Source organism: Salmo salar, chromosome ssa03, assembly GCF_905237065.1.
Source record: "Salmo salar chromosome ssa03, Ssal_v3.1, whole genome shotgun sequence".
Classification (NCBI taxonomy): domain Eukaryota; kingdom Metazoa; phylum Chordata; class Actinopteri; order Salmoniformes; family Salmonidae; genus Salmo; species Salmo salar.
In genome coordinates this window covers 52,453,143-52,525,231 of record NC_059444.1, presented here as the reverse complement: position 1 = coordinate 52,525,231, position 72,089 = coordinate 52,453,143, and the positions used below count along the sequence as shown (strand labels likewise).

Here is a 72,089-nt window from a genome sequence, read left to right as displayed (position 1 = left end):
CGGATGTCGTACTAAATTAGCCAAAATTGACATTATTTCCGTGCTTTCAAGGCCCATAATGCAATTCTTCAGAAAACGGGCGTGGCCTCCCAACGGTTTCAGATTTTAAGAAAATGTCGGAAAATATGCAGCTGAAGTCCGACGAGAGTGAATACAATTGCATTGCTTTAACTAGCTATGACAAATGTTAAGAAAATGTTCAGCGATGTAATTAATTTTCAAATAAGTTACGTTACAATTCTTTAGCAACGCTATACTTACGAACCGCATAGCATATCATTACAGTAGTATGTACCGTTATGTTAGCTAGCTACCTAACATAAATTTAGTTGGCTATTAAGAGATCAGGCTTAGCTAAGTGGCATAGTCATTGTTCGTTCTCAATGGACATAGTTAATTTGCTCTGGCTATCTACTCCGATTTCAGAGCACTCTCATCTGAGTGTGCCAAAGCGCAGATTAATTGATGAATTTACAAACGTAACACCCATTGAATATAACCGGTGTCAGTAAATGTCTGCAAAAAAAGAGTAATTCAATTGTTGCCAGCACCACAGTTACAGTCACCAATGCTCTGGATAACATGAAAGCAGCCTAACCAGCTCTGCTAGGGTGAGTAAAATGGTCAGAGTGAGGTGTTCTCTCATTTGTGTCTGGAAGTAGCTAGCAAGCTAGCCAAAGTTAGCCAGTTAGTTTGGGTGCTTGACTGCCATTGTGAGGTCAGAACGCTTGGATGAACCCTACTCCTCGGCCAGAGCGTCCACTGTGGGCTCTGAATGCTCAGAGAGCAAAACACTTTGAATTTATGAACGGACAATCTGACAACGCTCTGAATTTACAAACGCCCAGAGCGTACTCTGGCACACCAGATTGAATTTACAAACACATCTGAAATCGTATGATGTCTAGCTAGTAATTTGTAATGCTAACAAGCTAGCAAGAGGTTGCATATCAACAGCATCAGCTTCTGGTAGACAGTCAAAGTGCTAGTAAGCTCAACTAAAAGTTTACAGTTCTTTTACAGTATACTCAAATGTAACCTTTATTTAACCTAGGCAAGTCAGTTAACTTCTTTGGGGTAGGGGGGCAGTATTTTCACAGCTGGATAAAAAACGTACCCGATTTAATCTGGTTACTACTCCTGCCCAGAAACTAGAATATGCATATAATTAGTAGATTTGGATAGGAAACACTCTAAAGTTTCTAAAACTGTTTGACTGGTGTCTGTGAGTATAACAGAACTCATATGGCAGGCCAAGACCTCCGAAGGTTCCATTCAGGAAGTGCCCTGTCTGACAATTTGTTGTCCTTCTGTTGCATCTCTATCGACATTACAGCATCTGTGCTGTAACGTCACACTTTCTAAGGCTTCCATTGGCTCTCTAAAGCCGCCAGAAAGTGGAATGGGGTGTCTGCTTTCTCTGGGAAAAGTCCAACAGCTCTGTTTGTAAGTGGTCAGCCTGGTGACGGTGAGACTGAGATGCGGCGTTCACGAGACTTCTCCATTCTTTTCTTTCAGCCTTTGAATGAATACAACGTTGCCCGGTTGGAATATTATCACTATTTTACGAGAAAAATATCATAAACATTTATTTTAAACAGCGTTTGACATGCTTCTAAGTACGCTAATGGAATATTTTGAATTTTTTTGTCACGAAATGCACTCGCGTGTACCCTTCGGATAGTGACCTGAATGCACGAACAAAACGGAGGTATTTGGATATAACTATGGATTATTTGGAACCAAAATAACATTTGTTGTTGAAGTAGAAGTCCTGGGAGTGCATTCTGACGAAGAACAGCAAAGGTAATCCAATTTTTCTAATAGTAATTCTGAGTTTAGTGAGCCCCAAACTTGGTGGGTGTCAAATTAGCTAGCCTGTGATGGCCAAGCTATATACTCAGAATATTGCAAAATGTGCTTTCGCCGAAAAGCTATTTTAAATCGAACATAGCGATTGCATAAAGGAGTTCTGTATCTATAATTCTTAAAATAATTGTTATGTATTTTGTCAACGTTTATCATGAGTAATTTTGGAAATTCACCGGAAGTTTTCGGTGGGTATGCTAGTTCTGAACATCACATGCTAATGTAAAAAGCTGGTTTTTGATATAAATATGAACTTGATTGAACAAAACATGCATGTATTGTATAACATAATGTCTTAGGATTGTCATCTGATGAAGATCATCAAAGGTTAGTGCTGCATTTAGCTGTGGTTTGGGTTTATGTGACATATATGCTTGTTTGGCTAATGGCTGTGTGATTATTTGTGTCTATGTACTCTCCTAACATAATCTAATGTTTTGCTTTCGCTGTAAAGCCTTTTTGAAATCGGACAATGTGGTTAGATTAACGAGAGTCTTATCTTTAAAATGTTGTAAAATAGTTGATTGTTTGAGAAAATTGAATTGTGGTATTTTAGTTGGTTTCGTATTTTGCTCCGTGCGATGCCATTGGCTGTTGGCTAGGGGTTCCGCAGGCGGAACAGGGTTCCGCTAGTGGAACGTCTGTCCTCAACAGGTTAAGAACAAATTCTTATTTTCAAGTACTATAGTGACGTCGCTTGCACTGAGTTGCAGTGCCTTAGACCGCTGCTCCATTCGGGAACCCTATGAACTAATAGTATATAGTATGCAGTATGTACTCATTAAGTATGTAGTATACAGTATGTTAGTATGGGTATTCAAACACAGCTTAGGTCTTCTGGGGCAGTATGCATCAAGCCTCTCAGAGTAAGAGCGCCGATTTAGGATCAGTTTAGCCTTTTCGATCACATTGAATAACATTACATGGACGGGGAAGCTCCTCCCCCCAGCCTCCACTGATTTATACAGCCCCTGGTCTTTCCTGGCCTAGTATGTAAGGTAGTGCCTCTTCTCCAGTTGTTTGAGAACAGGACCCCCTTTTTCCTAAAATGTATGCAAAAACAGGCTCTATCAGTTTGTCACAGCTACTATCTAGGTTCATTGTTTGTTGAAAAATTATGAAGCTGCTTCAAATGGGGGTAAGGGTCTTCAACATAGATAGTCCTTGAAGTATGTGCCCTGCTCTCTGTTACTTTGAGCAACTGTTTTAGACTGAACCTCACTTTATAGCGTAATGTTTTCATTATGAGCGCAAACAAAGTTTTGGAGACAATGAGTCGAAGCCTCTTCAGACTTTGGGAGTGACAGTAGACTCATGCTTAAACCGGTGTTACTAAAAGGGCTGTGACATACTTGGCATTCCTTTTTTTTGCGAAAAGGGACATCACTTTTTGACTAAATTATGTGTCATGCTTAAAGGATAAGTTTGGATGAGCATATAACGCGAACGTCTAGCATCCCAATGGTTGCTTGTAACTCATCACAGACAACTTTAGCTTTTTTTGCTAATTTGCAACTTTACAATGATTTACTACTTTTTAGCTACTTTGCAACTACTTAGCATGTTAGCTAACCCTTCCCCTGACCCTAACCGTAACCATTTAACCTAACTCCTAACTTTGACCTTAGACCTAACCTTAAACCCTTACCCCTAGCCTAGCTAACTTTAGCCACCTAGCTAACATTAGCACCTAGCCACCGAGCTAACGTTAGCCACAACAAATTGGAATTTTTAACATATCTTGTGTTTAGCAATTCGTAACATATAATACGAATTACAATTGGTAAAATATAATATGAAATGGATGATGGACATCCACAAATTAATACATACATACAAAACATGTCATACTAATTGGAGTATCTGGAATTTGCGTTTACTATGTTACGTCTACCCCTGAGTCCAGGTTGTTCTAAGTGACCTTATTTTTGCAGAAGTGCAAGCATAGCATTAAAATTGAAATTGACAAAGAATTGTCTTAATTTTTTTATGCAAATCTTTTCTGTAATGTTCAACCCCGAGAAGCTGTGTTAAGTTGTTAAAGTCACGACCGGGTCCATCATGTGACCAGCCGCACAAAGTTATAAACAGTAAGTAATACTGTAAATGGTTAACCATTACAAAACTCTTTCTATTGAAGTTCTGGAGGTTGACACAGTGTTTTTAGAGTGTACTCTTTCCCCCTCCCCCTCTCTCCCTATTGATCCCTCCCACTATTTTTTCCAGGGGCACAACTTTGGTTTTAGATGTGGGGGGGACATATATATTTATATTTTGGGGGGGGTCGAATAAACACTGCAAACAGCCTACCCGACTGCTCGGAGTTATCCGCATGGTCCTAAAGCACACCGTTGCCTTGTTCTGTAACACATTCCAATGATAAAACTGTGGGGGGGGGGGGTTAAAAATGCATGTCCCCCTGTCCCCAGTGAAATTTGCGCCCCCGCTTATTCCTGTCATAACCTCCTGTTGGTTCTACTACAGTATGGACTGACTTAGGCTCTGCCATGGCTGTTTTTCTGCCTTGTCATTGTGACTCAGCATTCTGTAGTCTCAAGCAGAGACGGAAGAAGAAGCGAGACAGCCCACTCCTTCATTTTCCCACCCAATGGAAGTCAATTAACTAAGCAGACCACTATCGCATTGTTGTCTGTTTAAAACCTCTTTGGGATATGGGGCAGTATTTTCACGTCCGGATGAAAAGCGTTCCCAAAGTAAACCGCCTGGTTCTCAGGCTCAGAAGCTAGGGTATGCATATAATTGGTATATTTGGATGGAAAACACTCGAAGGTTTCTAAAACTGTTAAAATAATGTCTGTGAGTATAAATTAACTTATTTGGCAGGTGAAACCCCGAGGACAAACCATCCTATTGGTTTTCTATGGGAAACTGGATTAATGTAGCACCTGGTTGCAGTTCCTATGGCTTCCACTAGATGTCAACAGTCTTTAGATATAGGTTGCTGTTTTCCTTTGAGAAATTAAGAAGTACGGCTATTCAGAATGAGTGTCAAGCCAAGTGGACTCTTTTGTTTGGGGAGCGAGACCTGGAGCTCGCTCCACTTTGATTTTATCCGCTCCCTGTAGCTCAGTTGGTAGAGCATGGTGTTTGCAACGCCGGAGTTGTGGGTTCGATTCCCACGGGGGGCCAGCACAGGAAAAAAAAAATGTATGAAATGAAATGTATGCATTCACTACTGTAAGTCGCTCTGGATAAGAGCGTCTGCTAAATGACTAAAATGTAAAATGTAATTGAACACAGTATATTCCGTCTTAAATTTTATCGATTATTTACGTTTTAGGATGGATTAGGAAAGTTGTTTGAAATGTTTGGACCAAGTTTACAGGTAACTTATTAGATCATTTGTAGTCATGTTGGGCAAATTGGAACCGGTGTTTTTCTGGATCAAATGATCCAAATAAATTGACATTTTGGGGATATAAAAAAGGAGTTTATCGAACAAAAGGACCATTTGTGATGTTTCTGGGACATATTGGAGTGCCAACAGAAGAAGATCTTTAAAGGTAAGGCATGAATTATATCATTATTTCTGACTTTCGTGTCGCACCTGCTTGGTTGAAATATGATTTTCATGTGTTTGTATGGTGGGGTGCTGTCCTCAGATTATCACATGGTTTGCTTTTGCCGTAAAGCCTTTTTGAAATCTGAAACGGTGGCTGGATTAACTGGAAGTTAAACTTTATTTTGGTGTATTGCACTTGTGATTTAATGAAAGTGAAATATTTCGAATAATTTAATTTGAATTTTGCGCTCTGCAATTTCACCGGATGTTGTCCGCTCGCGGAACGTCTAGCCGTAACAGGTTTTTAAGGAGCCACCTCCTCAAGCAGACAGTGGTAAACGGCCTGAGTGAACTATCTTCATTTATCCACCATCTTTGGTCTCGAGGTAGTTCTGTTCTGTTATCACAGTGACAATGGTGGCAGGAAGTGGGGTTTCGTGACTGCAGAAACAGACATGAGGGGTGATGAATGGATGAAGACCAGCTGATACCAGATTAGAAGAAAAGGAAAAAGGAGAGAACAGCAGGAACATATACTATACTATTTAAGTTACTATGTAATTTACACATATTGTGCTAAGGCATTTTTAAACAAATAGCTGTGAATGGTTGTTTCTGGTCAATTGAAGGGAAAATACAACAACTTTCCTGAAAAAGTTGTCAATGTAGTCAATCAGAACTCAAATACCAATATTTTTCTGTATTACTTTAAACTGTTGCTCTAACTATAACAGTTCAGAAAGTCACCACCAATGTCAAAACCCATTATTATATTTATGTTCCCTTCACCATGTATGGGTAGTACATGGTCTTGAAATTACTAATTTCTTCATATACACTGCTCAAAAAAATAAAGTGAACACTTAAACAACACAAATGTAACTCCTAGTCAATCACACTTCTGTGAAATCAAACTGTCCACTTAGGAAGCAACACTGATTGACAATACATTTCACATGCTGTTGTGCAAGTGGAATAGACAACAGGTGGAAATTATAGGCAATTAGCAAGACACCCCCAATAAAGGAGTGGTTCTGCAGGTGGGGACCACAGACCACTTCTCAGTTCCTATGCTTCCTGGCTGATGTTTTGGTCACTTTTGAATGCTGGCGGTGCTTTCACTCTAGTGGTAGCATGAGACGGAGTCTACAACCCACACAAGTGGCTCAGGTAGTGCAGCTCATCCAGGATGGCACATCAATACGAGCTGTGGCAAGAAGGTTTGCTGTGTCTGTCAGCGTAGTATCCAGAGCATGGAGGCGCTACCAGGAGACAGGCCAGTACATCAGGAGACGTGGAGGAGGCCGTAGGAGGGCAACAACCCAGCAGCAGGACCGCTACCTCCGCCTTTGTGCAAGGAGGAGCAGGAGAAGCACTGCCAGAGCCCTGCAAAATGACCTCCAGCAAGCCACAAATGTGCATGTGTCTGCTCAAACGATCAGAAACAGACTCCATGAGGGTGGTATGAGGGCCCGACGTCCACAGGTGGGGGTTGTGCTTACAGCCCAACACCGTGCAGGACGTTTGGCATTTGTCAGAGAACACCAAGATTGGCAAATTCGCCACTGGCGCCCTGTGCTCTTCACAGATGAAAGCAGGTTCACACTGAGCACGTGACAGACATGACAGAGTCTGGAGACGCCGTGGAGAACGTTCTGCTGCCTGCAACATCCTCCAGCATGACCGGTTTGGCGGTGGGTCAGTCATGGTGTGGGGTGGCATTTCTTTGGGGGGCCGCACAGCCCTCCATGTGCTTGCCAGAGGTAGCCTGACTGCCATTAGGTACCGAGATGTGATCCTCAGACCCCTTGTGAGACCATATGCTGGTGCGGTTGGCCCTGGGTTCCTCCTAATGCAAGACAATGCTAGACCTCATGTGGCTGGAGTGTGTCAGCAGTTCCTGCAAGAGGAAGGCATTGATGTTATGGACTGGCCCGCCCGTTCCCCAGACCTGAATCCAATTGAGCACATCTGGGACATCATGTCTCGCTCCATCCACCAACGCCACGTTGCACCACAGACTGTCCAGGAGTTGGCGGATGCTTTAGTCCAGGTCTGGGAGGAGATCCCTCAGGAGACCATCCGCCACCTCATCAGGAGCATGCCCAGGCGTTGTAGGGAGGTCATACAGGCACGTGGAGGCCACACACACTGCTGAGCCTCATTTTGACTTGTTTTAAGGACATTACATCAAAGTTGGATCAGCCTGTAGTGTGGTTTTCCACTTTAATTTTGAGTGTGACTCCAAATCCAGACCTCCATGGGTTGATAAATTAGATTTCCATTGATTATTTTGTGTGATTTTGTTGTCAGCACATTCAACTATGTAAAGAAAAAAATATTTAATTCGATTATTTCTTTCATTCAGATCTAGGATGTGTTGTTTAAGTGTTCCCTTTATTTTTTTGAGCAGTATATATTAGTATTTTCTCTCTCTTCGTTGAGATATCAAGTTATGAATGAGAGGGGCGTGACAGAAAGGTAGAGGAATTTAGTCTGTAAAACCAACATGTTTCAAGCAGACCACCATAGTCCCTGTGCCCAAGAACACAAAGGCAACCTGCCTAAATGACTACAGACCCATAGCACTCAGGTCCATAGCCATGAAGTCCTTTGAAAGGCTGGTAATTGCTCACATCAACACCATTTTCCCAGAAATCCTAGACCCACTCCAATTTGCATACCGCCCAAACAGATCCACAGATGATGCAATCTCCATTGCACTCCACACTGCCCTTTCCCACCTGGACAAAAGGAACACTTATGTGAGAATGCTATTCATTGACTACAGCTCAGCGTTCAACACCATAATTCCCTCAAAGCTCATCAATAAGCTAAGGATCCTGGGACTAAACACCTCATTACTACTAGACCAGACTATGGCACAAAATTAATAATGTCTAACTCTCAATTAACTTAAAAGGAGTCGAGGCACTCAAAGTCAAGAAACTGCTGACATGATTATACAATTTAATTGCAGTATCAATTCATTAAAAGTATACATACATACATGGTTGTAAAGGGAATCATGTCCAGTCCTAATAAGCTGAAGATTCTATCATGAATAAAATTTAACAAGTATTGTGTTAGTCTACCTGAAAACAGAGGCTGATTACTTTGTTGTAGTGAAAGTGAAATTAAAGTGAGTGTCGTGATGCCAACTTTGGACCAACTACATTGAGTGTAAAGGTTTGGATAGGCCTATGGCTCAGCATATGGAATAGAATGTGAATGGTGGGCTACTCTCTCAAGTATTAATTCAAATATGCAGTAGCCTATAAGTTGTGGGCAGAAGCCGAAAAACGTGAAGTTGATCGATCCCCATCGAGGGAGGAGCAGATTTTTATATTTGACAGTAAAACATTCTTATAATAACTATAAAATGTGTTGGCACCTTCAATTCTTCTGTGTTCTGCCCCCCCCCAAAAGATATAATTTGTAGATAATTGGCCCTCTTTCTGGGACTCACCCACAAACAGGACCAAGCCTGGCCTGTTGAGGAGTGACGGACTCCATCCTAGCTGCAGGGGTGCTCTCATCTTATCTACGAACATAGACAGGGCTCTAACTCCTCTAGCTCCACAATGAAATAGGGTGCAGGCCAGGCAGCAGGCTGTTAGTCAGCCTGCTAGCTTAGTGGAGTCTGCCACTAGCACAGTCAGTGTAGTCAGCTCAGCTTTCCCCATTGAGACCGTGTCTGTGCCTCGATCTAGGTTGGGCAAAATTAAAGATGGCGGTGTTCGCTTTAGCAATCTCACTAGTATAAAGACCTCCTCCATTCCTGCCATTATTGAAAGAGATCGTGATACCTCACATCTCAAAATTGGGTTGCTTAATGTTAGATCCCTCACTTCCAAGGCAGTTATAGTCAATGAACTAATCACTGATCATAATCTTGATGTGATTGGCCTGACTGAAACATGGCTTAAGCCTGATGAATTTACTGTGTTAAATGAGGCCTCACCCCCTGGTTACACTAGTGACCATACCCCCCGTGCATCCGGCAAAGGCGGTGGTGTTGCTAACATTTATGATAGCAAATTTCAATTTACAAAAAAAAAAAACAATGACGTTTTCGTCTTTTGCGCTTCTAGTCATGAAATCTATGCAGCCTACTCAATCACTTTTTATAGCTACTGTTTATAGGCCTCCTGGGCCATATTCAGCATTCCTCACTGAGTTCCCTGAATTCCTATCGGATCTTGTAGTCATAGCAGATAATATTCTAATTTTTGGTGACTTTAACATTCACATGGAAAAGTCCACAGACCCACTCCAAAAGGCTTTCGGAGCCATCATCGACTCAGTGGGTTTTGTCCAACATGTCTCTGGACCTACTCACTGCCACAGTCATACTCTGGACCTAGTTTTGTCCCATGGAATAAATGTTGTGGATCTTAATGTTTTTCCTCATAATCCTGGATTATCGGACCACCATTTTATTGCATTTGCAATTGCATCAAATAATCTGCTCAGACCCCAACCTAGGAGCATTAAAAGTCGTGCTATAAATTCTCAGACAACCCAAAGATTCCTTGATGCCCTTCCAGACTCCCTCTGCCTACCCAAGGACGTCAGAGGACAAAAATCAGTTAACCACCTAACCGAGGAACTCAATTTAACCTTGCGCAATACCCTAGATGCAGTTGCACCCCTAAAAACGAAAAACATCTGTCATAAGAAACTAGCTCCCTGGTATACAGAAAATACACGAGCTCTGAAGCAAGCTTCCAGAAAATTGGAACAGAAATGGCGCCACACCAAACTGGAAGTCTTCCGACTAGCTTGGAAAGACAGTACCGTGCAGTATCGAAGAGCCCTCACTGCTGCTCGATCATCCTATTTTTCCAACTTAATTGAGGAAAATAAGAACAATCCGAAATGTCTTTTTGATGCTGTCGCAAAGCTAACTAAAAAGCAGCATTCGCAAATGGAGGATGGCTTTCACTTCAGCAGTAATACATTTATGAACTTCTTTGAGGAAAAGATCATGATCATTAGAAAACAAATTACGGACTCCTCTTTAAATCTGCGTATTCCTCCAAAGCTCCATTGTCCTGAGTCTGCACAACTCTGCCAGGACCTAGGATCAAGGGAGATACTAAAGTGTTTTAGTACTATATCTCTTGACACAATGATGAAAATAATCATGGCCTCTAAACCCTCAAGCTGCATACTGGACCCTATTCCAACTAAACTACTGAAAGAGCTGCTTCCTGTGCTCGGCCCTCCTATGTTGAACATAATAAACGGCTCGCTATCCACCGGATGTGTACCAAGCTCAATAAAAGTGGCAGTAATAAAGCCTCTCTTGAAAAAGCCGAATCTTGACCCAGAAATTATAAAAAACTATCGGCCTATATCGAATCTTCCATTCCTCTCCAAAATTTTTGAAAAAGCTGTTGCGCAGCAACTCACTGCCTTCCTGAAGACAAACAATGTATACGAAACGCTTCAGTCTGGTTTTAGACCCCATCATAGCACTGAGACTGCACTTGTGAAGGTGGTAAATTACCTTTTAGTGACGTCAGACCGAGGCTCTGCATCTGTCCTCGTGCTCCTAGATCTTAGTGCTGCTTTTGATACCATCGACCACCACATTCTTTTGGAGAGATTGGAAACCCAAATTGGTCTACATGGACAAGTTCTGGCCTGGTTTAGTGAAGCCCCAAAACTGCCCTCGCTAGAAGCCTGTGTTTCAGACATAAAGAAGTGGATGGCTGCAAACGTTCTACTTTTAAACTCGGAAAAAACAGAGATGCTTGTTCTAGGTCCCAAGAAACAAAGAGATCCTCTGTTGAATCTGACAATTAATCTGGATGGTTGAACAGTCGTCTCAAATAAAACTGTGAAGGACCTCGGCGTTACTCTGGACCCTGATCTCTCTTTTGAAGAACATATCAAGACTGTTTCAAGGACAGCTTTTTTCCATCTACGTAACATTGCAAAAATCAGAAACTTTCTGTCCAAAAATGATGCAGAAAAATTAATCCATGCTTTTGTTACTTCTAGGCTGGACTACTGCAATGCTCTACTTTCCGGCTACCCGGATAAAGCACTAAACAAACTTCAGTTAGTGCTAAATACGGCTGCTAGAATCCTGACTAGAACCAAAAAATGTGATCATATTACTCCAGTGCTAGCCTCCCTACACTGGCTTCCTGTTAAGGCAAGGGCTGATTTCAAGGTTTTACTGCTAACCTACAAAGCATTACATGGGCTTGCTCCTACCTATCTTTCCGATTTGGTCCTGCCGTACATACCTACACGTACGCTACGGTCACAAGACGCAGGCATCCTAATTGTCCCTAGAATTTCTAAGCAAACGGCTGGAGGTAGGGCTTTCTCCTATAGAGCTCCATTTTTATGGAATGGTCTGCCTACCCATGTGAGAGACGCAGACTCAGTCTCAACCTTTAAGTCTTTACTGAAGACTTATCTCTTCAGTAGGTCCTATGATTAAGTATAGTCTGGCCCAGGAGTGTGAAGGTGAACGGAAAGGCTGGAGCAACGAACCGCCCTTGCTGTCTCTGCCTTGCCGGTTCCCCTCTCTCCACTGGGATTCTCTGCCTCTAACCCTATTACAGGGGCTGAGTCACTGGCTTACTGGTGTTCTTCCATGCCGTCCATGGGAGGGGTGCGTCACTTGAGTGGGTTGAGTCACTGACGTGGTCTTCCTGTCTGGGTTGGCGCCCCCCCCTTGGGTTGTGCCGTGGCGGAGATCTTTGTGGGCTATACTCGGCCTTGTCTTAGGACGGTAAGTTGGTGGTTGGAGACATCCCTCTAGTGGTGTGGAGGCTGTGCTTTGGCAAAGTGGGTGGGGTTATATCCTGCCTGTTTGGCCCTGTCCGGGGGTATCATCGGATGGGGCCACAGTGTCTTCTGATCCCTCCTGTCTCAGCCTCCAGTATTTATGCTGCAGTAGTTTATGTGTCGGGGGGCTAGGGTCAGTCTGTTACATCTGGAGTATTTCTCTTGTCTTATCCGGTGTCCTGTGTGAATTTAAATATGCTCTCTCTAATTCTCTCTTTCTCTCTTTCTTTCTTTCTCTCGGAGGACCTGAGCCCTAGGACCATGCCTCAGGACTACCTGGCATGATGACTCCTTGCTGTCCCAGTCCACCTGGCCATGCTGCTGCTCCAGTTTCAACTGTTCTGCCTGCGGCTATGGAACCCTGACCTGTTCACCGGACGTGCTTGTTGCACCCTCGACAACTACTATGATTATTATTATTTGACCATTTATGAACATTTTAACACCATGACCATGTTTTGTTATAATATACACCTGGCACAGCCAGAAGAGGACTGGCCACCTCTCATAGCCTGGTTTCTTCCTAGGTTTTTGGCCTTTCTAGGGAGTTTTTCCTAGGGAGTTTTTCCTAGCCACCGTGCTTCTTTCACATGCATTGCTTGCTGTTTGGGGTTTTAGGCTGGGTTTCTGTACAGCACTTTGAGATATCAGCTGATGTACGAAGGGCTATATAAATAAATTTGATTTGATTTGCACATTTTCTCATAAAAATAACAGTTTAACACTGCTTCTATCTAGGATGTAAACACAGTCTCAAATGAGGTCTGAAAACTCAAACTGCTTGCTGTATGTGTTTGATGAACTCCCAAAGACTGAAATAAGATCAACATCTGTTTTTGAGTGCACTTGAAATATTCAGCATGCAATACAAATTGTCCTATGAAGAGGTAACTCCGTTCACCATTTAGCCATTTTTTTTTTTAAGCTATCCGATGTTAGTTTGACTAGCCTAGCCTGCTACTGTAAATGTCAATTTGCCTGCTCATGAGGCTTGTGTTTCATTAGCTATCTTTCAGTGACATTTTTGTTGCTGTCATGTTTTGACCTGATTTATGTCTCTTTTCAAGTAACAAGCTGCAGGCTTGAAGATACATTCAATCATATACTTTACGTAGAAAGCCAAGCAAAAGCGTTTAGATAGAAAGATGTGTGTGTCATGTATGCTAGAATGTACGTTTAAGAACGAAGTTGCATATGCAAATTAGCCAACACAGCATATCCTACACATATACTGTAGCATACCTGTCACGATTCCCACCGACGGTGGCGCCCCCTCCTGCTCGGGTGGCGCTCGGCGGTCGTCGTCACCGGTCTATTAGCTGCCACCGATTCCCTTTTGCTTTTCCCTTTTTTTATTTTGTGACACCTGTGGTCAATTAGCCATTAGAGGGGCTATTTTTTTAGCTGGCCCGCTCCTGTTCGTGCGGGATTAATGATTGTTTCTTGTGAGACGGCTTGTGTTCGTGTCGACGTTGTTGGACGCCGTATGTATTTTCTCCCCTGTGTGTGGGAACATTTGTTTTTTTGTGTGAGTGTATATTAAAAACCCCACTACCCTGTGTTCGCTGCTTCCTGCGCCTCATTCCTCCTCCACAATTACCAAGCCGTAACAGAATCCCGCACCACGATAGAAGGCATGGAATCAGCGGGAGCAGCGGCCACTCCTCTGCCCTCGATGGAGGAACGCGTACTCCACCACACGACAGTCCTCCATCGCATCGGATCGGCAATGGACCAGATGATGGAGAGGATGGACAGATGGGAGAGAAGTGGTATCCTCTCTCCACCTCCACCTCCCCCGATACAGCCATCTTCGCCTCCCGTGACGTCTGGCTCTGGCGCGCTTCGTCTGGCGCTCCCGAGGGAGTACGATGGGGCGGCGGCTGGGTGCCAGGGGTTTTTGCTCCAGCTTGAGCTGTACCTGGCCACCGTCAGACCTGCTCCCACGGGGGAGGAGAGCGTGAGTGCCCTCGTTTCCTGCCTGACGGGCCGAGCTCTGGAGTGGGCTAATGCGGTCTGGAACGGTCCAGACTCGGCGAGGAACCACTACCCGGAGTTCACTACCCGCCACTTTCGGGCCGTGTTCGACCACCCTCCGGAAGGAAGAGCGGCGGGTGAACGGCTGTTCCACCTCAGGCAGGAGACGAGGAGTGCCCAGGACTTCGCGCTGGACTTCAGGACCTTGGCTGCTGGGCCCGCTGATTCCATGCCTTCTATCGTGCCGTGCTATCACAGCGCTCGGGTGCGCCATTGAAACTCCGCCCCTGCGCTTTCTTTTCGAAGAAGCTCAGTTCGGCGGAGCGTAACTACGATGTGGGGGACAGGGAGTTGCTAGCAGTGGTTAAAGCTTTGAGGGTGTGGCGGCACTGGCTTGAGGGGGCTAAACACCCCTTTCTCATCTGGACCGACCACCGAAACCTGGAGTACATCCGGGCAGCGAGGAGACTGAATCCACGTCAAGCGAGGTGGGCCATGTTCTTCGCCCGGTTTAGGTTTACCATCTCCTATAGACCGGGTTCCCTAAATACTAAGGCCGACGCACTGTCCCGTCTCTATGACACAGAGGACCGGCCCATCGATCCAACTCCCATCATTCCAGCGTCTAGGCTGGTGGCACCTGTGGTATGGGAGGTGGACGCGGACATCGAGCGGGCATTGGTGTTGGAACCTGCGCCTGCGCAGGTGCCCGTGGGGCGCATGTATGTGCCGCTCGGTGTTCGTGATCGTTTGATTCGGTGGGCGCACACACTACCTACTGCGGGTCATCCTGGTGAGGCGAGGACAGTGGGGAGTCTAAGGTGGAAGTACTGGTGGCCCACCTTAGCTAAGGACGTGAGGTCCTATGTCTCTTCCTGTTCGGTGTGTGCCCAGAGTAAGGCTCCTAGGCATCTACCAAGAGGGAAGTTACAGCCCCTCCCCGTTCCACAACGACCATGGTCGCACCTGTCCATTGACTTCCTGACAGATCTTCCCCCCTCTCAGGGGAACACGGCGATTCTGGTGGTTGTGGATCGGTTCTCTAAGTCCTGCCGTCTCCTCCCATTGCCCGGTCTCCCTACGGCCCTGCAGACTGCGGAGGCCCTATTTACCCACGTCTTCCAGCACTACGGGGTGCCGGAGGACATTGTCTCTGATCGAGGTTCCCAGTTCACATCCAGGGTCTGGAGAGCGTTTATGGAGCGGCTGGGGGTCTCGGTCAGTTTGACCTCCGGTTATCACCCCGAGAGCAATGGGCAGGCGGAGAGGGTGAACCAGGAGGTGGGCAGGTTCCTGAGGTCGTATTGCCAGGACCGGCCAGGGGAGTGGGCGAGGTATATTCCCTGGGCTGAGTTAGCCCAGAACTCACTTCGCCACTCCTCTACTAACATATCACCCTTTCAGTGTGTGTTAGGTTACCAGCCGGTCCTGGCACCATGGCACCGGAGTCAGACCGAGGCTCCTGCGGTGGAGGACTGGGTCCAGCACTCCAAGGAGACCTGGAGAGCCGTCCAGGACTCACTAAAGGAGGCCAGTGCACGGCAGAAGAGGAGTGCTGACCGCCACCGCAGTGAGGCGCCCGTGTTCGCACCGGGAGACAGGGTCTGGCTCTCGACCCGGAACCTGCCCCTCCGCGTGCCCTGCCGGAAGCTGGGGCCGCAGTGTGTGGGGCCCTTCAAAGTCCTGAGGAGGATAAACGAGGTGTGTTATCGGTTGCAACTCCCTTCCTATTACCGTATTAAACCCTGGTTTCATGTGTCTCTCCTCAGGCCGGTGGTAGCTGGTCCCCTTCACGAAGATGAGGTGCCGGAGGTCCCTCCGCCCCCTCTGGACATCGGGGGGTCCCCGGCGTACAGCGTACGGGCCATTCTGGACTCGCGACGCCGGGCAAGGGGCCTACAGTACCTCGTGGACTGGGAGGGGTACGGCCCGGAGGAGAGGTGCTGGGTGCCGGCGGCGGACGTCCTGGACCCATCAAGGTTGAGGGAGTTCCACCACCTCCGTCCGGATCGCCCTGCGCCTCGCCCTCCAGGTCGACCTCGAGGCCGGTATCAGCGCGCTGCGGGAGCCGCGCGTCAGGAGGGGGGTACTGTCACGATTCCCACCGACGGTGGCGCCCCCTCCTGCTCGGGTGGCACTCGGCGGTCGTCGTCACCGGCCTATTAGCTGCCACCGATTCCCTTTTGCTTTTCCCTTTTTTTATTTTGTGACACCTGTGGTCAATTAGCCATTAGAGGGGCTATTTAGTTTAGCTGGCCCGCTCCTGTTCGTGCGGGATTAATGATTGTTTCTTGTGAGACGGCTTGTGTTCGTGTCGACGTTGTTGGACGCCGTATGTATTTTCTCCCCTGTGTTTGGGAACATTTGTTTTTTTGTGTGAGTGTATATTAAAAACACCACTACCCTGTGTTCGCTGCTTCCTGCGCCTCATTCCTCCTCCACAATTACCAAGCCGTAACAATACCTTGCAATACAATGTTCTCTAAAAAACAACTGGGGAAAATGTATAAAATTTGGTCTGCAATAAGAGAACCACAGTTTGATTTCTAAACCAGATGAGTTCTCAAGTGTCAGCAGTTGCCCAATACCATGATGGGTAGGCATGCGTAATATTGGAGGCATTGGAGAATGATAATGAATCTGCAGGATTATAGAAAAAGTGGTTGAGTTTGAGTTTGAGCAAAACCTGCAAAGAAAAGGCAACAGACAAATGCACAAACACTAGGGATAACTCAGAAAGATATATTTATTTCCTATCATCTGTGTTTTCTCTGGTATTTCTAGAACCACCTGCAACTGGAAACGGACGTTTAAGATAACTGGTTTCCAGAATTGGGAACCAAGAGAGTACAGCCAATACCAGGTTAGTTGTAGAATCTATTGCAGTGTTTTGATTAGGCAAACCTGTAATGTCCAGAAATGCTGGATAACAACAATCTTTGGTTATATCATATCTAGTGTAGCTACAATCTATGGATTTTTTGCCATGGGCAGAGAGGAAGAATTCACTATATTAGAGCTCAGGGACTCTGAAAAGATGGGACAATCAACTTTTTTTCTACAAATATTTCTCTTAATATTAACAAAATGTGAAGTTTATATTTTGACAGACCAAAGTATCAGCTATTAACACCATGTAAAGGAACAAACTATTTGTTCATTAAATGCAACTAAGTGGATTTATGTCAACTCCGTCAGACACCATAAAAGGCGTTACATTTGTACAATTATAGTCAAACAAGTGTTTAAAGGCCTTGATTGTTTAATGCTAACATTAGATCATTCATAAATGTGTAATACAAATCTCCAAACATATTTTTGTTTTGTTCTATAGCTATATTAAATGCTTTAGGGCTAATTTAGTTAGCAATCTGGCATGGTTTTCTAGATTTTGAAGATAAAATATTAATTATGAAGCTTACATTATCCCTTAGGTCTAGCACAGCAAATACATTAATTGTTGAAGCATATGTTGCAGAACAGTGATTACAATATTTATTCAGAATATTGACAACAACAAAACAATCTATCTTATTATGGGGGTTAGTTCCTCTGTAGAGATGGGAGAACCTTCCAGAAGGACAACCATCTCTGCAGCTCCAATCAGGCCTTTATGGTAGAGTGGCCAGACAGAAGCCACTTCTCAGTAAAAGGCACATGACAGCCCATTTGGAGTTTGCCAAAAGGCACCTGAAGGACTCTTAGTATAAGAGCACAGGGCGAGTCCCAGATGCAGACACGGGAGGCAGTTGGTTTGAGTCTCTGATATTTATTAGTATCCAAGGGGCAGGCAAGAGAATGGTCGTGGACAGGCAAAAAGATCATAACAAGGTCAGAGTCCAGGAGGTACAGAGTGGCAGGCAGGCTCGAGGTCAGGTCAGGTCAGGCAGGTTCAGAGTCAGGGCAGGCAAGGGTCAAAACCAGGAGGACTGGCAAAAGAGAGATAAGAAAAAGAAGGGGCACGGGAAAAACACGCTGGTTGACTTGACATTACGAACTGGCACAGAGAGACAGGAAACACAGGGATAAATACACTGGAGAAAATTATTGACACCTGGAGGGGGTGGAGATAATCGGAAGAACAGGTGAAACAGATCAAGGCGTGACACTTAGACCATGAGAAATAAGATTCTCTGGTCTGATGAAACCAAGACTGATCTCTTTGGCCTGAATGCAGGGTGTCACGTCTGGAGGAAACCTGGCACCATCCCTACGGTGAATCATGGTGATGGCAGCATCATGCTGTGGGAATGTTTTTCAGCGGCAGGGACTGGGAGACTACTAAGGATCGAGGGAAAGATGAACAAAGAAAAGTACAGAAGGATCCTTGATGAAAACCTGCTCCAGAGCATTCAGGACCTCAGACTGGGGGCGAAGGTGCACCTTCCAACAGGACAACGACCCTAAGCACACAGCCAAGACAACGCAGGAGTGGCTTCGGGACAAGTTTCTGAATGTCCTTGAGTGGCCCAGCCAGAGCCCGGACATGAACCCGATCGAACATCTCTGGAGATAACTGAAAATAGCTGTGTAGCGACGCTCCCCATCCAACCTGACAGAGCTTGAGAGGATCTGCAGAGAAGAATGGGAGAAACACCCCAAATACAGGTGTGCCAAGCTTGTAGTGTCATACCCAAGAACACTCCATGCTGTAATCACTGCCAAAGGTTCTTCAACAAAGTTCTGAGTAAAGGGTCTGAATACTTATGTAAATGTGATATTTCCGTATTTATTTATTTTCATATAGATTTGCAAAAATGTCTGAAAACCTGTTTTTGCTGTGCCATTATGGGGTATTGTGTGTATACTGATGAGGGGGAAAAAACAATTAAGCAGTTTTAGAATAAGGCTTTAAAGTCACAAAATGTGTAAAAAGTCAAGGGGTTTGAATACTTTCTGAATGCACTGTATATGGCCATTAAGACCAGATGGTTCTTTAAGATGTTCAGACGTTCATAGGTGACCAGCAGGTGCAATTAATAATCACAGTGGTTATAGAGGACGCAACAGGTCAGCACCTCAGGAGTAAATGTCAGTTGGCTTGTCATAGCTGAGCATTCAAAGGTTGAGAGGTCGATAGAGACAGAGGAGAAACGAAACAACAGGTCCCGGGATAAGGTAACATGTCAGGTGAACAGGCCATAGCTGCAGGCAGAACAGCAGAAACTGGAGCAGAAGCACAACCAGGTGGACTGGGGAGTCTTCAGGCCAGGTAGTTCTGAGGCATGGTCATACTTATTTCCCTCATTAAAATGCAAATCAATTTATAACATTTTTGACATACGTTTTTCTGGATTTTTTTGTTGTTATTCTGTCTCTCACTGTTCAAATAAACCTATCATTAAAATTATACATATCAATGCATACACACAAACTATCTAGGTCAGATAAGTGAGAGGCGTTGTGCCGTGAGGTGTTGCTTTATCTGTTTTTTGGGTTGAGGTTGGGTTGTTGACTGACCATCATGTCTTAAAGTAATGATGGACTGTCGTTTCTCTGCTTTTTGGGCTGCTCTTGCCATAATATAGACTTGGTCTTTTACCACATAGGGCTATATTCTGTATACCACCCCTACCTTAATGCACAAATGCCAAGAGTGTGCAAAGCTGTAATCAAGGCAAAGGGTGGCTACTTTGAAGAATCTCAAAAATAAAATATATTTTGATTGTTTAACACTTTTTGGTTAGTACATGATTCCATATGTGTTATTTCATAGTTTTGATGTCTTCACTATTATTCTACAATGTAACATTAAGAAAAACCCTTGAATGAGTAGCTGTGTCCAAACTTTTGACATGTACTATTTTCTGGAGACTGAGACAGGGGTGGTCGGGGATAATTTCCTCACTAACAATCACCTCTTTCAGTTGTCGGGTGTTGAGAGCCGCCATGCTCCCACAGATTAATTGTGAATGGACAGAATATGCCAGCTGCTGGAGCAAAATAGACCTGCTATTGTTCCTTGTTAGAAACGTCCCACACCTGAATGTGATGTTGAAAATGATTTGAAAATAAGTCTGTTAATTCATAGATATTTATCAAAATAAAGCCATGTTTCAATGCATGTCACAGGAACCGGAAGTGAGACGTGTAGGCTTACCTTGGTGTGAGGTTTTGATAACCATGTGAATCTCTCTCGGACAAGGTAACTTTTATCAATAGACTCACTGAATAATTGTGTTTGGCACTTTATAAAGATGAAACGATCTCCTGCTGCTAACCGATTCCAAGGTATATTGAAGTTCCTGAAAAGGTTAGTCTAGTAATGTTTGTTGGCATATTATTTTATTTCCACCTCTGGTGGTTATTTACAAATGTTTGTCGTGCAAATTCCACTGTCTTTAAAAGGAAAAAGAAACATGTTTGTCCAACCATAACACATGGATGGCTAATGTAGAAAGAATGAATTGATGGATTCTAGCTAACACAACCAGAACTTTCACATATACAGAGACAGGCAGCTATCATGGCATCAGTCTTTTTCGACTAGCTAGTGTATAGTGACACCTACTGATATGAACTGGTAATGCACGTTTGGTTAGAATAGTGCAATAGAATGAATGACATTCAATAAAATCTACTTCATGAAAAGGGGATATTATTTTCAAAGAAAATGTTGATTTAATGATTGAATAATTGGATTTTACAGGAAATCAGTTCCTATAGTGAGCCCTAGTAAACAAACCTCTGGTGGACCAGATGGAGACCAGGACAACAATAGCTGAGTGCTTTTATGACTTGAGCATAAAAAAAGTGATTACAACGTGTACTGTCTTCATTGTAACTCTGCCTTTCATAAATCTCCTAGAATGAATAATTGTAGAAGAGCACTGTAGTCAGATGAACAAATAATAGGTATTATGTCATAAAATTTAAACCTGTCTGTCTATTGCTTAACATTATGCATAGAGGGAAATATATATTTAAAGACATTGTAACTTTTCTTTGCATAACGCTCATCCCTGCTATGGAAGTTAATTAAACACAAGAGTATGCTGTCCATTGAAGTTGTTGTCTCTGGCTCTTTTGGTATCAGATTCATAATGAGTAAGAGCAAGGTTTGTGGTAGTTTGAAAGAGTTTGATCCACCTTAGGCCAGGAGTGTTTCCAATCCACATAACCTGACAAGAAAACTCTCAGTCCTATAGTCATAGCACAGACAAAAAGGGAAGCTGCCTAAAACAATAATATTTTGTCATGGCCTACGAATAGGACCCAGAGTTAAACCTGACCAGGTCATGAGATCAGGAAACACTCTACGCCCCAGAAAAGACACTTACACATTTTGCCACACCACCTTGGACCCTGTGGTGTCACCTCTGGCTAATGACGTGCAGTTCAAGAACAATTAATTCTTTTGGAACAACTTTTTACTGACTCAAGAGTCATGACTCATGATTTGTTTTTTTCTGAGTGACTCATATTAGTTCTTAGTTTGACCAACTGGCCGCATGAATTATACAGGAAGATTAATATGCAATCCTTTGGTGATGTGCTCCGACCAAGAACTGTCTGTCATATGCGCACAGGCAAAATAGATCATGCTGCAGGCAGCATAGAGAAGAAAAATATATTGAATGCAATTAATTGATTGTTGTATGTTATTATGGACACAGCTTTGTAGAACCAAAACATAAACAGCCTCTGCTCAACAAACTCGAGAATGGGTGGTGCACAATTTGCCCAGTGTTGGCCGTCATTGTAAATAAGAAGTTGTTTGTAACCGACTTGCCTCGTTAAATAAAGGTTAAATTATTTAATACAGAAACATAAAAAATATATTTTTAAACACTTCTCTGCAGCTTTTGACGTTATTGATCATAATCTGCTGCTGGAAAAAGCGTAAGTATTATGGCTTCACATCCCCTGCTATATTGTGGATCTAGAGTTACCTGTCTAACAGAACACAGAGGGTATTCTTCAATGGAATCCTCTCCAACATAATCTAGGTAGAGACAGGCATTCCCCAGAGCAGCTGTCTAGGCCCCTTACTTTTTCTATCTTTACTAATGACCTGCCACTGGCGCTGAGTGAAGCCTGTGTGTCTATGTTCGCTGATGACTCAACACTATACACATCAGCTACTACAGCAGTTGAAATCACTGTAACACTTAAGAGCTGCAGTCAGTTTCAGAATGGATGGCAATAAATAAGTTAGTCCTAAATACATGAATGTCAAAAACTAAAGGCATTGTATTTGGGACCTAAAATTAAAACACTAAACCTCAACTAAATCTTGTAATGAATAATGTAGAAATGTAACAAGTTGAGGAGACTAAACTTATTGGAGTTACCCTGGATTGTAAACTGTCATGGTCAAAACATATTGATACAACAGTAACTAAGATGGGGAGCGATCTGTCCATAATAAAGCACTGCTCCGCCTTCTTAACACTATCAACAAGGTAGGTCCTACAGGCCCTAGTTTTGTCGCACCTGGACTACTGTCCAGTCGTGTGGTCAGGTGCCACAAAGAGGGACTTAGGAAAATTACAATTGGCCCAGAACTGAGTGAGCAGCACGGCTCACCCTTAAATGTACACAGAGAGCTAACATTATGCATGTCAATCTCACATTGCTCAGAGTAGAGGAGAGATTTACTTCATCACTACTTGTATTTGTGAGAAGTATTGACATGTTGAATGCACCGAGCTGTCAGTTTAAACTACTAGCACACAACTCAGACACCAATGCATACCCCACAAGACATGCCACCAGGTCTCTTTACAGTCCCCACGTCCAGAACAGATTATGGGAGGTGCACAGTACTACACAGTACTGGTCCTGTGTGGCTCAGTTGGTAGAGCATGGTGTTTGCAACGCCAGGGTTGTGGGTTCGACTCCCACGGGGGACCAGTACGGGAAGAAAAAAAATAACGTATGAAATGTATGCATTCACTACTGTAAGTCGCTCTGGATAAGAGTGTCTGCTAAATGACTAAAATTTAAAAATGTACATAGCCATGACATGGCTACTATTCCACATCAAGCAACTCATTCAAGCAGTAAAATAAGATTTAAAAACTAGATAAAAATACAGCTTATGGGACTGTGAAGAGACACATAGGCACAGACAATACCATATGCACTATAGACACACACATGGATTTTGTGTTGTAGATATGTGGTAGTAGAGAAGTGGCCTGAGGGCAAACCCTTAATGTGTTGTGAAATCTGTTTAGTAATGTAATGTTAGTTTTATTGTATAGAACTGCCTTTAATTTGCTGGACCCCATGAAGAGTAACTGCTGCCTTGACAGCAGCTAATAGGGATCCATAAAGAAATGTTGGTAAATGTCAAGTTATGTCATTTAGTCAGGTGCTATCTAGTGGCCTTTTTGGATACTTCAAATTATCACAACTCTCTGGCCTTCCTTGTGGCCTTATCACATGTAAAATATACTTTAAAATAGAATGACAAAGCCACAAAACATTACCCTAAATGTAAACCAACTTAAAGAATGCTATCACATTTAATTTAAAAAAAAGTGAAAAATATTTTTACCATGTCAATATTTCATGGTTGTAAATGTTGGTGGCAGTTGTGTAAAGAAAAATGGATGAGTTGCATATTTATTGAGAATGCCATTGTTGATAAAACACTTTAAGGTTATTTTCCCCTTCAACCATCTGGTCTATCCACTAGAATCCCATGCACTATATGGACACATGAAAAATAGCAATATTCCCAGTTAAAGTATAAATTACCGAAGTTAGATTCCCTGTTACAGAAGACTTCAGTAATTTTGGTAAATTACCAGTAGCTTTGCAACCTTATGACAGCTCCAATAAGCCGGTTATGGTGATCTAGAGGCTTGTAGAATCACTACTATTTTGAGAATTCAGTTCATAGTTTGCTGTAGGGGAACTATTGGGCATTACCAACTGAAACAAAATGAGTAAAGATTTAGTTGTGTTTCAGTAAGAGCCAAACTTCACCATCACTAGAGAATTGCGCCATTTGGATTTACCGAGCAGGAAGCAAGGTTTTGATTTACCTCTAGGTCGTCTAATGACCTGAGATGCTGAGTGAAGGTCCACCTTGACTAGTTACCCACTTATGGGTAAAACGTTGACAGTTGGGCCCTTAATTGACATGTCTAACATTTATTTTACTAGTGCCTTCTGGTGACAGGTAATGTCCTTTATAAACCTCATGTTAAATTTTTATTGTTATGACCCTCAGTCACTAGTAGTTCTACAACTGTCAGTATTTATCACTGGGTATTGAGATGCTCAGTAAGACGGAGCAAAGAACCTGAATAGACTGTTACAACATCCATTACAAGTCAATGCTTTTTCTTTTTATTGTTTTACAAGACGCCTTGCCTCCAATACAATAGTGTTGTCAACAAAAACACCTCAATGTTACAGCTGTGTTGCACTGCACCAGTTTAACACTCTCCCCTCCCTCTAAACACAAAGCCAGTAGGATCTATCAGAGAAGCCAGGAGTCCTGGTCTGAGGCTGGATGCCGTAGCCTGGGGATGGAAGTGGTTTAGCTCTGGCCTCCCAGGGTGTGCTTGTCAAACAGGTACTCTGCCATCTTGTTTTTGACAGCATCCATCTTGGTGAGGTTGGTGATGTGGTCACCCAGCTTCTTAATGGCCTCCACCTGTTCGTTCAGGTAATGGGTCTCCAGGAAGTCACACAGCTAAAGAGAGAAAACACAGGTCAGACAAGAGAATAACAGAATATTGTAGATACAGTAACAAGAACCTGGTGGTAATGGCATAAGTGCAGAGTGTTTCCAGCTTTTTTAACAAGGCAAGTCAGTTAAGAACAAATTCTTATTTACAATGAGATCCTAACGTGGAACAGTGGGTTAACTGCCTTCTTCAGGGGCAGAACATTTTTACCTGGTCAGCTAGGGGATTCAATCCAGCAACCTTTGTTACTGGACCAACGCTCTAACCACTAGGCAACCTGCCACCCCTTATGCAAACTTAGGCATTAGCTGCATTGTGTGTCTAGTGTGCATCAGTGGACTATTGTGTGTGTGTGTGAAGCAGGTCACACAATCTTGTGTCATTAGTTAGAGCTACAACAACCTGCTCATCTCCTGGGACAGTACCTGTATTCTATGTGATAAATACATGGTATGTGCAGTTCCAATATAACTTACATGGGGGTCAACCTTGTCAGAGGCAATCTTGTGCAGGTCCAGCAGGGCCTGGTTCACATTCTTCTCCAGCTGCAGAGCACACTGCATGGCCTCCAGCCCATTGCCCCACTCATCACGTTCTGGCTTCTACACAGGACAGAGTGAACACAGAAGTGTTAGGGACTACTAGCAGACATTAAGGTTAGGATAAAGTGAACAGAGTAACACCCCTCACACTGTCAGTTCAGTGGTTAGAGACAGTATGTTCAGGACTACTCCAGGTTCTCTAGATAAACTTAATGCTGTAGACACTCCATGGAGTAAAGACATTTCTATCAGTCTACAATCTAAATGTGTTTTTAGATGCTCAGGGGCTCACCTTGATGTCCTGGAGTAAAATGCGTCCACCTCTCTTGTTCTGGAAGGAGAGTAGCTTGTCGGCGTGCTCCCGCTCCTCGTCGCTGTTCTCCTTGAAGAAATGCGCGAAGCCAGGCAGAGCCACATCGTCACGGGAGAAATAGAAAGCCTAGGTGGATAAATATAAAACTGTTTAATAGAAAAAAAACATAACAGCATTATGTTCTTGTTGTGGCAACTAAACGTGATGACAAAGGCATGAATCAGTCTAGCCTGTAGTCTACTTGGTAACCTGACAATTAACCCGTCAAGGAGTTGTTACGCGCTCTGTCCAAGGTAGGATAGATTCCCGGCTTCATTTGAATGCTATATCTACCTGAAAGTTCTTAACAAAGTAAAACTCAAATATGAACTAGAGGGAGTTACATTTCTTGGTTCTTTAATTGTCTAGGCCTGTAGAAAAGTCAGGTGAAAAATGGCATTTAGGCCCAGGAATAATAATACACAGGTAGATCAACAAAACGGTCATCTTGGTAGACTCCTTACCATTGAAGTGTAGGTGTAGGAGGCAAACATCTCCATGTTGATCATCCGGTTGATGGCAGCTTCGCAATCGTGGTGATAGTTCTGGCGGATCTGAGACTCCATCTTGGCAGATTTTCTTTTATATCAAAATGAAATGTACAAAAATAAAGTTCCTTCGACTATTTTGCTACTATAGTTCAAGTAAGTGTTACGTTATCAATCCGGAATGTTCTATAATAACGGGACGAAGGCAGAGGAGTTCCGTTCAATCACTGTTGAAGCAAGAACTTCTTCATGCGTCTTCTCAGACTTGTGAAGTGGAAGGAGCCTTGTTCCCTCTATTTATTGTTCCGAACGGAACGCGTCAGTGAAATCCACCCTCACAGAGCGTAGCCAATCACCTTTAGAATTTCAACAGGAACTAGGCGGATCATTTGACGACGAGCCCACTCATACACCTCATGACCTAAAGCTAAGATTATTTATTATATTAACAAGAGAGACGAGTGACCACTCTAACAATGGAAATACATGTGCTCAACGATTGAAGACAGGCAAGATTATAACCAATGAGAGGGCAGGTACGCGTGTAAATAACACGCACAACTAAACGTCGTTTTTCTCAAAGTTGCCGGAGTACAACGTGCATCAACATATAATATATGTGTCGGCGTTTGTAAAAGCTTTTGTAAAAGCTTAACCATTACGAAACTTCTATTCGATCAAAATCCTTAAGTAATTTGACACTCTGTTATATACCTCCACACATAAATGTCCTTATCTCACGCGGACAGATTTTGGGCAGAGTAAATGCTCTCGCCTTGACCTCTTCATCTCGGTCTGTTATTATTTTTTTTACTTGTTGTTACGGTCACGACCGGGTCCATCATGTGACTAGCCGCAAAAAGTTATAAACAGTAAGTGGTTAACCATTACATAACTCTTTCTATTGAAGTTCTGAAGGGTGACACAGCGTTTTTAGTCTGTACTCTTACCCCCTCCCCCTCTCTCCCTATTGCTCCCTCCCACTATTATTACCAGGGGCGCAACTTTGGTTTTAGATGTGGGGGGACATATATATTTATATTTTTTGAACCTCCTGAGACGGGCCGCAGTCCGGAACCTCCTGAGACGGGCCGCAGTCCGGAACCTCCAGCGACGGCCACTTTCCGGACCCTCCAGCGACAGCCCGCAGTCCAGAGTCTTCAGCGGCGGCCCGCAGTCCAGAACCTCCAGCGGCGGTACATCATGGGCGAGAAACATATTGTTTTTCTTAAAATCAATTATAGTAGTAGCAAGCTATCAAAGTTGACCTCCGGTCCTCAAATGCTCTCCTTCTCAAACTGAACAGAACATAGGCTATAGGCTAGTCTACGTGCAAGATACTGCATTTTTTGGACTCGCCTAATAAAAAACAATTTTCTGAAGAATTCTTTGACTCTCCTCCTGAACTGCACTGTAGGCCTACACACCACAGGATTGGTTAGGCAGCACAAAAAAAGGTTTTGATCAGCAAGGGCAGAACAGGCCTTAGGGTTGGAATATCCATTGCAGTGTGTAATGCAGTCTAGTTTTATTTACGCGATCCCAGCAGCTATCTTAGAAATATAACTTTGCTCTGTGCTTCTCTGAGCATGCACTTCATAGCCTATAGCCTATAGGCTATGAATCATTTGATTGAGACCACGCTAAATAGCCTATATGCATACTTCATATTGCATTTCCAGCAGAGAACCGGGTGGAATCAGGCATACATAGATATATAGCCTAATAAGCAACAAATTCTAAAACGCTGAGAAATATTGAAATTTCTATAATTACAAATTACATGACCCTCCCCTGGACTAGATTTAAAAAATTCTGAACCGTCCTCTTGACTGAAATTGAAAAGCATGACCCTCCCCCATTTTCCTCCAGGTACCCACCCTGTACATTTTTATCCATCTCTTAGCATTACAGTTTTACTGTAAAAACTAAGAATGTTCTTGTTAAAGTTATAAACAGAAGTGATAGTAACACTGTCAATTATTAACCGTTACAGAACTCTTTCTTTTGAAGTTCTGAAGGGTGACACAGCGTTTTTAGTCTGTACTCTTTCCCCCTCCCCCTCTATTCTTATTTCCCTCCCTCCTTCCCAGTCCTCCTGTCATAACCTCCTGTTGGTTCTACTACAGTATGGAATGACTCAGGCTCTGCCCTGGCTGTATTTCTGCCTTGTCATTGTGACTCAGCATTCTGGAGTCTCAAGCAGAGACAGAAGAGGAAGCGAGATGTTCCACTCCCTCAATGGTTCTGTTTCAATGGAAGTCAAGGACTAAGCAGACCGCTATCGCATTGGTGTCTATGGAGAACCCCGCCCCCTTAAGCATACAATGGTAAAAGGCCTGAGTGAACTGCCTTCAATTACCCACCATCTTTGGCCTGAAGGCCATTCTTTTCTGCTATCACCGTGACAATGGTGGAAGGAGTCTCGGTCTCATGACTGTGTAAACAGACTTGACCGTGGTGAGTGGGCGAAAATGTGCTGAGACCAGGGAAAAAAAGGGAAGAATGAGAAAACAGCAGTATCATATACTATGTAACTTACTAAGGCATGTTTAAACAAATAACTGTAATATGGTTGATTCTGATGAATGTTGGAGGTATAATACACCAACAACTTTCCTGATCATTTGGCCAATATACCACAATCACAACTCAAATAACAATATTATCCAATATTTCTTTAAACTGTTGGTCTAACTAACAGTTTAGAAAATCACCACCAAACCACTTGGTTTTTCACACTCAATAGTTTTCCGTGTGTACCAAGAATGGTCCACCTCCCATAGGGACATCCAGCCAATTTAACACAACTGTGGGAAGCATTGGAGTCAACATGGGCCAGCATCCCTGTAGAAGGCTGCTCTGAGGGAAAAAGGGGCGTTTGCAATGAAATATTAGGAAGTTGTTCTTAATGTTTTATACACTCAGTGTTTATATAAAAAAAGTATTTCCCCTTTTCTGATTCTCTCTATTTTTCAACGTTTTTGTAACTGAATGTTATCAGATCTTCAACCAAAACATAATATTAGATAAAGGGAACATGAGTTTACAAATAACAAAAGAATGGATACTTAATTTTATCTATTTAATTAACCAAGTTACGCAACACCATATTCCCCTGTGTTAAAAAGTTATTGCCCCCTTACACTCAATAATTGGTATTGCCACCTTTAGCTGCAACGACTGCAACCAAATGCTTCCTGTAGTTGTTGATCAGTCTCTCACATTGCTGTGGAGGAATTTTGTCCCACTCTTGCATTCAGAACGGCTTTAATTCAGCGTAATTTGTGGGTTTTCAAGCATGAACTGCTCATTTCAAGTCCTGCCACTACATCTAAATTGGGATTAGGTCTGGACTTTGACTAGGCCATTCCAAATCAATTTTCATGTACAGTCGTGGCCAAAAGTTTTGAGAATGACACAAATATTAATTTTCACAAAGTCTGCTGCCTCAGATTGTATGATGGCAATTTGCATATACTGTACTCCAGAATGTTATGAAGAGTGATCAGATGAATTGCAATTCATTGCAAAGTCCCTCTTTGCCATGCAAATAAACTGAATCCCAAATAAACATTTCCACTGTATTTCAGCCCTGCCACAAAAGAACCAGCTGACATCATGTCAGTGATGAGTGTTGACGAGGACAAGGCTCGAGATCACTCTGTCATGCTGATTGAGTTCGAATAACAGACTGGAAGCTTCGTAATGAGGGTGGTGCTTGGAATCATTGTTCTTCCTCTGTCAACCATGGTTACCTGCAAGGAAACATGTGCCGTCATCATTGCTTTGCACAAAAAGGGCTTCACAGGCAAGGATATTGCTGCCAGTAAGATTGCACCTAAATCAACCATTTATTGGATCATCAAGAACTTCAAGGAGAGCGGTTCAATTTTTATGAAGAAGGCTTCATTGGACATGCACGCACAGTGAGGCGAAGACTTTTGGAGGATGGCCTGGTGTCAAGAAGGGCAGCAAAGAAGCCACTTCTCTCCAGGAAAAACATCAGGGACAGACTGATATTCTGCAAAAGGTACAGGGATTGGACTGCTGAGGACTGGGGTAAAGTCATTTTCACTGATGAATCCCCTTTCCGATTGTTTGGGGCATCTGGAGAAAAGCTTGTCCGGAGAAGACAAGGTGAGCGCTACCATCAGTCCTGTGTCATGCCAACAGTAAAGCATCCTGAGACCATTCATGTGTGGGGTTGCTTCTCAGCCAAGTGAGTGGGCTCACTCAGAATTTTGTCGAAGAACACAGCCATGAATAAAGAATGGTACCAACACATCCTCCGAGAGCAACTTCTCCAAACCATCCAGGAACAGTTTGGTGACGAACAATGCCTTTTCCAGCATGATGGAGCACCTTGCCATAAGGCAAAAGTGATAACTAAGTGGCTCGGGGAACAAAACATCAATATTTTGGGTCCATGGCCAGGAAACTCCCCAGACCTTAATCCCATTGAGAACTTGTGGTCAATCCTCAAGAGGCGGGTGGACAAACAAAAACCCACAAACTCCAAGCATTGATTATGCAAGAATGGGCTGCCATCAGTCAGGATGTGGCCCAGAAGTTAATTGACAGCATGCCAGGGCAGATTACAGATGTCTTGAAAAAGAAGGGTTAACACTGCAAATATTGACTCTTTGCATCAACTTCATGTAATTGTCAATAAAAGCCTTTGACACTTATGAAATGCTTGTAATTATACTTCAGTATTCCATAGTAACATCTGACAAAAATATCTAAAGACACTGAAGCAGCAAACTTGGTGGAAATTACTATTTGTGTCATTCTCAAAACTTTTGGCCATGACTGTAGACTTGATTGTGTGTTTTGGATCATTGTCTTGCTGCATGACCTAGCTGCGCTTCAGCTTCAGCTCACAGATGGATGGCCTGACATTCTGCTGTAGAATCCTCTGATACAGAGCAGATTTCTAGGTTCCTTCTGTTAAGGCAAATCATCAAGGTCCTGAGGCAGCAAAGCATCCCCAAACCATCACACTACCAGCACCATGCTTGACCGTTGGTATGAGGTTCTTACTGTGGAATGCAGTGTTTGGTTTTCGCCAGACATAATGGGACCCATCCCTTGTATAGGAATTCATGTCCAGTCCTAATAGGCTGAAGATTCTATTATGAATAAAAGTATTGTGTTGGTCTTCCTGGAAACAGAGAGGCTAATTACTTTGGACTTTTCAGACTGATTTTATTACTCCAAAATGAATGAAAATAAAAGTATGCTGACATGATCTAAAATATAATTTTCCCTTTTAGAAATGAGCCCAACACCATATCGGTCCATATTATCAGGCAGGTGTATTATTTAGCAATAAGCATGATAACCTGTAGCATGGGGTTGCCCATCTTCATTTACCCCAGTGAGCTAATCATTAGCTAGATCATGAACTCAAAACATGATCTTGTTGCTGGCAACATAGGCTATTGCTGACTTGACTGTCCCAAACTTTCCACTGGTACTCAGCCAAGGATGTATAAACACTGAATAATGTAGGCCTATCTGTTACAACAGAATTCTGTTACTGCCTACCATGCTATGTTGTCTCTTTATGTAGTTTTGTGTTGTCTCTCTTGTCGTGATGTGTGTTTTGTCATATATTTTTATGTAATTTAGCCCCCGTCCCTTTTTCCTTTTGGTAGGCCGTCATTGTAAATAAGAATTTGTTCTTAACTGACTTGCCTAGTCAAATAAAGGTTAAATAAAAAATACAAATAAAATAAAATACATTTAGCCCTCTGGGGGTGATTACCATTTTTCAATTGGTTTTTCAGCACAGTACCGTGTCCGTTGAATTCAATGCTGCCCATTGTTCCGTCTTACAGAACGAAACCATGAAGTTTATGCTAATACTCGGCAATATCATGGCACGATTGACCAATAGAAGTTCACTATAGTTTCCAACATGTTCTGGATTGGCTGTTGATACCTAGCCTGCTGTCAGCTTGCTAACAACCACTTGGCAAGCCACTCTGGACGATGCTAGAATGGCTAAGCGATGCATTGATGTATACATATTGTCACAATCTTCATCGTCAGATGATAAAGAAAAATCATTGTCGGACCAAAACGCAGCAGGGTTATGTGCACTCATCTTCTTTTATTGAATTGGCAAAGAAGGAAAAACCAAAATAAACACGGACACAAAACACACTGCTGACTAACAGGACATTAAGGCTATACCTAGCACAACCTCCCACAAACTACCAACACAAACACATACCTATATATAGGACTCTCAATCAGAGGCAACTAGGAAACACCTGCCTCCAATTGAGAGTCCAACGCCCAATGACCTAAACAAAGAAATACTAATACTAGAATGAACATAGAAATACAAAACACATAACATAGCCCAAAACCCGGAAATAATAAATCAAACACCCTTCTAAACAACCAACCACCCCGAACCACATAAAACAAATACCCCCTGCCACGTCCTGACCAAACTACAATACAAGTAACCCCTATTACTGATCAGGACGTGACACATATACCTCCTGTAACGCCTAAACCAAGCTGTTTCTAAAAACTCATGTTTTAAAATGGTGCAGTTCACATATTTTTAAGAGCAGAAATAAATGTAGTAGTAATGGAAAGCTAGGATCTCCCTCTTAACAGTGGCCATGAAAGCTGCTTTCAAAGTGTGTTTCTCCCCGGATTGCATTAAGAAATGTTGTGAAATGACTGTGCACAAGGGCCTCAGGGGAAATTTGTAGGATTTGGAATGTCAATTTGTATCCCTCCATTTAGTATGATACAGTGCATTTGGAAATAATTTAGACCCCTTGACTTTTTCCACATTTTGTTATGTTACATCCTTATTCTAAAATGGATACAATACATTTTTCCCCTCATAAATCTACACCTAATAGAACATAATGACAAAGTGAAAACAGGTTTTCAGACATTTTTGCAAAAACGAGAAATACCTTATTTACATAAGTATACAGACCCTTTGCCATGAGACTCGAAATTGAGCTCAGATGCATCCTGTTCCATTGATAATCCTTGCGCTATTTCTACAACTTGATTGGAGTCCACCTATGGTACATTCAATTGATTGGACATGATTTGGTAAGCCACACACACCTGTCTATATAAGGTCCCACAGTTGACAGTGCATGTCAGAGCAAAAAAAACAAGCAATGAGGTCCAAGGAATTGTTTGTAGAGCTCCGAGACAGGATTGTGTCGAGGCACAGATCTGGGGAAGGGTACCAAAAAAATGTCTGCAGCATTGAAGGTCCCCAAGAACACAGTGGCCTCCATCATTCAAAAATGGAAGAAGTTTGGAACCACTAAGAATCTTCCTAGAACTGGCCGCCCAGCCAAACTGAGCAATCGGAGAAGAAGGGCCTTGGTCCGGGCGGGGATCAAGAACCTGACGATCACTCTGACAGATCTCTAGAGTTCCTCTGTGTAGATGGGGGAACCTTCCAGAAGGACAACCATCTCTGCAGCACTCCACCAATCAGGCCTTTATGGGAGAGTGGCCAGACGGAAGACACTCCTCAGTAAAAGGCACATGACAGCCCGCTTGTATTTTACCAAAAGGCATCTTTAGACTCTCAGACCATGAGAAATAAGATTCTCTGGTCTGATGAAACCAAGACTGAACTTTTTGGCCTGAATGCCAAGCGTCACGTCTGGAGCAAACCTGGCACCATCCCTACAGTGAATCATGGTTATGGCAGCATCATGCTGTGGGGATGTTAATGCTCAAATGCATTAAGGAAAGAAAGAGAAGGCACACTTGTTATTTGAAATGCATTCCAGGTGACTACCTCATGAAGCTAGTTGAGAGAATACCAAGGGTGTGCAAAGCTCTCATCAAGGCATCTCAAAATAAAATATATTTTGATTTGTTTAACACTTTTCTGGTTACTACATGTTTCCATATGTGTTATTTCATAGTTTTGATTTCTTCACTATTATTCTACAATGTAAAATATAGAAAACCCCTTGAATGAGTAGCTGTGTCCAAACTTTTGACTGGTACTATTTTCTGGAGACAGACAGGGTTGGTCGGGGGTAATTTCCTCACTAACAATCACCTCTTTCAGTTGTCGGGTGTTGAGAGCCGCCATGTTCCCACAGATTCATTGTGAATGGACAGAATATGCCAGCTGCTGGAGCAAAATAGACCTGCTATTGTTCCTTGTTAGACCGTGAACGTCCCACACCTGAATGTGATGTTGAAAATTATTTGAAAACAAGTCTGTTAATTCACAGATATTTTGCAAAATAAAGCCATGTTTCAATGCATGTCACCGGAAACGGAAGTGAGACACCTAGCTGCCCTGATTCTTTCTATGTGTTAATAGTAGAGGTGTCATAATACCTATAAAACCTAGCCGTCAAACAGGGTGATGGTTCCAAACATTTTTCCACCATTCATTTTTCCCATAGAGGATTTTAGAAACACTTAAAATAAGGGCTGTGTTTCGTGTTGGCTTACCTTGGCGTGAGGTTTTGATAACCATGTAAATCTCTCTCGGACGAGGTGACTTTTATCAATAGACTCACTGAATAAATGTGTTTGGCACAGGATAAAGATGAAACGATCTCTTGCTGCTATCCAAATCCAAGGTATATTGAAGTTCCTGAAAAGGTTAGTCCAGTAATGTTTGTTGGCATATTATTTTAATTCCAATTCTGGTGGTTATTTACAAATGTTTGTGGTGCAAATTTCACTGTCTTTAAAATAAAAAAGCTAAAAAACACACTTGTCCAACCATAACACATAGATGGCTAATGCAGAAAGAATGAATTGATGGATTCTAGCTAACACAACCAAACTTTCACATGTACAGAGACAGGCAGCTATCATTGCATCAGTCTTTTTCGACTAGCTAGTGTATAGTGACACCTACTGATATGAACTGGTAATGCATGTTCGGTTAGAATAGTGCAATAGAATGAATGACATTCAATAAAATCTACTTCATGAAAAGGGGATATTATTTTCAATTAAAATGTTTAAAGAAGTTGATTTATTGATTGAATAATTGGATTTTACAGGAAATCAGTTCCTATAGTGAGCCCTAGTAAACAAACCTCTGGTGGACCAGATGGAGACCAGGACAACAATAGCTTAGTGCTTTTATGACTTGAGCATAAAAAAAGTGATTACAACGTGTACTGTCTTCATTGTAACTCTGCCTTTCATAAATCTCCTAGAATGAATAATTGTAGAAGAGCACTGTAGTCAGATGAACAAATAATAGGTATTATGTCATAAAATTTAAACCTGTCTGTCTATTGCTTAACATTATGCATAGAGGGAAATATATATTTAAAGACATTGTAACTTTTCTTTGCATAACGCTCATCCCTGCTATGGAAGTTAATTAAACACAAGAGTATGCTGTCCATTGAAGTTGTTGTCTCTGGCTCTTTTGGTATCAGATTCATAATGAGTAAGAGCAAGGTTTGTGGTAGTTTGAAAGAGTTTGATCCACCTTAGGCCAGGAGTGTTTCCAATCCACATAACCTGACAAGAAAACTCTCAGTCCTATAGTCATAGCACAGACAAAAAGGGAAGCTGCCTAAAACAATAATATTTTGTCATGGCCTACGAATAGGACCCAGAGTTAAACCTGACCAGGTCATGAGATCAGGAAACACTCTACGCCCCAGAAAAGACACTTACACATTTTGCCACACCACCTTGGACCCTGTGGTGTCACCTCTGGCTAATGACGTGCAGTTCAAGAACAATTAATTCTTTTGGAACAACTTTTTACTGACTCAAGAGTCATGACTCATGATTTGTTTTTTTCTGAGTGACTCATATTAGTTCTTAGTTTGACCAACTGGCCGCATGAATTATACAGGAAGATTAATATGCAATCCTTTGGTGATGTGCTCCGACCAAGAACTGTCTGTCATATGCGCACAGGCAAAATAGATCATGCTGCAGGCAGCATAGAGAAGAAAAATATATTGAATGCAATTAATTGATTGTTGTATGTTATTATGGACACAGCTTTGTAGAACCAAAACATAAACAGCCTCTGCTCAACAAACTCGAGAATGGGTGGTGCACAATTTGCCCAGTGTTGGCCGTCATTGTAAATAAGAAGTTGTTTGTAACCGACTTGCCTCGTTAAATAAAGGTTAAATTATTTAATACAGAAACATAAAAAATATATTTTAAACACTTCTCTGCAGCTTTTGACGTTATTGATCATAATCTGCTGCTGGAAAAAGCGTAAGTATTATGGCTTCACATCCCCTGCTATATTGTGGATCTAGAGTTACCTGTCTAACAGAACACAGAGGGTATTCTTCAATGGAATCCTCTCCAACATAATCTAGGTAGAGACAGGCATTCCCCAGAGCAGCTGTCTAGGCCCCTTACTTTTTCTGTCTTTACTAATGACCTGCCACTGGCGCTGAGTGAAGCCTGTGTGTCTATGTTCGCTGATGACTCAACACTATACACATCAGCTACCACAGCAGGTGAAATCACTGCAACACTTAAGAGCTGCATTCAGTTTCAGAATGGGTGGCAAGAAATAAGTTAGTCCTAAATACATGAATTTCAAAAACTAAAGGCATTGTATTTGGGACATAAAATTAAAACACTAAACCTCAACTAAATCTTGTAATGAATAATGTGGAAATGTAACAAGTTGCGGAGACTAAACTTATTGGAGTTACCCTGGATTGTAAACTGTCATGGTCAAAACATATTGGTACAACAGTAACTAAGATGGGGAGAGATCTGTCCATAATAAAGCACTGCTCTGCCTTCTTAACACTATCAACAAGGTAGGTCCTACAGGCCCGAGTTTTGTCTCACCTGGACTACTGTCCAGTCATGTGGTCAAGTGCCACAAAGAGGGACTTAGGAAAATTACAATTGGCCCAGAACTGAGTGAGCAGCACGGCTCACCCTTAAATGTACACAGAGAGCTAACATTATGCATGTCAATCTCACATTGCTCAGAGTAGAGGAGAGATTTACTTCATCACTACTTGTATTTGTGAGAAGTATTGACATGCTGAATGCCCCGAGCTCTCAGTTTAAACTACTAGCACACAACTCAGACACCAATGCATACCCCACAAGACATGCCACCAGGTCTCTTTACAGTCCCCACGTCCAGAACAGATTATGGGAGGTGCACAGTACTACAATACTGGTCCTGTGTGGCTAGTGGTAGAGCATGGTGTTTGCAACGCCAGGGTTGTGGGTTCGACTCCCACGGGGGACCAGTACGGGAAGAAAAAAATAACGTATGAAATGTATGATTCACTACTGTAAGTCGCTCTGGATAAGAGTGTCTGCTAAATGACTAAAATTTAAAAATGTACATAGCCATGACATGGCTACTATTCCACATCAAGCAACTCATTCAAGCAGTAAAATAAGATTTAAAAACTAGATAAAAATACAGCTTATGGGACTGTGAAGAGACACATAGGCACAGACAATACAAGCACTATAGACACACACATGGATTTTGTGTTGTAGATATGTGGTAGTAGAGAAGTGGCCTGAGGGCAAACCCTTAATGTGTTGTGAAATCTGTTTAGTAATGTAATGTTAGTTTTATTGTATAGAACTGCCTTTAATTTGCTGGACCCCATGAAGAGTAACTGCTGCCTTGACAGCAGCTAATAGGGATCCATAAAGAAATGTTGGTAAATGTCAAGGAATGTCATTTAGTCAGGTGCCATCTAGTGGCCTTTTTGGATACTTCAAATTATCACAAATCTCTGGCCTTCCTTGTGGCCTTATCACATGTAAAATATACTTTAAAATAGAATGACAAAGCCACAAAACATTACCCTAAATGTAAACCAACTTAAAGAATGCTATCACATTTAATTTAAAAAAAGTGAAAAATATTTTTACCATGTCAATATTTCATGGTTGTAAATGTTGGTGGCAGTTGTGTAAAGAAAAATGGATGAGTTGCAGATTTGAGAATGCAATTGTTGATAAAACACTTTAAGGTTATTTTCCCCTTCAACCATCTGGTCTATCCACTAGAATCCCATGCACTATATGGACACATGAAAAATAGCAATATTCCCAGTTAAAGTATAAATTACCGAAGTTAGATTCCCTGTTACAGAAGACTTCAGTAATTTTGGTAAATTACCAGTAGCTTTGCAACCTTATGACAGCTCCAATAAGCCGGTTATGGTGATTTAGAGGCTTGTAGAATCACTACTATTTTGAGAATTCAGTTCATAGTTTGCGATAGGGGGAACAATTGGGTATTACCAACTGAAACAAAATGAGTAAAGATTTAGTTGTGTGTCAGTAAGAGCCAAACTTCACCATCACTAGAGAATTGCGCCATTTGGATTTACCGAGCAGGAAGCAAGGTTTTGATTTACCTCTAGGTCGTCTAATGACCTGAGATGCTGAGTGAAGGTCCACCTTGACTAGCTACCCACTTCACTTATGGGTAAAACGTTGACAGTTGGGCCCTTAATTGACATGTCTAACATTTATTTTACTAGTGCCTTCTGGTGACAGGTAATGTCCTTTATAAACCTCATGTTAAATTTTTATTGTTATGACCCTCAGTCACTAGTAGTTCTACAACTGTCAGTATTTATCACTGGGTATTGAGATGCTCAGTAAGACGGAGCAAAGAACCTGAATAGACTGTTACAACATCCATTACAAGTCAATGCTTTTTCTTTTTATTGTTTTACAAGACGCCTTGCCTCCAATACAATAGTGTTGTCAACAAAAACAACAATGTTACAGCTGTGTTGCACTGCACCAGTTTAACACTCTCCCCTCCCTCTAAACACAAAGCCAGTAGGATCTATCAGAGAAGCCAGGAGTCCTGGTCTGAGGCTGGATGCCGTAGCCTGGGGATGGAAGTGGTTTAGCTCTGGCCTCCCAGGGTGTGCTTGTCAAACAGGTACTCTGCCATCTTGTTTTTGACAGTATCCATCTTGGTGAGGTTGGTGATGTGGTCACCCAGCTTCTTAATGGCCTCCACCTGCTCATTCAGGTAATGGGTCTCCAGGAAGTCACACAGCTAAAGAGGGAAAACACAGGTCAGACAAGAGAATAACTACAGACTATTGTAGATACAGTAATATACAAGAGCCTGGTGGTAATGGCATAAGTGCAGAGTGTTTCCAGCTTTTTTAACTAGGCAAGTCAGTTAAACAAATTCTTCTTGTAAATAACATTATCATGTGGAACAGTGGGTTAACTGCCTTGTTCAGGGGCAGAACATATTTCTACCTTGTCAGCCAATGGATTCAATCCAGCATCCTTTGTTACTGGCCCAATGCTCTAACCGCTAAGCAACCTGCCGCCATTTATGCAAACTTACGCATTAGCTGCATTGTGTGTATAGTGTGCATCTGTGGACTACTGTGTGCGTGTGAAGAAGCAGGTCAGAATCTTGTGTCATTAGTTATCAGAGCTACAACAACCTGATCATCTCCTGGGACAGTACCTGTATTCTATGTGATAAATACATGGTATGTGCAGTTCCACTATAACTTACATGGGGGTCAACCTTGTCAGAGGCAATCTTGTGCAGGTCCAGCAGGGCCTGGTTCACATTCTTCTCCAGCTGCAGAGCACACTGCATGGCCTCCAGCCCATTGCCCCACTCATCACGTTCTGGCTTCTACACAGGACAGAGTGAACACAGAAGTGTTAGGGACTACTAGCACACATTAAGGTTAGGATAAAGTGAACAGAGTTACACCCCTCACACTGTCAGTTCAGTGGTTAGAGGCAGAATGTTCAGAACTACTCCAGGTTCTCTACATCAACTTAATGCTGTAGACACTCTCCTCCATGGAGTAAAGACATTATCTATCAGTCTACAATCTAACTGGGTTTATCGATGCTCAGGGGATCACCTTGATGTCCTGGAGTAAAATGCGTCCACCTCTCTTGTTCTGGAAGGAGAGTAGCTTGTCGGCGTGCTCCCGCTCCTCGTCGCTGTTCTCCTTGAAGAAATGCGCGAAGCCAGGCAGAGCCACATCGTCACGGGAGAAATAGAAAGCCTGGGTGGATAAACATAAAACAGTGTGTTTAGAAGAAGAAAAAAACATGACAACATGCTGTTCTTGTTGTGGCAACTAAACTTGATGACAAAGGCATGAATCAGTCTAGTCTGTAGACTACTTGGTAACCTGACAAGTACCCCGTCAACGAGTTGTTACGCGCTCTGTCCAATGTAGGATAGATTCGCGGCTTCATTTGAATGCTATATCTACCTGAAAGCTCTTAATAACAAAGTAAAAACTCAAATATGAACTTCAGGGAGCTAAATTTCTTGGTTCTTTAATTGTCTAGGCCAGTAGAAATGTCAGGTGAAAAATTGCATTTAGGCCCAGGAATAATAATACACAGGTAGATCAACAAAACGGTCATCTTGGTAGACTCCTTACCATTGAAGTGTAGGTGTAGGAGGCAAACATCTCCATGTTGATCATCCGATTGATTGCAACTTCGCAATCGTGGTGATAGTTCTGGCGGATCTGAGACTCCATCTTGGCAGATTTTCTTCTATATCTAAATGAAAGGTACAAAAATAGGGTTTCTCAGACTATTTTGCTATTGTAGTTCAAGTAAGTGTTATGTTATCAATCCGAAATGTTCTATAGTGCGGGACGAAGGCAGAGGAGTTCCGTTCAATCACTGTTGAAGCAAGAACTTCTTCATGCGTCTTCTCAGACTTGTGAAGTGGAAGGAGCCTTGTTCCCTCTATTTATTGTTCTGAACGGAACGCGTCAGTGAAATCCACCCTCACAGAGCGTAGCCAATCACCTTTAGAATTTCAACAGGAACTAGGCGGATCATTTGACGACGAGCCCACTCATACACCTCATGACCCAAAGCTAAGATTATTTATTATATTAACAAGAGAGACGAGTGACCACTCTAACAATGGAAATACATGTGTTCAGCGATTGAAGACAGGCAAGATTCTAACCAATGAGTGGGCAGGTACGCTTGTAAACAACACACACAACTAAATGTCGTTTTTCTCAAAGTTGCCGGAATGCAACTTGCATCAACATATAATATACATGTCGGCGTTTGTAAAAGCTTTTGTAAAAGCTTAAACATTACGAAACTTCTATTCGATCAAAATCCTTAAGTAATTTGATACTCTGTTATATACCTCCACACATAAATGGTCTTATCTCACGCGGACAGATTTTGGGCGGAGTAAATGCTCTCGCCTTGACCTCTTCATCTTTGTCTGTTAATTTTTTTTAAACTTTGTTTATTACAAAGTAACATTTTATTGGAAACAACTAAAGCGGTAGTATCAGTCAAAAGCAATGCTACAGTGGAGGTCTAACTACAGCGCTTATTGTTGAAAAAGGTGTGTGTGTTATATCCTTAGAAGAAAATAGGAAGAATTTGAACACATTCTAATATTGGGCTAATTGATAAATAGTCTATGTCTACATTTGATTTAGGATATAAAAGGAATGGAACTTTGAGACGCAGTTCTGTAAACTTCTGTTTCATTCTCTAAGAGTACATGTTTCAATAGCACATGTAGCTTAATTATGTACCTTTTCCAGAATGCAGTAAAAAAAAAAAAATGTAGGGTTTATCACACTTTTTTCATATTAATTCAATTTTCAGTATGATGTATGGGAATACAGTAGTGGACAGAGAAAGAAAGGCTGGCTTTTGTAGAAATGGTATTTGATGATAGACCTTTCGGTTTCAAATGACATATTGTAGTTGACAAATGGTATATCAAAGTTGATTACATTAGCCTAGAAATAACTACACAAAATCAGTAGCTACATAAATCTAACAATACATGGGTTATTAAGCTAAAACTGTGAAGTGGAATTTTTTTTACAGCTAATGAAAATCAAAGACTACAGTAATAAAGTAACCTTCCTAAGAACTTCAGTTCACATGACCTGATCTTCCACAACTGTTGACAGGGTGCTTTCAGGGTGCTGGGTTATTGTTCAATACATCCCTGTATTTGCAACATCACTGGTATTCATAAGAACTAGAGCTGTGTTCGAATACTCATACTAACTGCACTAACCATACTATTTGTGATGTAAGTGGAGTATGTAGTATGGTTATTGGTCATAGTATGGATATAGTTAGTATGCCAGAAGTTCCCGGATGTCGTACTAAATTAGCCAAAATTGACATTATTTCCGTGCTTTCAAGGCCCATAATGCAATTCTTCAGAAAACGGGCGTGGCCTCCCAACGGTTTCAGATTTTAAGAAAATGTCGGAAAATATGCAGCTGAAGTCCGACGAGAGTGAATACAATTGCATTGCTTTAACTAGCTATGACAAATGTTAAGAAAATGTTCAGCGATGTAATTAATTTTCAAATAAGTTACGTTACAATTCTTTAGCAACGCTATACTTACGAACCGCATAGCATATCATTACAGTAGTATGTACCGTTATGTTAGCTAGCTACCTAACATAAATTTAGTTGGCTATTAAGAGATCAGGCTTAGCTAAGTGGCATAGTCATTGTTCGTTCTCAATGGACATAGTTAATTTGCTCTGGCTATCTACTCCGATTTCAGAGCACTCTCATCTGAGTGTGCCAAAGCGCAGATTAATTGATGAATTTACAAACGTAACACCCATTGAATATAACCGGTGTCAGTAAATGTCTGCAAAAAAAGAGTAATTCAATTGTTGCCAGCACCACAGTTACAGTCACCAATGCTCTGGATAACATGAAAGCAGCCTAACCAGCTCTGCTAGGGTGAGTAAAATGGTCAGAGTGAAGTGTTCTCTCATTTGTGTCTGGAAGTAGCTAGCAAGCTAGCCAAAGTTAGCCAGTTAGCTTGGGTGCTTGACTGCCATTGTGAGGTCAGAACGCTTGGATGAACCCTACTCCTCGGCCAGAGCGTCCAGTATGGGCTCTGAATGCTCAGAGAGCAAAACACTTTGAATTTATGAACGGACAATCTGACAACGCTCTGAATTTACAAACGCCCAGAGCGTACTCTGGCACTCCAGATTGAATTTACAAACACATCTGAAATCGTATGATGTCTAGCTAGTAATTTGTTATGCTAACAAGCTAGCAAGAGGTTGCATATCAACAGCATCAGCTTCTGGTAGACAATCAAAGTGCTAGTAAGGTCAACTAAAAGTTTACAGTTCTTTTACAGTATACTCAAATGTAACCTTTATTTAACCTAGGCAAGTCAGTTAACTTCTTTGGGATAGGGGGCAGTATTTTCACAGCCGGATAAAAAACGTACCCGATTTAATCTGGTTACTACTCCTGCCCAGAAACTAGAATATGCATATAATTAGTAGATTTGGATAGGAAACACTCTAAAGTTTCTAGAACTGTTTGACTGGTGTCTGTGAGTATAACAGAACTCATATGGCAGGCCAAAACCTGAGAAGATTCCATTCAGGAAGTGCCCTGTCTGACAATTTGTTGTCCTTCTGTTGCATCTCTATCGACATTACAGCATCTGTGCTGTAACGTCACACTTTCTAAGGTTTCCATTGGCTCTCTAAAGCCGCCAGAAAGTGGAATGGGGTGTCTGCTTTCTCTGGGAAAAGTCCAACAGCTCTGTTTGTAAGTGGTCAGCCTGGGGACGGTGAGTTTGAGATGCGCGTTCACGAGACTTCTCCATTTTTTTCTTTCAGCCTTTGAATGAATACAACGTTGCCCGGTTGGAATATTATCGCTATTTTACGAGAAAAATAGCATAAAAATTGATTTTAAACAGCGTTTGACATGCTTCGAAGTACGCTAATGGAATATTTTGAATATTTTTGTCACGAAATGCACTCGCGCGTTACCCTTCGGATAGTGACCTGAATGCACGAACAAAACGGAGGTATTTGGATATAACTATGGATTATTTGGAAGCAAAACAACATTTGTTGTTGAAGGAGAAGTCCTGGGAGTGCATTCTGACGAAGAACAGCAAAAGTAATCCAATTTTTCTAATAGTAAGTCTGAGTTTAGTGAGCCCCAAACTTGGTGGGTGTCAAATTAGCTAGCCTGTGATGGCCAAGCTATGTACTCAGAATATTGCAAAATGTGCTTTCGCCGAAAAGCTATTTTAAAATCGAACATAGCGATTGCATAAAGGAGTTCTGTATCTATAATTCTTAAAATAATTGTTATGTATTTTGTCAATGTTTATCATGAGTAATTTTGGAAATTCACCAGAAGTTTTCGGTGGGTATGCTAGTTCTGAACATCACATGCTAATGTAAAAAGCTGGTTTTTGATATAAATATGAACTTGATTGAACAAAACATGCATGTATTGTATAACATAATGTCCTAGGATTGTCATCTGATGAAGATCATCAAAGGTTAGTGCTGCATTTTGCTGTGGTTTGGGTTTATGTGACATTTATGCTTGTTTGGCTAATGGCTGTGTGATTATTTGTGTCTATGTACTCTCCTAACATAATCTAATGTTTTGCTTTCGCTGTAAAGCCTTTTTGAAATCGGACAATGTGGTTAGATTAACTAGAGTCTTATCTTTAAAATGGTGTAAAATAGTTGATTGTTTGAGAAAATTGAATTGTGGTATTTTAGTTGGTTTTGTATTTTGCGCCGTGCGATGCCATTGGCTGTTGGCTAGGGGTTCCGCAGGCGGAACAGGGTTCCGCTAGTGGAACGTCTGTCCTCAACAGGTTAAGAACAAATTCTTATTTTCAAGTACTATAGTGACGTCGCTTGCACTGAGTTGCAGTGCCTTAGACCGCTGCGCCATTCGGGAACCCTATGAACTAATAGTATATAGTATGCAGTATGTACTCATTAAGTATGTAGTATACAGTATGTTAGTATGGGTATTCAAACACAGCTTAGGTCTTCTGGGGCAGTATGCATCAAGCCTCTCAGAGTAAGAGTGCCGATTTAGGATCAGTTTAGCCTTTTCGATCACATTGAATAACATTACATGGACGGGGAAGCTCCTCCCCCCAGCCTCCACTGATTTATACAGCCCCTGGTCTTTCCTGGCCTAGTATGTAAGGTAGTGCCTCTTCTCCAGTTGTTTGAGAACAGGACCCCCTTTTTCCTAAAATGTATGCCAAAACAGGCTCTATCAGTTTGTCACAGCTACTATCTAGGTTCATTGTTTGTTGAAAAATTATGAAGCTGCTTCAAATGGGGGTAAGGGTCTTCAACATAGATAGTCCTTGAAGTATGTGCCCTGCTCTCTGTTACTTTGAGCAACTGTTTTAGACTGAACCTCACTTTATAGCGTAATGTTTTCATTATGAGCGCAAACAAAGTTTTGGAGACAATGAGTCGAAGCCTCTTCAGACTTTGGGAGTGACAGTTGACTTATGCTTAAACCGGTGTTACTAAAAGGGCTGTGACATACTTGGCATTCCTTTTTTTTGCGAAAAGGGACATCACTTTTTGACTAAATTATGTGTCATGCTTAAAGGATAAGTTTGGGTGAGCATATAACGCGAACGTCTAGCATCCCAATGGTTGCTTGTAACTCATCACAGACAACTTTAGCTTTTTTTGCTAATTTGCAACTTTACAATGATTTACTACTTTTTAGCTACTTTGCAACTACTTAGCATGTTAGCTAACCCTTCCCCTGACCCTAACCGTAACCATTTAACCTAACTCCTAACTTTGACCTTAGACCTAACCTTAAACCCTTACCCCTAGCCTAGCTAACTTTAGCCACCTAGCTAACATTAGCACCTAGCCACCGAGCTAACGTTAGCCACAACAAATTGGAATTTTTAACATATCTTGTGTTTAGCAATTCGTAACATATAATACGACTTACAATTGGTAAAATATAATATGAAATGGATGATGGACATCCACAAATTAATACATACATAAGAAACATGTCATACTAATTGGAGTATCTGGAATTTGCGTTTACTATGTTACGTCTACCCCTGAGTCCAGGTTGTTCTAAGTGACCTTATTTTTGCAGAAGTGCAAGCATAGCATTAAAATTGAAATTGACAAAGAATTGTCTTAATTTTTTTATGCAAATCTTTTCTGTAATGTTCAACCCCGAGAAGCTGTGTTAAGTTGTTAAAGTCACGACCGGGTCCATCATGTGACCAGCCGCACAAAGTTATAAAGAGTAAGTAATACTGTAAATGGTTAACCATTACAAAACTCTTTCTATTGAAGTTCTGGAGGTTGACACAGTGTTTTTAGAGTGTACTCTTTCCCCCTCCCCCTCTCTCCCTATTGATCCCTCCCACTATTTTTTCCAGGGGCACAACTTTGGTTTTAGATGTGGGGGGGACATATATATTTATATTTTGGGGGTCGAATAAACACTGCAAACAGCCTACCCGACTGCTCGGAGTTATCCGCATGGTCCTAAAGCACACCGTTGCCTTGTTCTGTAACACATTCCAATGATAAAACTTGGGGGGGGGGTTAAAAATGCATGTCCCCCTGTCCCCAGTGAAATTTGCGCCCCCGCTTATTCCTGTCATAACCTCCTGTTGGTTCTACTACAGTATGGACTGACTTAGGCTCTGCCATGGCTGTTTTTCTGCCTTGTCATTGTGACTCAGCATTCTGTAGTCTCAAGCAGAGACGGAAGAAGAAGCGAGACAGCCCACTCCTTCATTTTCCCACCCAATGGAAGTCAATTAACTAAGCAGACCACTATCGCATTGTTGTCTGCTTAAAACCTATTTGGGATATGGGGCAGTATTTTCACGTCCGGATGAAAAAGCGTTCCCAAAGTAAACCGCCTGGTTCTCAGGCTCAGAAGCTAGGGTATGCATATAATTGGTATATTTGGATGGAAAACACTCTAAGGTTTCTAAAACTGTTAAAATAATGTCTGTGAGTATAAATTAACTTATTTGGCAGGTGAAACCCCGAGGACAAACCATCCTATTGGTTTTCTATGGGAAACTGGATTAATGAAGCACCTGGTTGCAGTTCCTATGGCTTCCACTAGATGTCAACAGTCTTTAGATATAGGTTGATGTTTTCCTTTGAGAAATTAAGAAGTACGGCTATTCAGAATGAGTGTCAAGCCAAGTGGACTCTTTTGTTTGGGGAGCGAGACCTGGAGCTCGCTCCACTTTGATTTTATCCGCTCCCTGTAGCTCAGTTGGTAGAGCATGGTGTTTGCAACGCCGGAGTTGTGGGTTCGATTCCCACGGGGGGCCAGCACAGAAAAAAAAATGTATGAAATGAAATGTATGCATTCACTACTGTAAGTCGCTCTGGATAAGAGCGTCTGCTAAATGACTAAAATGTAAAATGTAATTGAACACAGTATATTCCGTCTTAAATTTTATCGATTATTTACGTTTTAGGATACCTAAGGATGGATTAGGAAAGTTGTTTGAAATGTTTGGACCAAGTTTACAGGTAACTTATTAGATCATTTGTAGTCATGTTGGGCAAATTGGAACCGGTGTTTTTCTGGATCAAATGCTCCAAATAAATTGACATTTTGGGGATATAAAAAAGGAGTTTATCGAACAAAAGGACCATTTGTGATGTTTCTGGGACATATTGGAGTGCCAACAGAAGAAGATCTTTAAAGGTAAGGCATGAATTATATCATTATTTCTGACTTTCGTGGTTGAAATATGATTTTCATGTGTTTGTATGGTGGGGTGCTGTCCTCAGATAATCACATGGTTTGCTTTTGCCGTAAAGCCTTTTTGAAATCTGAAACGGTGGCTGGAGTAACTAGAAGTTAAACTTTATTTTGGTGTATTGCACTTGTGATTTAATGAAAGTGAAATATTTCGAATAATTTAATTTGAATTTTGCGCTCTGCAATTTCACCGGATGTTGTCCGCTCGCGGAACGTCTAGCCGTAACAGGTTTTTAAGGAGCCACCTCCTCAAGCAGACAGTGGTAAACGGCCTGAGTGAACTATCTTCATTTATCCACCATCTTTGGTCTCGAGGTAGTTCTGTTCTGTTATCACAGTGACAATGGTGGCAGGAAGTGGGGTTTCGTGACTGCAGAAACAGACATGAGGGGTGATGAATGGATGAAGACCAGCTGATACCAGATTAGAAGAAAAGGAAAAAGGAGAGAACAGCAGGAACATATACTATACTATTTAAGTTACTATGTAATTTACACATATTGTGCTAAGGCATTTTTAAACAAATAGCTGTGAATGGTTGTTTCTGGTCAATTGAAGGGAAAATACAACAACTTTCCTGAAAAAGTTGTCAATGTAGTCAATCAGAACTCAAATACCAATATTTTTCTGTATTACTTTAAACTGTTGCTCTAACTATAACAGTTCAGAAAGTCACCACCAATGTCAAAACCCATTATTATATTTATGTTCCCTTCACCATGTATGGGTAGTACATGGTCTTGAAATTACTAATTTCTTCATATACACTGCTCAAAAAAATAAAGTGAACACTTAAACAACACAAATGTAACTCCTAGTCAATCACACTTCTGTGAAATCAAACTGTCCACTTAGGAAGCAACACTGATTGACAATACATTTCACATGCTGTTGTGCAAGTGGAATAGACGACAGGTGGAAATTATAGGCAATTAGCAAGACACCCCCAATAAAGGAGTGGTTCTGCAGGTGGTGACCACAGACCACTTCTCAGTTCCTATGCTTCCTGGCTGATGTTTTGGTCACTTTTGAATGCTGGCGGTGCTTTCACTCTAGTGGTAGCATGAGACGGAGTCTACAACCCACACAAGTGGCTCAGGTAGTGCAGCTCATCCAGGATGGCACATCAATACGAGCTGTGGCAAGAAGGTTTGCTGTGTCTGTCAGCGTAGTATCCAGAGCATGGAGGCGCTACCAGGAGACAGGCCAGTACATCAGGAGACGTGGAGGAGGCCGTAGGAGGGCAACAACCCAGCAGCAGGACCGCTACCTCCGCCTTTGTGCAAGGAGGTGCAGGAGAAGCACTGCCAGAGCCCTGCAAAATGACCTCCAGCAGGCCACAAATGTGCATGTGTCTGCTCAAACGATCAGAAACAGACTCCATGAGGGTGGTATGAGGGCCCGACGTCCACAGGTGGGGGTTGTGCTTACAGCCCAACACCGTGCAGGACGTTTGGCATTTGTCAGAGAACACCAAGATTGGCAAATTCGCCACTGGCGCCCTGTGCTCTTCACAGATGAAAGCAGGTTCACACTGAGCACGTGACAGACATGACAGAGTCTGGAGACGCCGTGGAGAACGTTCTGCTGCCTGCAACATCCTCCAGCATGACCGGTTTGGCGGTGGGTCAGTCATGGTGTGGGGTGGCATTTCTTTGGGGGGCCGCACAGCCCTCCATGTGCTTGCCAGAGGTAGCCTGACTGCCATTAGGTACCGAGATGAGATCCTCAGACCCCTTGTGAGACCATATGCTGGTGCGGTTGGCCCTGGGTTCCTCCTAATGCAAGACAATGCTAGACCTCATGTGGCTGGAGTGTGTCAGCAGTTCCTGCAAGAGGAAGGCATTGATGTTATGGACTGGCCCGCCCGTTCCCCAGACCTGAATCCAATTGAGCACATCTGGGACATCATGTCTCGCTCCATCCACCAACGCCACGTTGCACCACAGACTGTCCAGGAGTTGGCGGATGCTTTAGTCCAGCTCTGGGAGGAGATCCCTCAGGAGACCATCCGCCACCTCATCAGGAGCATGCCCAGGCGTTGTAGGGAGGTCATACAGGCACGTGGAGGCCACACACACTGCTGAGCCTAATTTTGACTTGTTTTAAGGACATTACATCAAAGTTGGATCAGCCTGTAGTGTGGTTTTCCACTTTAATTTTGAGTGTGACTCCAAATCCAGACCTCCATGGGTTGATAAATTAGATTTCCATTGATTATTTTGTGTGATTTTGTTGTCAGCACATTCAACTATGTAAAGAAAAAAATATTTAATTCGATTATTTCTTTCATTCAGATCTAGGATGTGTTGTTTAAGTGTTCCCTTTATTTTTTTGAGCAGTATATATTAGTATTTTCTCTCTCTTCGTTGAGATATCATGTTATGAATGAGAGGGGGGTGACAGAAAGGTAGAGGAATTTAGTCTGTAAAACCAACATGTTTCAAGCAGACCACCATAGTCCCTGTGCCCAAGAACACAAAGGCAACCTGCCTAAATGACTACAGACCCATAGCACTCAGGTCCATAGCCATGAAGTCCTTTGAAAGGCCGGTAATTGCTCACATCAACACCATTTTCCCAGAAATCCTAGACCCACTCCAATTTGCATACCGCCCAAACACATCCACAGATGATGCAATCTCCATTGCACTCCACACTGCCCTTTCCCACCTGGACAAAAGGAACACTTATGTGAGAATGCTATTCATTGACTACAGCTCAGCGTTCAACACCATAATTCCCTCAAAGCTCATCACTAAGCTAAGGATCCTGGGACTAAACACCTCATTACTACTAGACCAGACTATGGCACAAAATTAATAATGTCTAATTCTCAATTAACTTAAAAGGAGTCGAGGCACTCAAAGTCAAGAAACTGCTGACATGATTACACAATTTAATTGCAGTATCAATTCATTAAAAGTATACATACATACATGGTTGTAAAGGGAATCATGTCCAGTCCTAATAAGCTGAAGATTCTATCATGAATAAAATTTAACAAGTATTGTGTTAGTCTACCTGAAAACAGAGGCTGATTACTTTGTTGTAGTGAAAGTGAAATTAAAGTGAGTGTCGTGATGCCAACTTTGGACCAACTACATTGAGTGTAAAGGTTTGGATAGGCCTATGGCTCAGCATATGGAATAGAATGTGAATGGTGGGCTACTCTCTCAAGTATTAATTCAAATATGCAGTAGCCTATAAGTTGTGGGCAGAAGCCGAAAAACGTGAAGTTGATCGATCCCCATCGAGGGAGGAGCAGATTTTTATATTTGACAGTAAAACATTCTTATAATAACTATAAAATGTGTTGGCACCTTCAATTCTTCTGTGTTCTGCCCCCCCCCAAAAAAAGATATAATTTGTAGATAATTGGCCCTCTTTCTGGGACTCACCCACAAACAGGACCAAGCCTGGCCTGTTGAGGAGTGACGGACTCCATCCTAGCTGGAGGGGTGCTCTCATCTTATCTACGAACATAGACAGGGCTCTAACTCCTCTAGCTCCACAATGAAATAGGGTGCAGGCCAGGCAGCAGGCTGTTAGTCAGCCTGCTAGCTTAGTGGAGTCTGCCACTAGCACAGTCAGTGTAGTCAGCTCAGCTTTCCCCATTGAGACCGTGTCTGTGCCTCGATCTAGGTTGGGCAAAATTAAAGATGGCGGTGTTCGCTTTAGCAATCTCACTAGTATAAAGACCTCCTCCATTCCTGCCATTATTGAAAGAGATCGTGATACCTCAAATCTCACTGCCACAGTCATACTCTGGACCTAGTTTTGTCCCATGGAATAAATGTTGTGGATCTTAATGTTTTTCCTCATAATCCTGGATTATCGGACCACCATTTTATTGCATTTTCAATTGCATCAAATAATCTGCTCAGACCCCAACCTAGGAGCATTAAAAGTCGTGCTATAAATTCTCAGACAACCCAAAGATTCCTTGATGCCCTTCCAGACTCCCTCTGCCTACCCAAGGACGTCAGAGGACAAAAATCAGTTAACCACCTAACCGAGGAACTCAATTTAACCTTGCGCAATACCCTAGATGCAGTTGCACCCCTAAAAACGAAAAACATCTGTCATAAGAAACTAGCTCCCTGGTATACAGAAAATACACGAGCTCTGAAGCAAGCTTCCAGAAAATTGGAACAGAAATGGCGCCACACCAAACTGGAAGTCTTCCGACCAGCTTGGAAAGACAGTACCGTGCAGTATCGAAGAGCCCTCACTGCTGCTCGATCATCCTATTTTTCCAACTTAATTGAGGAAAATAAGAACAATCCGAAATGTCTTTTTGATACTGTCGCAAAGCTAACTAAAAAGCAGCATTCGCAAATGGAGGATGGCTTTCACTTCAGCAGTAATACATTTATGAACTTCTTTGAGGAAAAGATCATGATCATTAGAAAACAAATTACGGACTCCTCTTTAAATCTGCGTATTCCTCCAAAGCTCCATTGTCCTGAGTCTGCACAACTCTGCCAGGACCTAGGATCAAGGGAGATACTAAAGTGTTTTAGTACTATATCTCTTGACACAATGATGAAAATAATCATGGCCTCTAAACCCTCAAGCTGCATACTGGACCCTATTCCAACTAAACTACTGAAAGAGCTGCTTCCTGTGCTCGGCCCTCCTATGTTGAACATAATAAACGGCTCGCTATCCACCGGATGTGTACCAAGCTCACTAAAAGTGGCAGTAATAAAGCCTCTCTTGAAAAAGCCGAATCTTGACCCAGAAATTATAAAAAACTATGGGCCTATATCGAATATTCCATTCCTCTCCAAAATTTTAGAAAAAGCTGTTGCGCAGCAACTCACTGCCTTCCTGAAGACAAACAATGTATACGAAACGCTTCAGTCTGGTTTTAGACCCCATCATAGCACTGAGACTGCACTTGTGAAGGTGGTAAATGACCTTTTAAAGACGTCAGACCGAGGCTCTGCATCTGTCCTCGTGCTCCTAGATCTTAGTGCTGCTTTTGATACCATCGACCACCACATTCTTTTGGAGAGATTGGAAACCCAAATTGGTCTACATGGACAAGTTCTGGCCTGGTTTAGTGAAGCCCCAAAACTGCCCTCGCTAGAAGCCTGTGTTTCAGACATAAAGAAGTGGATGGCTGCAAACGTTCTACTTTTAAACTCGGAAAAAACAGAGATGCTTGTTCTAGGTCCCAAGAAACAAAGAGACCCTCTGCTGAATCTGACAATTAATCTGGATGGTTGTACAGTCGTCTCAAATAAAACTGTGAAGGACCTCGGCGTTACTCTGGACCCTGATCTATCTTTTGAAGAACATATCAAGACTGTTTCAAGGACAGCTTTTTTCCATCTACGTAACATTGCAAAAATCAGAAACTTTCTGTCCAAAAATGATGCAGAAAAATGAATCCATGCTTTTGTTACTTCTAGGCTGGACTACTGCAATGCTCTACTTTCCGGCTACCCGGATAAAGCACTAAACAAACTTCAGTTAGTGCTAAATACGGCTGCTAGAATCCTGACTAGAACCAAAAAATGTGATCATATTACTCCAGTGCTAGCCTCCCTACACTGGCTTCCTGTTAAGGCAAGGGCTGATTTCAAGGTTTTACTGCTAACCTACAAAGCATTACATGGGCTTGCTCCTACCTATCTTTCCGATTTGGTCCTGCCGTACATACCTACACGTACGCTACGGTCACAAGACGCAGGCCTCCTAATTGTCCCTAGAATATCTAGGCAAACGGCTGGAGGTAGGGCTTTCTCCTATAGAGCTCAATTTTTATGGAATGGTCTGCCTACCCATGTGAGAGACGCAGACTCAGTCTCAACCTTTAAGTCTTTACTGAAGACTTATCTCTTCAGTAGGTCCTATGATTAAGTATAGTCTGGCCCAGGAGTGTGAAGGTGAACGGAAAGGCTGGAGCAACGAACCGCCCTTGCTGTCTCTGCCTTGCCGGTTCCCCTCTCTCCACTGGGATTCTCTGCCTCTAACCCTATTACAGGGGCTGAGTCACTGGCTTACTGGTGTTCTTCCATGCCGTCCATGGGAGGGGTGCGTCACTTGAGTGGGTTGAGTCACTGACGTGGTCTTCCTGTCTTCCTGCCTTGGGTTGTGCCGTGGCAGAGATCTTTGTGGGCTATACTCGGCCTTGTCTTAGGACGGTAAGTTGGTGGTTGGAGTCACTGACGTGGTCTTCCTGTCTTCCTGCCTTGGGTTGTGCCGTGGCGGAGATCTTTGTGGGCTATACTCGGCTAGACATCCCTCTAGTGGTGTGGGGGCTGTGCTTTGGCAAAGTGGGTGGGGTTATATCCTGCCTGTTTGGCCCTGTCCGGGGGTATCATCGGATGGGGCCACAGTGTCTTCTGATCCCTCCTGTCTCAGCCTCCAGTATTTATGCTGCAGTAGTTTATGTGTCGGGGGGCTAGGGTCAGTCTGTTACATCTGGAGTATTTCTCTTGTCTTATCCGGTGTCCTGTGTGAATTTAAATATGCTCTCTCTAATTCTCTCTTTCTTTCTTTCTCTCGGAGGACCTGAGCCCTAGGACCATGCCTCAGGACTACCTGGCATGATGACTCCTTGCTGTCCCCAGTCCACCTGGCCATGCTGCTGCTCCAGTTTCAACTGTTCTGCCTGCGGCTATGGAACCCTGACCTGTTCACCGGACGTGCTTGTTGCACCCTCGACAACTACTATGATTATTATTATTTGACCATTTATGAACATTTTAACATCATGACCATGTTTTGTTATAATATCCACCTGGCACAGCCAGAAGAGGACTGGGCACCCCTCATAGCCTGGTTCCTCTCTAGGTTTCTTCCTAGGTTTTTGGCCTTTCTAGGGAGTTTTTCCTAAGGAGTTTTTCCTAGCCACCGTGCTTCTTTCACATGCATTGCTTGCTGTTTGGGGTTTTAGGCTGGGTTTCTGTACAGCACTTTGAGATATCAGCTGATGTACGAAGGGCTATATAAATAAATTTGATTTGATTTGCACATTTTCTCATAAAAATAACAGTTTAACACTGCTTCTATCTAGGATGTAAACACAGTCTCAAATGAGGTCTGAAAACTCAAACTGCTTGCTGTATGTGTTTGATGAACTCCCAAAGACTGAAATAAGATCAACATCTGTTTTTGAGTGCACTTGAAATATTCAGCATGCAATACAAATTGTCCTATGAAGAGGTAACTCCGTTCACCATTTAGCCATTTTTTTTTTAAGCTATCCGATGTTAGTTTGACTAGCCTAGCCTGCTACTGTAAATGTCAATTTGCCTGCTCATGAGGCTTGTGTTTCATTAGCTATCTTTCAGTGACATTTTTGTTGCTGTCATGTTTTGACCTGATTTATGTCTCTTTTCAAGTAACAAGCTGCAGGCTTGAAGATACATTCAATCATATACTTTACGTAGAAAGCCAAGCAAAAGCGTTTAGATAGAAAGATGTGTGTGTCATGTATGCTAGAATGTATGTTTAAAAATGAAGTTGCATATGCAAATTAGCCAACACAGCATATCCTACACATATATACTGTAGCATACCTTGCAATACAATGTTCTCTAAAAAACAACTGGGGAAAATGTATAAAATTTGGTCTGCAATAAGAGAACCAGAGTTTGATTTCTAAACCAGATGAGTTCTCAAGTGTCAGCAGTTGCCCAATACCATGATGGGTAGGCATGCGTAATATTGGAGGCATTGGAGAATGATAATGAATCTGCAGGATTATAGAAAAAGCGGCTGAGTTTGAGCAAAACCTGCAAAGAAAAGGCAACAGATAAATGCACAAACACTAGGGATAACTCAGAAAGATATATTTATTTACTATCATCTGTGTTTTCTCTGGTATTTCTAGAACCACCTGCAACTGGAAACGGACATGTTTAAGATAACTGGTTTCCAGAATTGGGAACCAAGAGAGTACAGCCAATACCAGGTTAGTTGTAGAATCTATTGCAGTGTTTTGATTAGGCAAACCTGTAATGTCCAGAAATGCTGGATAACAACAATCTTTGGTTATATCATATCTAGTGTAGCTAAAATCTATGGATTTTTTTGCCATGGGGCAGAGAGAAAAATTTGCTGTTTTAGAGCTCAGAGATTCTTAAAAGATGGGACAATCTACCTTTTTCTACAAATATTTGTCTTAATATTAACAAAATGTGAAGTTTATATTTTGACAGACCAAAGTATCAGCTATTAACACCATGTAAAGGAACAAACTATTTGTTCATAAAATGCAACTAAGTGGATTTATGTCAACTCCGTCAGACACCATAAAAGGCGTTACATTTGTACAATTATTGTCCAACAAGTGTTCAATGGCCTTGAGTGTTTAATGCTAACATTTAGATGATTCATAAATGTGTAATACAAATCTCCAAACATATTTTTGTTTTGTTTTATAGCTATATTAAATGCTCCAGGGCTAATTTAGTTAGCAATCTGGCATGGGGTTCTAGATTTTGAACATAAAAGAACAATTATGAAGCTTACATTATCCCTTAGGTCTAGCACAGCAAATACATTAATTGTTGAAGCATATGATGCAGAACAGTGATTACAATATTTGTTCAGAATATTGACAACAACAAAAAAATCTATCTTATTATGGGGGTTAGTTCCTCTGTCGAGATGGGAGAACCTTCCAGAAGGACAACCATCTCTGCAGAAACCAATCAGGCCTTTATGGTAGAGTGGCCAGACAGAAGCCACTTCTCAGTAAAAGGCACATGACAGACCATTTGGAGTTTGCCAAAAGGCACCTGAAGGACTCTTAGTATAAGGGCACAGGGTGAGACCCAGATGCAGACACGGGAGGCAGTTGGTTTGAGTCTCTGATATTTATTAGTATCTAAGGGGCAGGCAAGAGAATGGTCGTGGACAGGCAAAAAGATCATAACAAGGTCAGAGTCCAGGAGGTACAGAGTGGCAGGCAGGCTCGAGGTCAGGTCAGGTCAGGCAGGTTCAGAGTCAGGGCAGGCAAGGGTCAAAACCAGGAGGACTGGCAAAAGAGAGATAAGAAAAAGCAGGGGCCCGGGAAAAACACGCTGGTTGACTTGACATTACGAACTGGCACAGAGAGACAGGAAACACAGTGATAAATACACAGGAGAAAATAATTGACACCTGGGGGGGTGGAGAAAATCACAAGAACAGGTGAAACAGATCAGGGCGTGACACTTAGACCATGAGAAATAACATTCTCTGGTCTGATGAAACCAAGACTGAACTCGTTGGCCTGATCGCAGGGTGTCACGTCTGGAGAAAACCTGGCACCATCCCTATGGTGAATCATGGTGATGGCAGCATCATACTGTGGGAATGTTTTTCAGCGGCAGGGACTGGGAGACTAGTAAGGACCGAGGGAAAGATGAACAAAGAAAAGTACAGAGAGATCCTTGATGAAAACCTGTTCCAGAGCATTCAGGACCTCAGACTGGGGGCGAAGGTGCACCTTCCAACAGGACAACGACCCTAAGCACACAGCCAAGAGAACTCAGGAGTGGCTTCGGGACAAGTCTCTGAATGTCCTTGAGTGGCCCAGCCAGAGCCCGGACATGAACCAAATCGAACATCTCTGGAGAGAACTGAAAATAGCTGTGTAGCGACTCTCCATCCAACCTGACAGAGCTGAGAGCTTGAGACGATCTGCAGAGAAGAATGGGAGAAACACCCCAAATGGACTACTGTCCAATCGTGTGGTCAGGTGCCACAAAGAAGGACTTAGGAAAATTACAATTGGCCCAGAACTGGGCAGCACGGCTCACCCTTAAATGTACACAGAGAGCAAACATTAATATGAATGTCAATCTCTCATGGCTCAGAGTAGAGGAGAGATTGACTTCATCACTACACAACTCAGACACCAATGCATACCCCACAAGACATGCCACCAGGCCTCTTCACAGTCCCCAAGTCCAGAACAGACTATGGGAGGTGCACAGTACTACATAGAGCCATGACCTGGCTACTATTCTACATCAAGTAACTCATGCAAGCAGTAAAATAAGATTTAAAAAATAGATACAAATACACGTTATGAGACAGCAGGGACTGTGAAGAGACACATAGGCACAGACACAATAACATATGCACTATAGACACACACATGGATGTTGTGTTGTAGATATGTGTTAGAGTAGTGGCCTGAGAGAAAACCCTTAATGTGTTAAATCTGTTTAGTAATGTAATGTTAGATTTATTGTATAGAACTGCCTTTATTTTGCTGGACCCCATGAAGAGTAACTGCTGCCTTGTTAGCAGCTAATAGGGATCCATAACAAATACAAACATTGGTAAATTATGGAATTTACAAATGAATCATATTCATCTAGTGGGCTTTTTGGATATGTCAGATTATCCCAAATCTCTGACCCTGTGTGGCCTCATCACATGTAAAATATGTTTTCAAACATGACAAAGCTGATAAACATTATCCTAAATATAAACCATCTTAGTGAATAACATACCCATCTTATTATAAAATGTACTCAATTATTTTACCATGTAAACACTTGATTGTAAATGGTGGCAGTTGAAGAAAAAAGGCAATTATTTAAAATGCCATTGCTGATTAGACTTTTTTCTCGTTAGGCTATTTTCCCCTTTAACCAAATGGTCTACCTACTAGATACTCATTTACTATATGGACACATTACATGTCTAGCAATATCTTTTTCAGTTTAAGAATTGAGGTTCAGCTTGCCTGTTAATTACCTAAATTAAAGTCTTCAGTAATTTACCAGTAGCTTTACAACCATATGACAGCTCCAATAAGCCCCTTATGAACTAGAGGCTTGTAGAATCATTACTATTTGGAGTATTCACTTCATAGTTTGCTGTAGGGGAACTATGGACATTACCACCTGAAACAAACAAAATGAGTGAAGATGTGTCAGTAATAGTGTAACTTCCCATCACTAGGAAATGCACCATAACAGCTGGCTAACTGATTTACCGAGCAGAACGCAAGGGTTTGATTGCCCTCTAATAAACTTGTGATGCAGAGTCAAAGTCTACATCAACTGTAGTTACCCATTTTACTCCTATGGACCTAGAGTTGACAGTCGGGCCCTTAATTGACATGGCACCATTACAAGTTATGGTAAAGGACAACCTCTGGAGGATGTAATGTCCTTTATAAACCTCATGTTAAACTTTTCCTATTGTTATGACCCTCAGTAGGTCTACAACTGTCAGTATTTATCACTGGGTATCGAGATGCTTATCAAGACAGAGCAAAACCTGAATAGACTGTTACAACATCCATTACTACAGGTCAACACTTTCTTTTTATTGTTTTACAAGACACCTTGCCTCCAATACAATAGTGTTGTCAACAAAAATACCTCAATGTTACAGCTGTGTTGCACTGCACCAGTTTAACACTCTCCCCTCCCTCTAAACACAAAGCCAGTAGGATCTATCAGAGAAGCCAGGAGTCCTGGTCTGAGGCTGGATGCCGTAGCCTGGGGATGGAAGTGGTTTAGCTCTGGCCTCCCAGGGTGTGCTTGTCAAACAGGTACTCTGCCATCTTGTTTTTGACAGCATCCATCTTGGTGAGGTTGGTGATGTGGTCACCCAGCTTCTTAATGGCCTCCACCTGTTCGTTCAGGTAATGGGTCTCCAGGAAGTCACACAGCTAAAGAGGGAAAACACAGGTCAGACAAGAGAATAACTACAGACTATTGTAGATACAGTAACAAGAGCCTGGTGGTAATGGCATAAGTGCAGATAATGTGTTTCCAGCTTTTTTAACTAGGCAAGTCAGTTAAGAACAAGTTCTTATTTACAATGAGATCTTAACGTGGAACAGTGGGTTAACTGCCTTCTTCAGGGGCAGTACATATGTTTACCTTGTCAGCTAGGGGATTCAATCCAGCAACCTTTGTTACTGGACCAACGCTCTAACCACTAGACAACCTGCCGCCCTTTATGCAAACTTATGCATTAGCTGCATTGTGTGTCTAGTGTGCATCAGTGGACTATTGTGTGCGTGTGAAGCAGGTCACACAATCTTGTGTCATTAGTTAGAGCTACAACAACCTGCTCATCTCCTGGGACAGTACCTGTATTCTATGTGATAAATACATGGTATGTGCAGTTCCACTATAACTTACATGGGGGTCAACCTTGTCAGAGGCAATCTTGTGCAGGTCCAGCAGGGCCTGGTTCACATTCTTCTCCAGCTGCAGAGCACACTGCATGGCCTCCAGCCCATTGCCCCACTCATCACGTTCTGGCTTCTACACAGGACAGAGTGAACACAGAAGTGTTAGGGACTACTAGCAGACATTAAGGTTAGGATAAAGTGAACAGAGTTACACCCCTCACACTGTCAGTTCAGTGGTTAGAGACAGCATGTTCAGGACTACTCCAGGTTCTCTAGATCAACTTAATGCTGTAGACACTCTCCTCCATGGAGTAAAGACATTATCCATCAGCCTACAATCTAAATGTGTTTTTCGATGCTCAGGGGCTCACCTTGATGTCCTGAAGTAAAATGCGTCCACCTCTCTTGTTCTGGAAGGAGAGTAGCTCCTCGTCGCTGTTCTCCTTGAAGAAATGCGCGAAGCCAGGCAGAGCCACATCGTCACGGGAGAAATAGAAAGCCTGGGTGGATAAACATAAAACAGTGTGTTTAGAAGAAAAAAAAACATGACAACATGCTGTTCTTGTTGTGGCAACTAAACTTGATGACAAAGGCATGAATCAGTCTAGTCTGTAGACTACTTGGTAACCTGACAAGTACCCCGTCAACGAGTTGTTACGCGCTCTGTCCAAGGTAGGATAGATTCCCGGCTTCATTTGAATGCTATATCTACCTGAAAGCTCTTAAATATGAACTTCAGGGAGCTAAATTTCTTGGCTCTTTAATTGTCTAGGCCTGTAGAAATGTCAGGTGAAAAATGCCATTTAGGCCCACGAATAATAATACACAGGTAGATCAACAAAACGGTCATCTTGGTAGACTCCTTACCATTGAAGTGTAGGTGTAGGAGGCAAACATCTCCATGTTAATCATCCGATTGATTGCAACTTCGCAATCGTGGTGATAGTTCTGGCGGATCTGAGACTCCATCTTGGCAGATTTTCTTCTATATCTAAATGAAAGGTACAAAAACAGGGTTTCTCAGACTATTTTGCTATTACAGTTAAAGTAAGTGTTAGGTTATCAATCCGGAATGTTCTATAGTGCGGGACGAAGGCAGAGGAGTTCCGTTCAATCACTGTTGAAGCAAGAACTTCTTCATGCGTCTTCTCAGACTTGTGAAGTGGAAGGAGCCTTGTTCCCTCTATTTATTGTTCCGAACGGAACGCGTCAGTGAAATCCACTCTCACAGAGCGTAGCCAATCACCTTTAGAATGTCAACAGGAACTAGGCGGATCATTTGACGACGAGCCCACTCATACACCTCATGACCTAAAGCTAAGATTATTTATTATATTAACAAGAGAGACGAGTGACAACTCTAACAATGGAAATACATTGTGCTCAACGATTGAAGACAGGCAAGATTCTAACCAATGAGAGGGCAGGTACGCGTGTAAACAACACGCACAACTCAACGTCGTTTTTCTCAAAGTTGCCGGAATGCAACGTGCATCAAAATATAGTATACATGTCGGCGTTTGTAAAAGCTTTTGTAAAAGCTTAAACATTACGAAACTTCTATTCGATCAAAAACCTTAAGTAATTTGACACTCTGTTGTATACCTCCACAAATAAATGGGCTTATCTCATGCGGACAGATTTTGGGCGGAGTAAATGCTCTCGCCTTGACCTCTTCATCTCGGTCTGTTAATTTTTTTTAAACTTTGGTTAATACAAAGTAACATTTTATTGGAAACAACTAAAGCAGTAGTATCAGCCAAAAGCAATGCTACAGTGCAGGTCTAACTACAGCGCGTATTGTTGAAAAAGGTGTGTGTGTTATATCCTTAGAAGAAAATAGGAAGAATTTGAACACATTCTAATATTGGGCTAATTGAGAAATAGTCTATGTCTACATTTGATTTAGGATATAAAAGGAATCGAACTATGAGACGCAGTTCTGTAAACTTCTGTTTCATTCTCTAAGAGCACATGTTTCAATAGCACATGTAGCTTAATTATGTACCTTTTCCAGAATGCAGTCAAAAGAAAAACTGTAGGGTTTATCACACTTTTTTCATATTAATTCATTTTTCAGTATGATGTATGGGAATACAGTAGTGGACAGAGAAAGAAAGGCTGGCTTTTGTAGAAATGGTATTTGATGATAGACCTTTCGGTTTCAAATGACATATTGTAGTTGACAAATGGTATATCAAAGTTGATTACATTAGCCTAGAAATAACTACACAAAATCAGTAGCTACATAAATCTAACAATACATGGGTTATTAAGCTAAAACTGTGAAGTGGATAACTTTTTACAGCTAATGAAAATCAAAGACTACAGTAATAAAGTAACCTTCCTAAGAACTTCAGTTCACATGACCTGATCTTCCACAACTGTTGACAGGGTGCTTTCAGGGTGCTGGGTTATTGTTCCTGTATCCCTGTATTTGCAACATCACTGGTATTCATATGAACTAGAGCTGTGTTCGAATACTCATACTAACTGCACTAACCATACTATTTGTGATGTAAGTGGAGTATGTAGTATGGTTATTGGTCACAGTATGGATATAGTTAGTATGCCAGAAGTTCCCGGATGTCGTACTAAATTAGCCAAAATTGACATTATTTCTGTGCTTTCAAGGCCCATAATGCAATTCTTCAGAAAACGGGCGTGGCCTCCCAACGGTTTCAGATTTTAAGAAAATGTCGGAAAATATGCAGCTGAAGTCCGACGAGAGTGAATACAATTTCATTGCTTTAACTAGCTATGACAAATGTTAAGAAAATGTTCAGCGATGTAATTAATTTTCAAATAAGTTACGTTACTATTCTTTAGCAACGCTATACTTACGAACCGCATAGCATATCATTACAGTAGTATGTACCGTTATGTTAGCTAGCTACCTAACATACATTTAGTTGGCTATTAAGACATCAGGCTTAGCTAAGTGGCATAGTCATTGTTCGTTCTCAATGGACATAGTTAATTTGCTCTGGCTATCTACTCCGATTTCAGAGTACTCTCATCTGAGTGTGCCAAAGCGCAGATTAATTGATGAATTTACAAACGTAACACCCATTGAATATAACCGGTGTCAGTAAATGTCTGCAAAAAAGAGTAATTAAATTGTTGCCAGCACCACAGTTACAGTCACCAATGCTCTGGATAACATGAAAGCAGCCTAACCAGCTCTGCTAGGTTGAGTAAAATGGTCAGAGTGAAGTGTTCTCTCATTTGTGTCTGGAAGTAGCTAGCAAGCTAGCCAAAGTTAGCCAGTTAGCTTGGGTGCTTGACTGCCATTGTGAGGTCAGAACGCTTGGATGAACCCTACTCCTCGGCCAGAGCCTCCAGTGTGGGCTCTGAATGCTCAGAGAGAAAAACACTTTGAATTTATGAACGGACAATCTGACAACGCTCTGAATTTACAAACGCCCAGAGCGTACTCTGGCACTCCAGATTGAATTTACAAACACATCTGAAATTGTATGATGTCTAGCTAGTAATTTGTTATGCTAACAAGCTAGCAAGAGGTTGCATATCAACAGCATCAGCTTCTGGTAGACAGTCAAAGTGCTAGTAAGCTCAACTAAAAGTTTACAGTTCTTTTACAGTATACTCAAATGTAACCTTTATTTAACCTAGGCAAGTCAGTTAACTTCTTTGGGATAGGGGGCAGTATTTTCACAGCCGGATAAAAAACGTACCCGATTTAATCTGGTTACTACTCCTGCCCAGAAACTAGAATATGCATATAATTAGTAGATTTGGATAGGAAACACTCTAAAGTTTCTAAAACTGTTTGACTGGTGTCTGTGAGTATAACAGAACTCATATGGCAGGCCAAAACCTGCGAAGATTCCATTCAGGAAGTGCCCTGTCTGACAATTTGTTGTCCTTCTGTTGCATCTCTATCGACATTACAGCATCTGTGCTGTAACGTCACACTTTCTAAGGCTTCCATTGGCTCTCTAAAGCAGCCAGAAAGTGGAATGGGGTGTCTGCTTTCTCTGGGAAAAGTCCAACAGCTCTGTTTGTAAGTGGTCAGCCTGGTGACGGTGAGACTGAGATGCGCGTTCACGAGACTTCTCCATTCTTTTCTTTCAGCCTTTGAATGAATACAACGTTGCCCGGTTGGAATATTATCACTATTTTACGAGAAAAATATCATAAAAATGTATTTTAAACAGTGTTTGACATGCTTCTAAGTACGCTAATGGAATATTTTGAATTTTTTTGTCACGAAATGCACTCGCGCGTTACCCTTCGGATAGTGACCTGAATGCACGAACAAAACGGAGGTATTTGGATATAACTATGGATTATTTGGAACCAAAATAACATTTGTTGTTGAAGTAGAAGTCCTGGGAGTGCATTCTGACGAAGAACAGCAAAGGTAATCCAATTTTTCTAATAGTAATTCTGAGTTTAGTGAGCCCCAAACTTGGTGGGTGTCAAATTAGCTAGCCTGTGATGGCCAAGCTATATACTCAGAATATTGCAAAATGTGCTTTCGCCGAAAAGCTATTTTAAAATCGAACATAGCAATTGCATAAAGGAGTACTGTATCTATAATTCTTAAAATAATTGTTATGTATTTTGTCAACGTTTATCATGAGTAATTTTGGAAATTCACCGGAAGTTTTCGGTGGGTATGCTAGTTCTGAACATCACATGCTAATGTAAAAAGCTGGTTTTTGATATAAATATGAACTTGATTGAACAAAACATGCATGTATTGTATAACATAATGTCTTAGGATTGTCATCTGATGAAGATCATCAAAGGTTAGTGCTGCATTTAGCTGTGGTTTGGGTTTATGTGACATATATGCTTGTTTGGCTAATGGCTGTGTGATTATTTGTGTCTAGGTACTCTCCTAACATAATCTAATGTTTTGCTTTCGCTGTAAAGCCTTTTTGAAATCGGACAATGTGGTTAGATTAACGAGAGTCTTATCTTTAAAATGTTGTAAAATAGTTGATTGTTTGAGAAAATTGAATTGTGGTATTTTAGTTGGTTTTGTATTTTGCTCCGTGCGATGCCATTGGCTGTTGGCTAGGGGTTCCGCAGGCGGAACAGGGTTCCGCTAGTGGAACGTCTGTCCTCAACAGGTTAAGAACAAATTCTTATTTTCAAGTACTATAGTGACGTCGCTTGCACTGAGTTGCAGTGCCTGAGACCGCTGCGCCATTCGGGAACCCTATGAACTAATAGTATATAGTATGCAGTATGTACTCATTAAGTATTTGAACACAGCTTAGGTCTTCTGGGGCAGTATGCATCAAGCCTCTCAGAGTAAGAGTGCCGATTTAGGATCAGTTTAGCCTTTTCGATCACATTGATTAACATTACATGGACGGGGAAGCTCCTCCCCCCAGCCTCCACTGATTTATACAGCCCCTGGTCTTTCCTGGCCTAGTATGTAAGGTATTGCCTCTTCTCCAGTTGTTTGAGAACAGGACCCCCTTTTTCCTAAAATGTATGCCAAAACAGGCTCTATCAGTTTGTCACAGCTACTATCTAGGTTCATTGTTTGTTGAAAAAATATGAAGCTGCTTCAAATGGGGGTAAGGGTCTTCAACATAGATAGTCCTTGAAGTATGTGCCCTGCTCTCTGTTACTTTGAGCAACTGTTTTAGACTGAACCTCACTTTATAGCGTAATGTTTTCATTATGAGCGCAAACAAAGTTTTGGAGACAATGAGTCAGACTTTGGGAGTGACAGTAGACTCATGCTTAAACCGGTGTTACTAAAAGGGCTGTGACATACTTGGCATTCCTTTTTTTTGCGAAAAGGGACATCACTTTTTGACTAAATTATGTGTCATGCTTAAAGGATAAGTTTGGGTGAGCATATAACGCGAACGTCTAGCATCCCAATGGTTGCTTGTAACTCATCACAGACAACTTTAGCTTTTTTTCTAATTTGCAACTTTACAATGATTTACTACTTTTTAGCTACTTTGCAACTACTTAGCATGTTAGCTAACCCTTCCCCTGACCCTAACCGTAACCCTTTAACCTAACTCCTAACTTTGACCTTAGACCTAACCTTAAACCCTAACCCCTAGCCTAGCTAACTTTAGCCACCTAGCTAACATTAGCACCTAGCCACCGCTAGCACCTAGCCACCGAGAGCTAACGTTAGCCACAACATATTGGAATTCGTAACATATCATATGTTTAGCAATTCGTAACATATAATACGACTTACAATTGGTAAAATATAATATGAAATGGATGATGGACATCCACAAATTAATACATACATACAAAACATGTCATACTAATTGGAGTATCTGGAATTTACGTTTACTATGTTACGTCTACCCCTGAGTCCAGGTTGTTCTAAGTGACCTTATTTTTGCAGAAGTGCAAGCATAGCATTAAAATTGAAATTGACAAAGAATTGTCTTAATTTTTTTATGCAAATCTTTTCTGTAATGTTCAACCCCGAGAACCTGTGTTAAGTTGTTAAAGTCACGACCGGGTCCATCATGTGACCAGCCGCACAAAGTTATAAACAATAAGTAATACTGTAAATGGTAAACCATTACATAACTCTTTCTATTGAAGTTCTGGAGGTTGACACAGTGTTTTTAGTCTGTACTCTTTCCCCCTCCCCCTCTCTCCCTATTGATCCCTCCCACTATTTTTTCCAGGGGCACAACTTTGGTTTTAGATGTGGGGGGACATATATATTTATATTTTGGGGGGGTCGAATAAACACTGCAAACAGCCTACCCGACTGCTCGGAGTTATCCGCATGGTCCTAAAGCACACCGTTGCCTTGTTCTGTAACACATTCCAATGATAAAACTGGGGGGGGGGGGTTAAAAATGCATGTCCCCCTGTCCCCAGTGAAATTTGCGCCCCCGCTTATTCCTGTCATAACCTCCTGTTGGTTCTACTACAGTATGGACTGACTTAGGCTCTGCCCTGGCTGTATTTCTGCCTTGTCATTGTGACTCAGCATTCTGTAGTCTCAAGCAGAGACGGAAGAAGTAGCGAGACAGCCCACTCCTTCATTTTCCCACCCAATGGAAGTCAATTAACTAAGCAGACCACTATCGCATTGTTGTCTGCTTAAAACCTCTTTGGGATATGGGGCAGTATTTTCACGTCCGGATGAAAAACGTTCCCAAAGTAAACCGCCTGGTTCTCAGGCTCAGAAGCTAGGGTATGCATATAATTGGTATATTTGGATGGAAAACACTCTAAGGTTTCTAAAACTGTTAAAATAATGTCTGTGAGTATAAATGAACTTATTTGGCAGGTGAAACCCCGAGGACAAACCATCCAGGAAAAAGATAACTGAGTTCACTGTGTTTCCTATTGGTTTTCTATGGGAAACTGGATTAATGAAGCACCTGGTTGCAGTTCCTATGGCTTCCACTAGATGTCAACAATCTTTAGATATAGGTTGATGTTTTTCCTTTGAGAAATTAAGAAGTACGGCTATTCAGAATGAATAAAATGTATGAAATGAAATGTATGCATTCACTACTGTAAGTCACTCTGGATAAGAGCGTCTGCTAAATGACTAAAATGTAAAATGTAATTGAACACAGTATATTCCGTCTTAAATTTTATCGATTATTTACGTTTTAGGATACCTAAGGATGGATTAGGAAAGTTGTTGAAATGTTTGGACCAAGTTTACTGGTAACTTATTAGATCATTTGTAGTCATGTTGGGCAAATTGGAACCGGTGTTTTTCTGGATCAAATGCTCCAAATAAATTGACATTTTGGGGATATAAAAAAGGAGTTTATCGAACAAAAGGACCATTTGTGATGTTTCTGGGACATATTGGAGTGCCAACAGAAGAAGATCTTTAAAGGTAAGGCATGAATTATATCATTATTTCTGACTTTCGTGTCGCATCTGCTTGGTTGAAATATGATTTTCATGTGTTTGTATGGTGGGGTGCTGTCCTCAAATAATCACATGGTTTGCTTTTGCCGTAAAGCCTTTTTTAAATCTGACACGGTGGCTAGAATAATTTAATTTGAATTTTGCGCTCTGCAATTTCACCGGATGTTGTCCGCTCGCGGAACGTCTAGCCGTAACAGGTTTTTAAGGAGCCACCTCCTCAAGCAGACAGTGGTAAACGGCCTGAGTGAACTATCTTCATTTATCCACCATCTTTGGTCTCATTGTAGTTCTGTTCTGTTATCACAGTGACAATGGTGGCAGGAAGTGGGGTTTCGTGACTGCAGAAACAGACATGAGGGGTGATGAATGGATGAAGACCAGCTGATACCAGATTAGAAGAAAAGGAAAAAGGAGAGAACAGCAGGAACATATGCTATACTATTTAAGTTACTATGTAATTTACACATATTGTGCTAAGGCATTTTTAAACAAATAGCTGTGAATGGTTGTTTCTGGTCAATTGAAGGGAAAATACAACAACTTTCCTGAAAAAGTTGTCAATGTAGTCAATCAGAACTCAAATACCAATATTTTTCTGTATTACTTTAAACTGTTGCTCTAACTATAACAGTTCAGAAAGTCACCACCAATGTCAAAACCCATTATTATATTTATGTTCCCTTCACCATGTATGGGTAGTACATGGTCTTGAAATTACTAATTTCTTCATATACACTGCTAAAAAAAATAACACAAATGTAACTCCTAGTCAATCACACTTCTGTGAAATCAAACTGTCCACTTAGGAAGCAACACTGATTGACAATAAATTGCACATGCTGTTGTGCAAGTGGAATAGACAACAGGTGGAAGTTATAGGCAATTAGCAAGACACCCCCAATAAAGGAGTGGTTCTGCAGGTGGGGACCACAGACCACTTCTCAGTTCCTATGCTTCCTGGCTGATGTTTTGGTCACTTTTGAATGCTGGCGGTGCTTTCACTCTAGTGGTAGCATGTGACGGAATCTACAACCCACACAAGTGGCTCATGTAGTGCAGCTCATCCAGGATGGCACATCAATACGAGCTGTGGCAAGAAGGTTTGCTGTGTCTGTCAGCGTAGTATCCAGAGCATGGAGGCGCTACCAGGAGACAGGCCAGTACATCAGGAGACGTGGAGGAGGCCGTAGGAGGGCAACAACCCAGCAGCAGGACCGCTACCTCCGCCTTTGTGCAAGGAGGAGCAGGAGAAGCACTGCCAGAGCCCTGCAAAATGACCTCCAGCAGGCCACAAATGTGCATGTGTCTGCTCAAACGATCAGAAACAGACTCCATGAGGGTGGTATGAGGGCCCGACGTCCACAGGTGGGGGTTGTGCTTACAGCCCAACACCGTGCAGGACGTTTGGCATTTGTCAGAGAACACCAAGATTGGCAAATTCGCCACTGGCGCCCTGTGCTCTTCACAGATGAAAGCAGGTTCACTCTGAGCACGTGACAGACATGACAGAGTCTGGAGACGCCGTGGAGAACGTTCTGCTGCCTGCAACATCCTCCAGCATGACCGGTTTGGCGGTGGGTCAGTCATGGTGTGGGGTGGCATTTCTTTGGGGGGCCGCACAGCCCTCCATGTGCTTGCCAGAGGTAGCCTGACTGCCATTAGGTACCGAGATGTGATCCTCAGACCCCTTGTGAGACCATATGCTGGTGCGGTTGGCCCTGGGTTCCTCCTAATGCAAGACAATGCTAGACCTCATGTGGCTGGAGTGTGTCAGCAGTTCCTGCAAGAGGAAGGCATTGATGTTATGGACTGGCCCGCCCGTTCCCCAGACCTGAATCCAATTGAGCACATCTGGGACATCATGTCTCGCTCCATCCACCAACGCCACGTTGCACCACAGACTGTCCAGGAGTTGGCGGATGCTTTAGTCCAGGTCTGGGAGGAGATCCCTCAGGAGACCATCCGCCACCTCATCAGGAGCATGCCCAGGCGTTGTAGGGAGGTCATACAGGCACGTGGAGGCCACACACACTACTGAGCCTCATTTTGACTTGTTTTAAGGACATTACATCAAAGTTGGATCAGCCTGTAGTGTGGTTTTCCACTTTAATTTTGAATGTGACTCCAAATCCAGACCTCCATGGGTTGATAAATTAGATTTCCATTGATTATTTTGTGTGATTTTGTTGTCAGCACATTCAACTATGTAAAGAAAAAAATATTTAATTCGATTATTTCTTTCATTCAGATCTAGGATGTGTTGTTTAAGTGTTCCCTTTATTTTTTTGAGCAGTATATATTAGTATTTTCTCTCTCTTCGTTGAGATATCAAGTTATGAATGAGAGGGGGGTGACAGAAAGGTAGAGGAATTTTCAACATGTGCCTGATTTAGTCTGTAAAACCAACATGTTTCAAGCAGACCACCATAGTCCCTGTGCCCAAGAACACAAAGGCAACCTGCCTAAATGACTACAGACCCATAGCACTCAGGTCCATAGCCATGAAGTCCTTTGAAAGGCTGGTAATTGCTCACATCAACACCATTATCCCAGAAACCCTATACCCACTCCAATTTGCATACCGCCCAAACAGATCCACAGATGATGCAATTTCCATTGCACTCCACACTGCCCTTTCCCACCTGGACAAAAGGAACACTTACGTGAGAATGCTATTCATTGACTACAGCTCAGCGTTCAACACCATAATTCCCTCAAAGCTCATCACTAAGCTAAGGATCCTGGGACGAAACACCTCATTACTACTAGACCAGACTATGGCACAAAATTAATAATGTCTAATTCTCAATTAACTTAAAAGGAGTCGAGGCACTCAAAGTCAAGAAACTGCTGACATGATTACACAATTTAATTGCAGTATCAATTCATTAAAAGTATACATACATACATGGTTGTAAAGGAAATCATGTCCAGTCCTAATAAGCTGATGATTCTATCATGAATCAAATTTAACAAGTATCTACCTGAAAACCGAGGCTGATTACTTTGTTGTAGTGAAAGTGAACTGGGATAGAAATACATTATCAATCCAATTAAAGTGAGTGTCGTGATGCCAACTTTGGACCAACTACATTGAGTGTAAAGGCTTGGATAGGCCTATGGCTCAGAATATGGAATAGAATGTGAATGGTGGGCTACTCTCTCAAGTATTAATTCAAATATGCAGTAGCCTATAAGTTGTGGGCAGAAGCCGAAAAACGTGAAGTTGATCGATCCCCATCGAGGGAGGAGCAGATTTTTATATTTGACAGTAAAACATTCTTATAATAACTATAAAATGTGTTGGCACCTTCAATTCTTCTGTGTTCTGCCCCCCCCCCCAAAAGATATAATTTGTAGATAATTGGCCCTCTTTCTGGGACTCACCCACAAACAGGACCAAGCCTGGCCTGTTGAGGAGTGACGGACTCCATCCTAGCTGGAGGGGTGCTCTCATCTTATCTACGAACATAGACAGGGCTCTAACTCCTCTAGCTCCACAATGAAATAGGGTGCAGGCCAGGCAGCAGGCTGTTAGCCAGCCTGCTAGCTTAGTGGAGTCTGCCACTAGCACAGTCAGTGTAGTCAGCTCAGCTTTCCCCATTGAGACCGTGTCTGTGCCTCGATCTAGGTTGGGCAAAATTAAAGATGGCGGTGTTCGCTTTAGCAATCTCACTAGTATAAAGACCTCCTCCATTCCTGCCATTATTGAAAGAGATCGTGATACCTCACATCTCAAAATTGGGTTGCTTAAAGTTAGATCCACTTCCAGGCAGTTATAGTAACTAACTTGGTATGGGGAATAATATTCTAATTTTTGGGGCTTTAAAAATACCCTAAAGTTTACTCACTGCCACAGTCATACTCTGGACCTAGTTTTGTCCCATGGAATAAATGTTGTGGATCTTAATGTTTTTCCTCATAATCCTGGATTATCGGACCACCATTTTATTGCATTTGCAATTGCATCAAATAATCTGCTCAGACCCCAACCTAGGAGCATTAAAAGTCGTGCTATAAATTCTCAGACAACCCAAAGATTCCTTGATGCCCTTCCAGACTCCCTCTGCCTAACCAAGGACGTCAGAGGACAAAAATCAGTTAACCACCTAACCGAGGAACTCAATTTAACCTTGCGCAATACCCTAGATGCAGTTGCACCCCTAAAAACGAAAAACATCTGTCATAAGAAACTAGCTCCCTGGTATACAGAAAATACACGAGCTCTGAAGCAAGCTTCCAGAAAATTGGAACAGAAATGGCGCCACACCAAACTGGAAGTCTTCCGACTAGCTTGGAAAGACA

The 72,089-nt window shown here is 42.1% G+C and overlaps 3 protein-coding genes across 3 annotated transcripts; all 3 read right to left on the bottom strand.

Moving 5' to 3' along the window:
* Positions 1-24,464: 24,464 nt before the first annotated feature.
* On the bottom strand, positions 24,465-26,536 carry LOC106600763 (ferritin, middle subunit-like). The gene is made up of 4 exons (XM_045714923.1): positions 26,190-26,536; positions 25,666-25,812; positions 25,308-25,433; positions 24,465-24,836 (listed from the first exon to the last, which is right to left on the bottom strand). Exons 1-4 carry the CDS (start codon positions 26,289-26,291, stop codon positions 24,681-24,683), a joined length of 531 nt encoding a protein of 176 aa, XP_045570879.1. The 5' UTR covers positions 26,292-26,536; the 3' UTR covers positions 24,465-24,680.
* A 12,346-nt stretch (positions 26,537-38,882) lies between these two features.
* LOC123741663 (ferritin, middle subunit-like) lies at positions 38,883-40,976 on the bottom strand. The gene is made up of 4 exons (XM_045714922.1): positions 40,631-40,976; positions 40,097-40,243; positions 39,733-39,858; positions 38,883-39,252 (listed from the first exon to the last, which is right to left on the bottom strand). The coding sequence occupies exons 1-4, from the start codon at positions 40,730-40,732 to the stop codon at positions 39,097-39,099; spliced, it is 531 nt and encodes a 176-aa protein (XP_045570878.1). The 5' UTR covers positions 40,733-40,976; the 3' UTR covers positions 38,883-39,096.
* Positions 40,977-59,072: 18,096 nt separating this feature from the next.
* Positions 59,073-61,140, bottom strand: LOC106600951 (ferritin, middle subunit-like). Its single transcript, XM_014192757.2, has 4 exons — positions 60,780-61,140; positions 60,284-60,412; positions 59,920-60,045; positions 59,073-59,441 (listed from the first exon to the last, which is right to left on the bottom strand). The coding sequence occupies exons 1-4, from the start codon at positions 60,879-60,881 to the stop codon at positions 59,286-59,288; spliced, it is 513 nt and encodes a 170-aa protein (XP_014048232.2). The 5' UTR covers positions 60,882-61,140; the 3' UTR covers positions 59,073-59,285.
* Positions 61,141-72,089: the final 10,949 nt, after the last annotated feature.

Coding starts and splice junctions, on each gene's coding strand:
- LOC106600763 (XM_045714923.1), bottom strand. CDS start 26,291: ATGGAGTCTCAGATCCGCCAGAACTATCACCACGATTGCGAAGCTGCC. Junction 25,434..25,665: donor TTTTACTCCAGGACATCAAG/GTGAGCCCCTGA, acceptor TGTCCTGTGTAG/AAGCCAGAACGTGATGAGTG. Junction 24,837..25,307: donor CTGACAAGGTTGACCCCCAT/GTAAGTTATATT, acceptor TTCTCTCTTTAG/CTGTGTGACTTCCTGGAGAC.
- LOC123741663 (XM_045714922.1), bottom strand. CDS start 40,732: ATGGAGTCTCAGATCCGCCAGAACTATCACCACGATTGCGAAGTTGCA. Junction 39,859..40,096: donor TTTTACTCCAGGACATCAAG/GTGATCCCCTGA, acceptor TGTCCTGTGTAG/AAGCCAGAACGTGATGAGTG. Junction 39,253..39,732: donor CTGACAAGGTTGACCCCCAT/GTAAGTTATAGT, acceptor TTCCCTCTTTAG/CTGTGTGACTTCCTGGAGAC.
- LOC106600951 (XM_014192757.2), bottom strand. CDS start 60,881: ATGGAGTCTCAGATCCGCCAGAACTATCACCACGATTGCGAAGTTGCA. Junction 60,413..60,779: donor CCTACACCTACACTTCAATG/GTAAGGAGTCTA, acceptor TTATCCACCCAG/GCTTTCTATTTCTCCCGTGA. Junction 59,442..59,919: donor CTGACAAGGTTGACCCCCAT/GTAAGTTATAGT, acceptor TTCCCTCTTTAG/CTGTGTGACTTCCTGGAGAC.